At 43.0% G+C, this 72,089-nt stretch overlaps 1 protein-coding gene across 4 annotated transcripts; it reads right to left on the bottom strand.

The window, feature by feature from the left end:
- Positions 1-30,421: 30,421 nt before the first annotated feature.
- THNSL2 (threonine synthase like 2) lies at positions 30,422-52,529 on the bottom strand. Of its 4 annotated transcripts, none has more exons than XM_060187369.1 (9): positions 52,392-52,529; positions 50,286-50,520; positions 46,714-46,908; positions 46,144-46,296; positions 40,869-41,099; positions 38,409-38,557; positions 38,193-38,318; positions 32,958-33,109; positions 30,422-31,958 (listed from the first exon to the last, which is right to left on the bottom strand). In XM_060187369.1, exons 2-9 carry the CDS (start codon positions 50,506-50,508, stop codon positions 31,736-31,738), a joined length of 1,452 nt encoding a protein of 483 aa, XP_060043352.1. In that variant the 5' UTR covers positions 50,509-50,520; positions 52,392-52,529; the 3' UTR covers positions 30,422-31,735. The 4 variants fall into 4 exon arrangements, with proteins under 4 accessions (XP_060043352.1, XP_016048348.1, XP_060043351.1 ...); XM_016192862.2 differs by having other exon boundaries at positions 52,266-52,529; XM_060187368.1 differs by having other exon boundaries at positions 52,247-52,529.
- Positions 52,530-72,089: the final 19,560 nt, after the last annotated feature.

A 72,089-nucleotide genomic window follows, 5' to 3' on the forward strand; every position in this document is an offset into this window, starting at 1 on the left:
TCTCGTCATCCAATCTGGTCTCCTACGCCTACACTGAACTTCTCTGTTCCAGACTCTTGGAAACAGAGTTGGCAGTCAGCTGAGGTAAAGAACAAACACCTCATCACAGACCCCTGCAAGCGTCAACCCAGCTTTGACCTAGCACGTTATGATTGGGCCCTCCTCAATCACTATCGAACAGGCCATGGCCGGTGCGCCACTATGTTCCATCGCTGGGGAGCCAGAGATGACCCAAACTGCCCCTGCGGCTCCAGACAGACTATGACCCACATAGTCAACGACTGCCACCTCTCCAGATTCAAAGGAGGTCTCGAAACTTTACATTAGGCTCAACCTGACGCTGTTAACTGGCTACGGAAGAAGGGCAAACGCTAGAAGAAGAAGTTATTATTGTTGTTAATGATGTCATCATTGTTGGATAGGACAGAGAAAAATGGAAAGAGGAGGGGAAGACAGAGGGAGAGAGAAAGATAGACAACCTACAGACGTGGTTCACCACCTGTGAAGCGAACCTCCTGCAGGTGGGGAACTGGGGGCTCGAACCGGGATCCTTCTGCAGGCCCAGTACGCTTTCCACCATGTGTGCTTAACCCACTTCCCCACTGCCTGACTCCCGCTTTTTAATTCTTTATCATCTTTATTTATTTATTGAATAGAGACAGCCAGAAATTGAAAGGAGGAGTAGAGATAGAGAGGGAAAGAGACAGAGAGACACCTGCAGACTTGCTTCACCACTCACAAAGCTTTCCCCCTGCAGGTGGTGACTGGGGGCTCAAACCTGAGTCCTTGTGCACTGTAACATATGTACTCAACCAGGTGCACCACCATCCAGCCCCAGGACAGCAAGTTCTTACAGAGTCCAAGTGAAGCCAAATGGGGTATCTATAAATAAAGCATTTATTGATTCTTCACCTGTGTAGACACATTTGCTAAGCCACTGGCTTTGTTGCTGAAGAAAGTGTTTGCTTCTATGTCTCCTCTAGGCACTCCCCTTTGATTAGTGCCGGGCTAGCGTTGTGGGTGTTTCTTCCTGGCATGTGCTCTCTGGGTTGGAGAGAACTCAACTGGAGCCAACATGGGCTACCACTTACTCAGCAACACTGGAGAGAGACCAGGAACTTGAGGCAGAGCAGAACACAATGCAGTGCCTTTATATAAATCTTTAACCAGAAGTGGCAAGTGGGAAAAGGAAATGGCTAGGAGAGGGGGTGGAGAAAAGAGCGTTCAGGTAGAAAGCTTCCATAGCAGCTGTTGCAAAGGTTCTAACCAGTGGGATTAACCAATACCCTGCAGGCAGGGTGGGTCTCAGGCAAAACAATGATTATGTAAATAGACCACAGCATCAAATGCAGGGGGCTGCCCGACAGATTAGGAGGGCAGTAGTCCCAAATGGCAAGTAGCAGCAAAGGCTGTTAGCATTCAGCCTGTCCAAAGGTTTGTGAATAATAAATGGGCAGTTACTCAGTGAAATTGCTCCCAGGGGGCTCAATAGTCAGTTTGTCTCAAGACTCTAGCATGATCTTATTAAATGGTAATGGTGCCATGCCCCTCCTGCTTGACATCTTTACTTGAAATGCAAACTCCTCCTTATAGTCTACAAGCACCACCCACTTCTTTTGCCCATCCCACCCTTGCCTCATAGTCTCCCTGACTTCCTCCCTGGTCCTCTGGCAAGCAGACACACAGGTATATCTCAGGGTTGATGTCTATTGTCTCTGCCTGGAGAGCTCTTTCCAGGACTTTTGGAAGATTTGACTCTTCATTGTCAAGTCTTGATGCAAATGTTGCAATAGTAACCTTTATTCTGAAAGTCATTCACAGCTTCTTCAGCAGGTGTTGGTCCCCTATGTGCTTATAATTCCTCAAAACTCCTCCCCATTTTCAGGTCTGCCATCTTTCTCCCACCTACTGTTCCATTGTCAATGCCTCCCTTAAAGTCTGGCACATGGGCAACTCTATTAATACTTACTGGGTGAATATAAATGCTTTCTTTTTTTTTAAAAAAAAGCTTTTTTTTTACTTTATTATTTTTTAAAATTTGATAAGACAGAGAGAAATTCAGAGGCATGGGGAAAATAGAGAGGGAGAAAGATAGACACGTGTAGACCTGCTTCAGTGCTTATGAAGATTTCTCCCTGCAGGTGGGGACTGGTGGAAAATGTTTTCTTTATTTTTAAAGCATAATTACAGCCCCAATGTCCTTAAGTGGATAAGTAAACTGAGGTACAGCAATGTTAACAATATTGCCCAGCAAAGAAAAGGTGCAACCTATAGACACATGCAGTGACTTACACAGGACCACAAAGGAATTAGGCTGAGTAAATCAAGTCAGTTTCAAAGTTTACATGCTACATGATTCCATCTCCATAACATTCTTTAAAAGTCCAAACTATGGTGATAATGAACATAACGGAAGCTTGGGAGATAGTGCAGTGGTTGCACATCAGATTTTCATGCCTGAGACACTGAAATCCCATGTTCAGTCCCTGGCACCACCATAAACCAGAGCTGGGTGATGGTCTGGTCTCTCATTTAAAAAGAGAGAAAAAAAGAAAGAAAGAAAGAAAGAAAGAAAGAAAGAAAGAAAGAAAGAAAGAAAGGAAAAGGAAGTTGGGCAGGGGTAGATAGCATAATGGTTATGCAAAGAGACTCTCATGCTTGAGGCTCCAAACTCCCAGGTTCAATCCTCTGCACCACCATAAGCCAGAGCTGAGCAGTGCTCTGGTAATAAATAAATAAATAAATAAATAAATAAATAAATAAATAAATAGAAAAGGGAGTTGGGCAGTAGCACAGTGGGTTAAGCGCACTTGGCACGAAGCGCAAGGACTAGCTTAAAGATCCTGGTTCAAGCCCCCGGCTTCCCACCTGCAGGAGAGTCACTTCACAGGAGGTGAAGCAGGTCTGCAGGTGTCTTTCTCTCCCCCTCTGTGTCTTCCCCTCCTCTCTCCATTTCTCTCTGTCCTATCCAACAACAAAGCAACATCAACAATGGCAATAATAACCGCAACGCGGCTGCAACAACTCGGGCAACAAAAAGGGGGAAAAATGGCTTCCAGGAGCGGTGGATTCATGGTGCAGGCACCAAGCCCAGCAATAACCCTGGAGGAAAAAAAACAAACAAACAAAAAAAAAAAAAAAAAGAGAAGAGAAATCAGCCATAGAGATAGCTCACCTCAGGGGCCAGGTGATAACACACCAGGAGGAATACACAAGTGATCACATATAAGTACTTACATATAAGTATGAGTTCAAGCAGTGCTATGTCTCTTTTTCTCTGCACCCCACTTGCACTCCATCCTGGTTTCTCTCTGATTCACTTTCAGAATAAAGGGGGAAAAAATGAAACAAACAAAAAGGTCACTGGGAATGGGGGAGTTGTCATGAGGACACCAATCCCCAGCAATAACCCTGTGTGCGTGTGTGTGTGAAGGGGGTGGATAACTCACCTGCTTTGCCATGCATAAGACCCAGGTTTAAGCCCCCCCCAACGAGAAGCGTCAGAGCTGTGGTATCTCTTTCCCCTCTCCCTCTCCCCTCCCTATTCCTCTGTCTCCATCTTGAAAAGTGAACCAAGAGCTGTACAGTTCAGGTGATGATAGCAACAACAAAATAATATATTGGTGGTTGCCAACAGGTAGAGATTGGAATTTGGAGGTTAGGGGTAGGTATGCATCTATAGAAGGGTGGCGTGAAAGAATCTGCAGTGATGGGCAGTTTGGTTCTTGATTGTGGAACAAAGCTGCACATGTGGTAAAATTGCACAGACCTCCCCCCCAACCACCACCACACACACCCTAGTAAAATTGTTAATTGATGATCTGGGTACAGTATAAAGTGACTAGAGTGTGGAACTTAAAAAGTATGATGTCCTGAGTTTTGTCCCAGGCATCATGTGTGCCAGACATTCTCTCATGTTAATACATAAATCTACAAAACAAACAAAGAAACTGCTGGTTTCTGCTGGAGGGAGATGGGGACACAGAACTCAGGTGATGGGGGAATGGTGTGAAATTATGCCCCTATTATCTTATAATTTTGTAAATCATTAATAAGATTTTTTTAAAGTTTTATTTATAAAAAGGAAACACTGACAAAAAACACAGGATAAAAGGGATACAACTCCACGTAATTCCCACCACCAGAACTCTGTATCCCATCCCCTCCCCTGATAGCTTTCCTATTCTTTATCCCTCTGGGAGCATGGAGCCAGGAACATTATGGGGTACAGAAGGTGGAAGGTCTGGCTTCTGTAATTGCTTCCCCGCTGAACATGGGTATTGGCAGGTCAAGCCATACTCCCAGCCTGTCTCTCTTTCCCTGGTGGGGTGAGGCTCTGAGGAAGTGGGGCTTCAGGACACATTGGTGGGGTCATCTACCCAGGGAAGTCCAGTTACCATCATGTTATCATCTGGAGCCTGGTGGCTGAAAAAAGAGTTAACATATAAAGCCAAACAAATTGTTGACTAATCATGAACCTAAAGGCTGGAATATTACAGATGAAGAGTTGGGGGGGTCTCCATTTTGTAGATAGTTAGTAGGTTTATTTTAGTTATATTACAAAGGGCCCATGCCTATACTAGTTTTTGTGTTTTTTTGTTCCCTGAGCCTGGCATCTGATATGCAGATAGATACAAATTATTGTCTGGGGAGATGATGTCATGGGGCTAGAAAGCTGAATCAGGGAAGAGAGTATCTCCCAAATATGGGAAAGGGGTATAAATATTGTTGACTGTAAACCCCATCGATTTGATGTGATCTGGGACCCATATTCAGCTTAGGAGCCTATGTGACCTCTGCATCCCTGTAGGTCTGAGCTACATTCCTGTGGTCATGAATAGGAACATTCCAAGCTGCCCCAATTTCAGGATCCATCTTCCTCAGGTGGAAGATAGAATCAGCCTCCCTTCTCTGTTGATCCACATTAAAGTTTGCCAATCTCTTGCCCTTATTCAGCTTTTGTTGTTCTTACTTTGATAAGGTTAGCTTTGGAGTGAGTGAGGGAAATGTAATAGGAAGTAGGTGAGGAAGGTACTAATAATATATTTTAAAAGATTGCTAAAATTTGAACAAATTCTGTAAATTATGTCAAGTCGGTTTCCTGGTTTTTACATTGATCATAACTGTAAGATATTCATATTGGGGGAGGCTAGGTGAAAGTTCAGAGAACTCCTCATACTAGCTTTTTTTTTCACAGTTTCCTATGAACCCACAGTTATTTTAAAATAAACAGTTTAGGAAATATTTTACATAAAGTTAGCTAAACATTTAAAAATATCAAATGTATTTCTATAGCTAAAATGTTTTTTTTAATATGACATAAAATATTTCAAAGTAAACTAAAAGCCCTTTTCTTTTTTATTTGTGTTGTCTTTATTTCATAGAGACAGAGAAATTGAGAGGGAAGGGGGTGACAGAGAGGGAGAGAGACAGAGAGACACCTGCAACACTGCTTCACCACTAGCAAAGCTTTCCCCCTGCAGGTGGGGGCTGGGGGCTCAAACCTGGGTCCTTATGCATTTGTAACATGTGTGCTCAACCAGGTGCACAACCCCCCCCCCAAAAAAAAAGCCCTTTTCAAAAATAGTTAAGCAACATCTTTTACCTGTAATTTCAGTATGCAATTCTTTGGTCTTATCTTGGGATTAATAGTATTTTCACCAGCATAAATAGTGTTTTACAGTTACAGAAGGACTTTAAGTAATTATTTTGTTGAATTTTAATATTTTATTAGTAGTGACACTAATAAAAATATAATGATAAGGAGGCCAAGGCGGTAGCATAGCAGGTTAAGCGCACATGGTGCGAAGCCCAAGGACCAGCATAAGGATCCCGGTTAGAGCCCCTGGCTCCTCACCTGCAGGAGGGTCGCTGGTAAAGCAGGTCAACAGGTGTCTATCTTTCTCTCCCCTTCTCTGTCTTCCCCTTCTCTCTCAATTTCTCTCTCACCTATCCAACAACAACAACAATAAACAACACGGACAACAAAAGGAAAAAAATAGTCTCCAGGAGCAATGGATTTGTAGTGCAGGCACTGAGCCCCAGCGATAACCCTGGTGGTAATATATATATATAAAAGATAGTTGTTGAGGTGGTACTTTGATTGGCGTCCCTGTCCTGATACATCAGAAATAGCAGGCTCAGGTATGAAACATATATGCCATAACTACAAGGCAGAGAATAAGTAATTCAGGATCTACTTCCCAAAATTTCTTATTTTCCCCTTTTCTACCAATAGCATATATTTTAGTAACTATTTAGAAATTCTAAATTACTTTGAGTCAACTCTGGCATGCAGACTCTGACACCTGTACTCCTTCTTCCCCTAGAGGGCGTGGGACATCCCACTGCCAACCAACTCCAAGAGGCTAATTAGCACTGCTTTTCACAAATTCAAGGTGGACTAAGAAAGAAAAGAGACTCTGTTGTTTGTTGCTCGTTTGCAGATGTTTTGCTTGCAAAGCCACATCAAAGCAGAGAAGCCCACCGTGGACTTGGCTGGAAACCAAAACTCGCTGGCCAATCTGAGAAGCAGCAAGTTCCATCAGGCAGAAAACCATTTTATCTTCTGGGCCCAGATTCCTCACTTGGAGTTGAAGGAGGCGGAGCACTCCCCAAGCAGCAAAGTTCTTCCTAAGCCCTCAGCTGGCTTTGGGAGCCCCCCACTTGGAAGCCCAGCTCTGTACAGGCCTGACAGAGATAAGAGATGAGCCTGTGAACAAATCCACAGGTGGTTGCCAAGCACCTCCCAGGTGCACGGTTACAAGGTGGATATGACTCCAGGAACAGCCCATTCACACATAAGCACTGAAAAATGAGAGTGGGTTTTCATCTTCCTGAAAGGCATCTTCAAACACATACTGGGTTTTGTTTGAAGAGAAATCAGAGGGGTCGTCCTGTAATACTCTAAGCATGTGTTTTGCAGGGACTTCAGGGGAGACACAATAAAAGATACCATGTGCTCTGCCACCCACTTCCCCAAATAGCTCTCCAGGAGATTCCAGTGTTGAAAACATATAGGGAAATATCTGAGACCTAGATGGACAGAATACAGATTAGATTTGAAGGAAGCACAAAGACTTAAGGATACAGATGGGGTGGGGGTGGGGGGCACAGGGATTGCTGTTCTGCAGAGAACACTTCAGCAAGAAGCACACTCTCTGTTGTGCTCCCATCTCCAAATATAACTGTGTTCATAACCTTCATATTGACTATACTCAGAGCTCTGTGGGGACTGAGCACATGACTTTCATCTTTATAGCCTTAGAATCTGGCCCTGTCCCTGACATACAAGAGACACAGGTACAGTTTAAGTAGATGAGTGAATGACTGAATGAATGAATGAATGAATGGGTTGGTCCCAGAGTGTGTGAATGAGGGCTCTCAGTGATTTCTGAGCTCTGAAGATTATACAATCTTATGTATATTTTAGAAATATCTCCTGTCAGGCTCTGTGTAAACACTTACTGAAGGATGGGAACTTGTTTTATCTGGATGCTCTAATGAGAGGCTGGGGCACTTTAATTCTAACCCTCTGTTTGACCCCTGGCCTTATAAATAAAGGGCACAGTTAAGTTTTGGAGTATACAGGAGTCAGAAGACCTTGAGCTCATTGGACATCTAAGATTTCAACTAAATGTAACAACCATCTTCCCCTTTTTTGTGACTTTTAAGGACCTTGAACTTGATAAATGTGTTGATTTGTTAAATGAAAAGACCTGGGAAATATCATTATCTGTAGAGGAATGGAAGCTTCTCAGTCCTTCACATTTGATCTTCCCTCCTCTGTTGGAAGACTTACCCATTTTATAAGTATCTGTGAGATGAATCTCCATCACAATCACGTAGCACAAGAGATTGACTACCTACCTTCACAGACAGAGCAAAAGTATGGGGCTAAAGTTAGTCTACCAGATGCCCCCACCTCTCTGGACTTCAATGAGGCATCAATGACAAGATTCCATACCTCACCTGTGTATTTCCTGTAGGATATACATTATCCTGCAGAGACCAGTGATGACTCAGAAAGTATTCAGGAGCTCCCATAACTCCTCCCTGCTGCTACAATGACTTACCAAGCAGCAGCCTAGACCTACACTTAAGAGATGCCTGCTAACAAGAGAAGTAGAGCAGATCCACCAGGGGGCCAATTCCAAGGTAGGGCCTTTGCTTGACAATGAAGCCTCCTTGATTCAATAGTGTAGGTTCTCCATAGCGTTCCATTGTCAAAGGCTTAGCGGTACTTGAAATTTTATTCCTAGACCCATTGTTGCTGAATGTTCCGAGAAGGTTGTGCTTTGAAGCTGTTTAATGCCAGAAAGAAGATAACACAGAGGCTAGAAATCTAGACCCCAGAACCAGACAAACTAGAGTTAGATTCTAAAACCCTCTAGCAGCATTTAAACTTTAGCACTTAGCACTTGGTAAATTCAGCCAATTGTGGCTGCATAAGACAGAGAGGAGTAAGAGACAGGCTGACTCTGAGAACTGTGCCCCAAACCCTGAGCCAAGGAAGAGTACAAGAGAGATTAGACTTGTTCAGCTTTGTCTTCAAGGCAGAAAATGAGCCTGTTGTAAAAACTGAAGGTGATATGTTTGGCCTCAAAATAAGACTTTCTAGGAATAATATGAAGATATGGGTGAGTCACTCAATGGACAGGAAATCTCCAAAAGGGAAGGTATTTAAGTCAAACTTGGGGAAGTTACTGGAGAGAGGATTTACAATAGATAACTAGATTCACTCAAAAATTTAGACAATGGAATCCAAAAAAAAAAAAAATTAGACAATGGGACTTCCTTTTTAAAATGAAACGTTCCATAAACTCTAGCCAAGGCTTGTGATTAGAGCATACTAAGTACATGTTCAGAACACAAGTAAGTAGAAATTGGTAAAGATAAGTTCCACTGGAATAATAACAGTTAAAGCTGTATTTTTTTTTCCATCACCAAAATTAGAAATGAGATAAGTTCCATTGGAATAATAACAGTTAAAGCTATATTATTTTTTTTCCATCACCAAAATTAGAAATGAGATACTTTAATGTCAGTAATTTAAAAACAAGTATTGTATGGAGGGATGTGGACATCACAGTCTTCTCAATATTAGAGACCTTTAAAGTCTTAATCTGGTCTTGAGCCTATTATAACAAATAGATCAAAGCAGAGTAGCTTTGGAGACAGTAGAACAAAAGCGAAGAGTCTCTGTCCTGCAGACCCCCTACTGAGGCCTCTGCGGGAACTCTCAGGGCCCTTGGAGAGTCATGGCACCCAGTCAGAAAACTCAGAGCCCTGACAGTCCCGGGATCAGGGGACATTCTTCTCATCTCTGCACAGGAACTCCAACCTAGCCCCACTTAGAATTTCACCTAGGATATTACTTTATTTCAAGTTGCTTAGTAATTCTTAACTTTGTTTTTTTCCCATATGTATTATATTAGTTTACTCTGACAACATTCCCTGAGGGAAGCTGAAGGATGTCACTGTATAGGTGAGGAAACAGGTCTAAATCACATTATTTTTAACAAAGACTTCTTTTTCCTTTTTATATTTACTTCTTTGCTAGGACAGAGGGAAACTGAGATGGGATGGGGAGGTAGACAGGGAGAAAGAAAGAGATACCTACAGCGCTCCTTTACCACTGGTGACACTTCCCTACAGGTGGGGAATGGCAGGCTTGAACCTGGGCCCTTGTGCACTGTAAGGTGTGCACTGCTTGACCAGGTATGCCACATTTCAGCCCCCCTTTAATATTTATTTATTATTCCCTTTGTTGCCCCTTTTTTATTGTTGTAGTTGTTGTTGTTATTGATGTCATCATTGTTGGATAGGACAGAGAGAAATGGAGAGAGGAGGGGAAGACAGAGAGGGGGAGAGAAAGATAGACACCTGCAGACCTGCTTCACTGCTTGTGAAGTGACTCCCTGGCAGGTGGGGAGCCGGGGGCTCAAACAGGCATCCTTATGTCCTTGTGTTTTGCACCACCTGCACTTAACCCATTGCACTACTGCCCAACTTCCCACCCCACCTCACCCCACCCCACCCCCCCTTTTTTTTTTTTTTGATGAGAGCACCACTCAGCTCTGGTTTTTTGCTGATTCAAGATTGAACCTGGGATTCCATAGCCTCAGGCATGAAAGAATTACATGATTATGCTAGCTCCCCTACCCACAACCTTTTATTTTCTTAAATGAAGAATTCCCAACTGACAAAAAAGTGGACAGAGGGTCCAGGTGGTGGTGCACCTGGTTGAACTTACACATTACAGTGTGCAAGGACCCAGGTTCAAGTCCCTAGGCCCCACCAGCAGAGGGGAAGCTTCACCAGCAATGAAACAGTGCCATATGTGCTTCTCTCCCTCTCCCTTCCCTCTCAACTTCTCTGTCTCTATTTAAAAAAAATAATAACAACAGAAAGTTAAGTATCCACTATCTAAACCTAAATCATCAGCATAAGACTAATCTTACTTTATTTAGACCTCATCTATGTTTTTCTTCTGGCTTTATTTGCAATAAATCCTAGTCCTAATATCTTTTCATTCAGAAGTATTTCAGCATATATCTTTAAAAGGAGTAAAACTATCTTCTCTTTCTTTAAAGTATAAGAACAAAGCCATGCTCGTATCTTTTAAAATTAAGTATCATTTTGTATTGAATACCTACCTATTCAGCATTCATATTTATACTTGTTTAGTAAATAACAATTATTTTTATTTAAAAATTAGAAGCCAAAGATAGATCACATTTTGCCATTTGTTGATAAATTATAGAATAATCTTTTAAGTTTTCTTTAGTTTATTGAAAAAAAGAAAGAGGGAGAAAGGAAACAGAATATTACTCCATTCTGTGTCAGGGCTCAAACCTGGGAACCCATTCATGCACAACACACACTTTATTCAATAAGCCATCCCCCCTTTGACTCCAGAATAATCTTTTAATCTACTCTCTCATCTCACAATTTATTTGCTGAAGAAATCCAGGCAATTACCCTGTGGAGTTCCCCACAGTTTGAGTTCTGTTCATTGGATCCCTTTGGGGTGACTGAATATGTTTTCTTCTCTGTATTCCCCATAAACTAGCCTTTAGATTTAGAAATTAGGTCAAATTTAGGTCACAAAGCTTTTTATAGAAAGTAGGAAACAGCATTGTTGTGACAGAGTTGATGCTACAGGTCCTCTGTATGATTTCCATGTCTGCCACCAAGGCCACTTTGTCATAAACCAGTGTGAAAACATCGGGGTGACTGAGGAAGAAGTAGCTAGTATCTTCAGTCATTTACTCATCTTTTCTACAGATGGCGCCCTTTGACCAGCACTAGTGGCTATACACACAGATACTCATTCATGGTACCCACTTTATCCACAGACCTTTCTTCAAGTCCCTTCTCCCCCATCTCCCAACTTTCTTCCATCTGGTTCCTTGACAGATCAGCCAAGTCATTCACCACAACCCAATCGTCTATGTTGACTCTTTCCTCAAGCAATTTCTTCATCTGCACAAAGAAGATAAACAAGTGTCTATTGACAGATCACCTTGCTGTCACCCTTCAGAGTCACTCCTAAAAGGTTTATTTACTCCCTTTTGTTGCCCTTGTTGTTTTATTGTTGTAGTTATTATTGTTTTTGTTATTGATGTCGTTGTTGGATAGGACAGAGAGAAATGGAGAAAGGAGGGGAAGACATAAAGGGGGAGAGAAAGACAGACACCTGCAGACCTGCTTCACTGCCTGTGAAACGACTCCCCTGCAGGTGGGGAGCTGGGGGCTCAAACCGGGATCCTTACATTGGTCCTTGAGCTTTGTGCCACCTGTGCTTAACCCATTGCGCTACTGCCCAACTCCCATCTCAGGCTTTTTTTTTTTTTCTAGTCATAGAGTCATCCTTGTCCCTACACAAGACCATAAGTATCAGCTGAAGAAGATGTGATAGAGCAACAGTGACTCCAGTACAAGTGGGCATCTGGTCTACCCATTTGTGCAGCTGATGTACCTTCCCACTCTCCAATCAACTTAAACCCAATTCCCAAGATTGCACTTTGATCTATTAGATTTCTCCTGCTCCTCTCCCTGACATGACTTGGTAGCTCTAAAGTATTTAACTCTTGGCCTCTTGGATACTTACTTTCCATGGGCAGAGGCTAAGATTCTGCAGGAGCCCAGCGACATGTGTTTGGAATGATGGTGCATAGGACTCTACTTCTTTCTTTTTTTAATTTTAATCTTTATTTATTGATTGGATAGAGACAGTCAGAAATCGAGAGGAAGGGAGAGAAACAGAGAGACCCCTGCAGGCACTGCTTCACTACTTGCAAAGCTTTCCCCATGCAGGTGGGGACCAGGGGCTCGAGCCTAGGTCCTTGCACACTGTTAACACATGTGCTTAGCCAGGTACACCACCACCTGGCCCCCAGGACTCTACTTCTAATGCCCTCTCCTTGTTCCCTACCCCCAAGGATTGTATTACCAAGCTCTTACTGGGGTCTGCAGAGCCTTACATGGCATCTTTTTCTCAGGACATGGCTGATGTATATGATTTTCAGGTTGTACCTGCCAAAGAGCAGGGCTGTTTGTTGCTATAGTTTGCACCTGTTGTAGAGCTTGAGTTTGCTTTGGGCCCCACTCAAAGCTGGCAAACTTCGGTACCACCTGATAAGACAGATCATAGCATAAATCTTAAGTATGAAATATGCCACTTTCAAAACTCAAAGGCCTGACAGTATCTCAAGAGGTAGTATGAGTGAGATGCTTAATTCAGTCCCTAACCCCACATGTAATGGAGCAATAGTCTGGACTCTTTCATTCTCTTGCTGATAAAAATAAATAAATCTTTTAAAAGAAGTCAGTAAAATGCCCAAAAGTCTATTTTATGTTTCTTTTTCAGTTGTAGGAATTTTAAGTCATAAGAGGTCATTCTTTGCTTTAGAAAGGGTAACCTGGACACATCTCAGAATACTGGGTCCTTTATAAGTTTATCAATATAGCTGAACTTAGAATCCTTTTCTCTAGAATGTATGACTATATGTCATATACTATCAGTAGACATTTCACTAAAAAACTCAAAGTACGAGGCCAGGTGGTGGCACACTCGGTTGAGCACTCACAATACAGTGTGCAAGAACCTGGGTGCAAACCCCCAGTCCCCACCTATGGGGGTGGAAGCTTCACAAGTGGTGAAGCTGTACTGCAGGTGTCTCTCTGTCTCTCCTTCTATATCCCCCTCCTTGTTGGGCAGTACGCCAGCTTCCCCCTGCTTATCCCTGCGGTCTATTTACATAACCAGTTACCTAGGAACCACCCTGCCTGCAGGGCATTGGTTTAATCCCCACTGATTCACCATGTCCTTTTGCTCCGCCCCCTCTTGTAGTCACCCTGATTTCCACCAGTCTCTTTTTGCTCCACCCTCTCTACGTCACATCCTGTTTCCACCCTACTTGGCGAGTATATATACAGCTGCTCTTCTGTTTTAACACACTTGGGATTGCCTTTGGGCTCCGAGAGTTCCAGAGTCTATCTCCTGCTATGCTAGCTCGGCATGAGTTCCTGATCCCTCTCCCATGCAGCAGCCTAGGTTGGCTCCAGTTGAGTTCTCTCCCTCAGGCTATCCCGGCACCTTCTCTCTCAATTTTTCTCAGTTTTATCAAATTAGTTTTTTAAAAAAAAAGAATTATTAAAAAAAATTTTAAACTCAAAGCACAATTAACTAAATTTTTGTTCTAAAAAGTACTGATAAAATCTTCTGAGGGAAAGCACTGCACACATAAACATCATCTCCGGGGTCCCCTACTGAAGCTCTTTCCAGGATTCTTCTCTCCCAGTTCAGTTCTGGGAAAATTCTTGGAGCAAAATCTCCCTTGCTGACCTTCATTTGTCACAAGTCTAACTTGGCTTGGCTGTGGATTGATTTTAACGGGTAAGGAAAGAGTGGGAAAGTTCCAGAAGAGAAGAGGGAAAGAAGAAAGTACAGAGTCTGAAAATAATAACCTACACACCTGGGGACTGGCAAAATAGCTCACTTGGATAGTGTACTGCTTTGCCATGTGTGCAACGGAGGCTAGAACCTAGCCCCCACCTCACTGAAGGAACTTCAGTGTGGTGATCTCTTTCAGTCTCTCTCTCTCTCTCTCTACTTCTATCTAAAAATAAAGTAAATAAATACAAAAGAATCTACACATTTGTAAGACTCAAGCCAATTGGTAGAGGGAGTTTATTCACACTAGCAGAGAGGAAGAAAAGGAACTCCTTGCTTTCTTCTGGCAGTGGAACTACAGGTGATTTGTCTCTCTTTCTCTTCCCCTGCTTTTTGTTGTTTGTTTTGTTTTGTTACCAGAGTACTGCTCAGCTCTGGCTTACAGTGATGGTGGTGGAGCAGGATGGTGGGGACTGAACCCAGGGCCTCAGGACCTCAGGTATGAGAGTCTTTCTGCAAATTTATTATGCTCTTTCCTCTCAACCAGTGTCTTTTGTTTTTATTTTTTGCTTTTCTTTATCTTCAGGATTTATTTTATGTTGTATTATATTATTGTAGTTATTATCATCGCTATCATTCCAGTAAGAAAATAGCCAGAAAAAAAAAGCACATTAAAGTTATTTTGAAGAAGCAGGAAGTGAGGATGCAAGGCTGGAGAACTTGATTCCCCTTACTCAGCTCCCCGTCCCACACCTAGAGCAGCCCAGTGCTAGGGTGGCTGTGGGCAGAGGAAGGAGCCTGCAAAGCTCAGAGGCAGCACAAAGCCGGGATTTCTAGCCCAGCAGATTCCCCATTCTTTGCTTCCAGCCCCAAATCCCATGCTTACTCACTTCACAGCACCTACTTTTAACCTGCCAAATGCCACTAAATCTGCAAATTAAACCTCTGATTACAGAATGCCTTTTGATGTGAAAAAAATGTGGGGATTTTTAAAATGTAATTATTCATACACTAAGATTTTAATTGTGCTGCTTTTCTCCCTCTCTCACCTTTTTTTTTTTTTCCCCCTTCCCAGGGCAAGGTGATTCCCCGGTGTGGGCCTGCCCAGGCAGCACCAAGGAGCCTGGCACAGGAAGGTGCCTGCAGAAGTTGCCTGATGCCGACCAGGACGCTCCGTTCTAAGGAGGTGGGAAAGAGAGCCCTAGACAGCCAAAGGCAAGGTCACGGTGGGACGCCCACATGTGCAGCTGGGTAGCCAGAGGTCCCAGCCTCTGCTGCTGACATGCAATCTCTGATGTTGGGAATGGGAGAGATTTTCTGTGGAAGTCTAGGAGTCAGCCTGATCAGGATGGCCACAAAGGGGAATGAATGCCTGGGCTGCCCACTTTGCAGTCTGCTCCTTCCTCACATCTGAGCCACAGCCAAATCGGCCTTTCTTTCCTTCTGAAAGGTAAAATATGGATAACATACAATTTACCATTTCACGTTTTAGCCATTTTAAGTGTCCAGTTCATCAGCCATCACCACGGACCATCTCCAGAATGTTTTCTCTTTCTGAACTGAGACCCTGTACCTGTTCAATGTCAGCTCTCTAGTCTCGCTCCCCAATGCTTGGCAATTTGTTTTCTAGCTTCTGTCTCTGTGAGTTTAACTGCTCGAGGTCCCTCACTTGCCTTTGCTGTCTGTCTTTCTCACTTGGCATCGCTTTGGAATGACTTCACTACTATAGCATGTCTCAAAACATCCTGCTTTCCTGGCTGGATAATATTCCATTATCTATTCAGTGTATTCCTCTGTTAATGGATATTGGGGTTGATTTCACCTTTTGGCTGTTGTAAAATATGCTAGTATCAACATGTGGGGGGGTTGGTTTCAAATACCTATTCAAGTCCCTGCTTTCAATTCTCCAGTGTAAACTGTATACCTAGAAGTGGGATCACTAAATCATATGGTGCAGACTGATCTTTTAAATAGGCAGATTAGGGACTGGATAGTGACATACCTGGTCAAGTGAACATGTTAACATGTCAAAGAACCTGTGTTCAAGCCCTCAGCCCCCACCTAAAAGAAGAAAGCTTCATGAGCAGTGGAGCAGTGCTGCAGATGTCTCTCCTTCTCTCTCTGCCACTTTTCTACTGATTCCTGTCTGTCAGTCTCTATCCAATAAATAAACTAGTTAGGTTAAAATTAAACATACGATTAAACCATTGTGTACCAAACCTGTCTTAGGACTTACAGAACATGTGTATGATAGGGTCCCTGCCAAGCTCAGGGAGTTCATCTTGAAGGTGGAGCAGTGGGCATTATAGTTGGAAAACATAAAATCCTAAATTTGACCCTTAGTTCTGCATACACCAATGCAATGCTCTGTCTTGTTTGTTTCTCTCTCTCCCCTTTCAATTGATAAAAAATAACTTTTTAAAAGAGTTCATTTTCCCTATCATCCCCTTCCAAACCCTCCCAGAACCATACTTAACCTCTTGGGGGTTCTCAAACACACCACCTGAAGGCCCCTGCTGTGGTCTGTGACTTTTGCCCAGAATGCACTTGTGCTTGCCTAGTAGCCCTGGTCTGTGGTAAGCAGCTCTTTAGAGACCCTTCCTGTCCACTCCACCTAAAACCCCTCTCCCTTTGGCAATATATCTGACTCATTTGTTGGAAGCTTTCACTAACTGGTCAGCACTATACCTTGCTCTCCCTCTTAGAACTACGTGGTAGGAAGTGGTGGTGGGGGTGTTCCCCAGTGCTCCTATTGTTTCATGTCTGTGTTTTAGCACAGGAAAGAGAAAGGGAGGAGAGAGGGAAGGGGTTAGGGAGGGAGGCAGGAATACACCAGGTCTTCTAGCATATAGTGGTGATGCCTTCTTCAGGATGTTGCTCAAGGATTCACTCAAGGATCCTGCTTCAAGCCCCTGGATCCCCACCTGCAGGGGGCTAGCTTCACAGTGGTAGAGCAGGTCTGCAGGTGTCTATCTCTCTCTCTCCTTATCTCCCCCTCCTTTAAACTTTTCTCTGTCCTATCTAATAATAATAATAGCAATAAAAGGCAAAATTGGCTGACAGGAGCAGTGGATTTGTAGTGCAGGCATCAAGACCCAGTGATGTAACCCTGGAGGCAAATATATATATATATATCAGGACAAATTGTTTAATAATCAGGAACCTAAAGGTAAGACTATAGCAGATGAGAATTGGGGTCTTCATGTTGGAATAAGCTTAGGTATATCTCAAAAGGCCCATGACATTATTAATTTTGTCTGAGCCCAGCAGCTAACATGCAAGTGGGCTGAAAGTATTTTTTGGGAAGGTGGTGTCAGAGTTGGGAATAGGACTAGAAAGCTGGATCAGGGCAGAGAGTAACTCCCATATATGGGGAAATTGTATAAATATTGTTAACTGTAAACTCCATCTATCTTACCTGGGGCCCATGTCTATTCATATGCAGCATATGACCATGTTTCATGGTCATGGCTAAGAACATTCTACGCTGTACTCATGTCAGGACCAGTCTTACTTGAATGGCAGAGGCTGACCCAACCTCCCTTCCAAGAGTGGGGCAGTTTCTACCATTGTTGTTCTACATGGAGGGCAAAGCCCACAGAGGGTTTTTTTTCTTTTTTCTTTTTTTTTTTTTACCAGAGCACTGGTCAGCTCTGGCTTATGGTAGTGCAGAGGGTTGAACCTGGAGCTTTGGCGCCTCAGGCATGAGAATCTCTTTGCATAATCATTATGCTATCTACCCTCTGCCCCACAAGAGGGTTTGTTATGTTGTTGTGATGTTTTTCTGATGGAAGGCTCTGTTAGAGGTCTAGGCCCATCATATCTATGTCAACGATTCCCTGAGTTGGGCCTCAGTTGATGGAGTGGCCTAGTAGAGACCAAAAGAGCCATCAATGAAGTTGATCACCACTTCTATCTCCAGAGCCATCTGTCCCAGTCCACTGAGATGAAGAACACACCCATCCACATGCCCAAACAGAGCGAGCTTTCTTATATCAAGGGAGGAAAAGGAGAGACATTCTGGTTCACTCAGAGTAACTAGTTTAACCATAGAATGATTGCCAATTTTTAATAAAAATAATTGTGCACACTAAAAGATGGGATTCCTGGTACTAAAATGACCCTTTTGCTCAACAATTTGTTTGGCTTCGTATGTTAACTCTCTTTTCAATCACCAGGTTCCAGATGCCATCAGGATGCTGGCCAGGGTTCCCTGGATTGAAGACCCCACCAATGTGTCCTGGAGCTCAGCTTCCCCAGAGACACACCCTACTAGGGAAAGAGAGAGGCAGACTCGGAGTATGGACCGACCAGTCAACACCCATGTTCAGCGGGGAAGCAATTACAGAAGCCAGACCTTCTACCTTCTGCAACCCTCAATGACCCTGGGTCCATGCTCCCAGAGGGCTAGAGAATGGGAAAGCTATCAGGGGAGGGGGTGGGTTATGGAGATTGGGTGGTGGGAATTGTGTGGAGTTGTACCCCTCCTACCCTATGGCTTTGTTAATTAATCCTTTCTTAAATAAAAAAAAAAAATTTTAAATAAATAAATAAAATTTTTTTTAAATGACCCTTTCTGTGATGCTGATGGTCTGCGGGCTACAGGCAGGACCTCTACATCCCCATTCTCAGCCTTTTCCCAACAGTTGGTACTCTGTGAGTCCATGACACACACAAAGGTGTCCCCTGGAAGTTGAGTTCTACAGTCAGTTCCTAATAATAACATGCTAAGTTGTTCTATTTTCTTTTTTCTCCATCAAGCTTAAACATGCTTATTTCCCATACTTGTACTATTTTACTGGGTTTTTTAAAAATTTATTAATCATTTTGCATTACTTTATCAGCCACTCTGCCTCCAAAAGATTCTTTCTAGAGCATAAGTCACACCATTTCTTTCCAGTCTGTTTCCCAATCACTTTATACTTATTCTTCTACAAGATGCCAGGAAAAACTCAGCCAGGACTCTCCCTGTGCTTCATGACACAAGAGTTCCCCCACCTCACCTACCCATACCCACCTGTACCCACCTATACCACCACCTTTTGGGATAAACCTCAAGGGTCTTTAAATAGCACAGACAGGTTTCTGAAATGTCCTTTGACATGCCTGCCTTTTGACATAACCTCTATCACGAGGATGCTTTTTTGGTGCAAGATACAAGATCTTCAATTAAAATGAAGTGAAGTCCAGGGATGCTCAGCTCAAGAGCTTCACCAACTCACTGAGGGCTGAGGGCTTTGGCTTCTCTTTGCTCTGTTGTTTTGGTTCCAAAGTGGCTCCTACTCTTACGTGGTGAAGCACAGGGAGAGTCCTGGCTGAGCTTTTCCTGGCACCTTATAGGAGAACAAGTAGCGGGTTCTTTCTGAAATTTGGTAGGGAATGGAGTACGATGAATGGACTACACCAGCCTGTGCTCCCCTGAGTTCCAGTACTCAAATTAAATCTCTTTCTTTCACTATGAAACATTTCCCATGTACCTCCTGTCAGGACTAGTTGAGTTCTTTTTTATCTAGTCATTTGACAACCGTCTACTGAAGATCCAGGAGGTGCTGGGCATGATGGACACAGTAGTGAATAAAAGCAAACACTGTAGGGGCGGGGGTAGATAGCATAATGGTTATGCAAAGAGATTCTCATGCCTGAGGCTTCAAAGTCTCAAGTTCAACCCCCCACCCCCTCCCATACCACTATAAACCAGAGCTGAACAGTGCTCTGATAAAAATTAAATAAAATAATAAAAAAGAAAAGCAAACACTGTGAAACCTTTGTTTGCCCCTGTTTCTACTGTAACACACTAAACTTGACACACTACATTTTGCAGAGTTTGTGATATTAGGCACCTCTCTGATCTTCAGTTCCGTCCTCTGTCAAAGGGGACTAAAAGGGGGGTCGAGTGAAGCGCACATGGTGTGAAGTGTAAGGACCAGAGCAAGGATCGGTTTAAGGACCCCGGTTCAAGCCCCCAGCTCCCCACCTGCAAGGGGTGGGGGTTGCTTTATAGGCAGTGAAGCAGGTCTGCAGGTATCTATCTCTCTCTCCCCCTTTTTGTCTCCCCTCTTCTCTCAATTTATCTCTGTCCTATCCACAACAACAGCAATGACAACAAGAACAAGAACAACAACAAGACTAACAACAAGGGCAACAAAATAGGAAAAAATGGCCTCCAGGAGCAGTGGATTCAAAGTGGAAGCACCAAGCCCCAGCAATAACCCTGTAGGTAAAAATAAATAAATAAATAAATAAATAAATAATAAAAAGAAAAAGAACCCCAATAAAGAAATTTTTTAAAAAAGCAAAAGAAAAGGGGAATGATTATTCTTGTATCCCTGCTGAGGTGAGGGAATTAGAGAGTGACTGTATACAGAATCCAGGATGCACCCAGTTTATAGTTAATGAGGGAGACACAGTAATTCTCCTGGTTGGAGAGTTTATTTAGGAGGACAGTACAGGTCATACATGTCTGAGCTCTCAGGTCTAATGCCCAGTACTGAATATGTCAGAGTTGAGTGGTGTTCTGCTCTCTCTCTCTCTCTTTCTCTCTGTCTCACACACACACATATACACTCATAAAAAATTATTTAGCTGGGGTTGACTGGTAGGCCACTGAATAGAGCATACATGTTACCAAGCTCAAGGACTCAGGTTTAAGTTCAAGGACTCTTACCTTCAAGGGAGAAAATTCATGAACAAAGGAGCATTTCTGCAGGTGTCTCTCCTCTCTGTCCCCATCTTCATCCCTCCCTCTCTATCCATCTCTTACCCACCTTCTGCACCCCATAATGATCCTGGGTCCATACTCCCAGAGGGATAAATAATAGGAAAGCTATCAAGGGAGCATATGGGATACAGAGTGGTGGGAATTGTGTGAATCGTACCCCTCTTATCCTACAGTCAGTACTTTCATTTTGTAAATAAAAAATTATATAAATTTTAAAAAAGGAAGAAAAAGGAAAAAATGGCCACTGGGAATGGTGGAGCCATACAGACTTGGCCTTGGCTTTCCACACCTGGTGGAGGAAAAAAAAAAAAAAAAAAAAGCTTACAAAATTCATTTATTTTTAAAAAGTAAATGATGACTTTTGTTTGTTTTTTTCACCAGAGCTCTGCTCAGATCTGGCTTATGGTGGTGTGAGTGACTGAACATGAGATTTCAAAGCCTTAAGTTTGAGAGTCTCTTTGCATAACCATTATGCTATCTACCCCACCCAAAATGATGACTTTTTACAGCTTTGCTCCTCCCAAATGAAATGTGCTTTTCATGTATAATGGTCTTCTCTGACAATCTAGAATGATGTTTTCAAAAGCTTTATATGAAGCATATGAAATAAGAAAAGAAAACAACTATATTAGAAGTTGTCAAAATATTTGTAATATAGAGTATATGTTATTTCTTGATAATGTAATGTGAGGCCTACTATTATGTTGTAGTAGTGATGAGTGTTAGTGATAGTTCAAGATACCTACAACACCTTATATTGTATATTCTATCCATAGACGCTTTGGGAGTTAATAGATTCCAAATTTAAAACTCTGGAGTTGGGAGAACAGAGGGACTGGCTGGTAGTGCACCCAGCTGAGTGAACACATTACCATGTCTACAAGGACACAGGTTCAAGGCCCCAGTTCCCACCTATAGGTGGAAGCTTCAGGAGTAGTGAAGCAGTGGACAAAACAAAATGTGGAATTGGGGCAGAGGTGGGCCTTCTTTCTCCAGGCCCTAAAAACAGTATTCAATTTAGACTGGGGCATGATGTAGTTACTTAAGATCTGAACTTAAAAATGGGAAGTCCTTGGTTATATCACCAGCATTGCATGTGCTAGAGTGGTGTTCTGGTTCTCTCAAGTTAATAAATGAATCCTTTTAAAAAAAAAAGTATTGAAGCTTCACAAACAGTGAAGAAGTGTGGCAGGTATCTTACTTTCTATCTCCATTTCTACCCCTCTCCCAATTTCTCTGTTCTATCCAATAAAAAGAAAAAAGAAAAAAAAAAGGAAAGGAAAAATGGCCATCAGAAGCTGTGGGTTCATTTTGTAGGCACAAAATCCCAGAGATACCCTGGTATCAATGATTGTTTTTATTATCTTTATTTATTTATTTATTGGATGGAGACAGGCAGAAATTGAGGAGGAAGGGAGGCATAGAGAGGGAGAAAGACAGAGAGACACCTGCAGCACTGCTTTGACACTCACAAAGCTTTCCCCCTGCAGGTGGGGACCAGGAGCTTGACTCTGGGTCCTTGCATGTTGTAACATGTGTACTCAGCCAGATGTGTTACCACCCAACCTCAATAAATTTATTTTAAACAGTGATCAGTACCTGGGAGATTTGATAAGTTTATATACATTTATTCTATAATAATATTAAGGCAAATATATTTATAAATACTATATAAAAGTTTGATATGTATGAGAATATATACAGATATATATATGTGTGTGTGTGTGTGTGTTTGTCAGAAGAACTGTGACATATTTTTCTAAGCAAAAATGTGTCATGATTTTTCCGACTACCCAGTAAGTCAAAGAATGAAAACACACAGAAGCTGCTGCATTCTAGAAGGCCCTGAGGTAAGCTCTTCTACCTTTAACAGTGATTGTGTCCATTCAGTTTCCTCCACATTCCAAGCTACCAAAGATGGCTGCTTGAAACCTGTTGGAAACTCTGTCCAAATCGCAGTGCTGTTACCTATGAGAATCTTCAGGCTGCCCTCCCGGACCAGCTTCAACTGGGCTGCCTGAGGGAGCTAACATGACACATTTCTGTGCAATGTTAAGAGCTGAGTTCTCTGGCTGACTTGCTGTGCGACCTTGGTTAAACCCACCCTCTTCTCTGAGACTATTCTTTTTGCTCATCATTAAAAGCAAATGTCAGGGAGATGTTTGTCAAACAGAGTTCTAGATATATCTGGGTGTTCAAGGATTATCAGTCACTTGTGTGCTTCTCTCTGTGTATAATCTTGGCTTGATGCCTTTCTAAAAAGTATTTTATAGATTGTTTATCTGGTCACCTTATACTTAGTCATCATATGAATCCAGTGTTTGCATGTGTACAGGTGTTTACAACTGCAAGAAATAATACTTTTTCAATTGTCACAAGCCAGGAAGGAGAGACAGACATAGATATGACATACATGAAATTAGCTGGTGCTGAGTAAAGGCCACTGGGCATCACAACATGCTGTACCAGCAATGTGTCCCTGTGGTTAGAATGAAGACAGTGTGGAAAAGCAAAGTTACCCACTGTAGGTGGGAGATAAGCAGGCAGTACATCCAAAGTCATGTCCTAGGAGGAAAGCCCAAAGGTACAGGACACAAGAACTTGAGTGCAGAACTCACCATGAGGTTACTGTGAATTTTAGTAATTTTGTTTGTAAATGTGTTGTAATTTTAGTGTTTTTTTTTTTTTTTTTGCAGTTGTTTTGTTTTTCACTAAGGGTTGTATTGCTCCAGGATGACTTTTTCAGGTATGGGGGCGGGGGGGGGCGTTTGAGCACCTAGTTGAGCACACATGCTACAATCTGCAAGGACCCAGGTTCAAGTCCCTAGGTCCCCACCTGCAGGGGGAAAGCTCTGTGAGTGGTAAAGCAGTGCGGCAGGTGTCTCTCTTTCTCTCTCCCTACCTCCCCCTATTCTCTCAATTTCTGGCTTCCTCTATCCAACAAATAAAGATTAAAAAATTTAAAGGACAAGAGAGAGACATGACCCAGAAATTCCTCTCCTAGACATCTATCTAAAGAACACAAAAAGATCTGTGTATACCTATGTTTATGGCAGTGCTATTTGTAACAGACAACATTCAGAAACAGCCCAAATGCACAATGATGAATAGCTGAAGAACTTGTGGTATTAAGAAAGTAATGTAAGGGAATCGACCAGTAGCTCAGCAGGTTAAGCACAGGTGGTGCAAAACGCAAGGACGGGCATAAGGATCCCGGTTTGAGCCCCCAGCTCCCCACCTGCAGGGGAGTCACTTCACAGGTGGTAAAGCAGGTCTGCAGGTGTCTATCTTTCTCTCCCCCTCTCTGTCTTCCCCTCCTTTCTCTATTTCTCTTTGTCCTATCCAACAACGGTGACATCAATAATAACTACAACAATTAAACAACAAGGGCAACAAAAGGGAATAAATAAATATTTTTTTAAAAAGAAAGTAATGTAAGAAATGAGGGCATGTTCTCCTTTGCTACAACATGGAAGTAACTAGAGGGAATCATGTTGATCAAGATAAGGGCAGGGACAAATACTGGATATCACTTGCTAATAAGCTCTAAGAAACAAAACAAAAGATACTGCAGGTTGACTCTTCAACAGACTGTAGTCTGTCCCAGCAGATTCGGGAACTCAGAAGGGAGAAGGGAGAATCACTTCAGAGGAGGTTAGGGACCTAAGGTCCTATAGTGGAATAAGATGATGGTTTTGTTGAACGTGAAATGTACAAATACCTGTCTTGGAATAGTATGGAAATATACCCTTGTGTCAACAAAAGTCCTGTAAATCAACATTTCCTCAATAGAAGATATTGGGATTGAAAGAGTGGGGTGGGGGAGAGGGAGAGAGAGGGAAAGACACCACAGTACTGAAGCTTCTTCCAAGTGGTGGGGGCTGGGCTCATCCCTGGATCTTACAACTGGCAAAGCCATGTACTATCTAGGTGAGCTAACTTGCTGGCCTCTCATTTGACTTTTTGTTTCGGTTTGTGCTTGTATGGGAGTTATCAGTGTATAGAGTTCATAGGTATCTTTATGCCTGCACATGTTTGAGTAGCATCATTGTTAACAAAATAAAAACTATTTAAGACAACACTGGAAGTATATGTATTTTACTATTACATGGGAGAAGGCCCCAGTATTAAATATGAGAAGCAATGAACTGAAAAAAAAAACAAAACACAACAATCCCTGAGCCAGGCAGTGGTGCACCTGGTTAAGCACACACATTACAGTGCACAAGGACCCAGGTTCAAACCCCTAGTCTCCACCTGCAGGAGGGAGGCTTTATGAGGGGTGAAGCAGTGCTGCAGGTAATTTCCCTCTCTATCTCTATCTCCCCACTCCTTCTCAATTTATGTTTCTACCCAAAATAAATTAATATACTTAAAAAAAAACCCTCTCTGATCTTTAGGGTTTCTAATTCCTAGAGGATAAAGTCAGGCCCACCAGTTTGGGGGAGTGCGGTGTGGGAGAGTGGACCATCAATCTTCTTTGGAGGAAGAGGGACTTTGGGTGTATTCTACTGCCCTCTGCTGACCATGTGAAGCATTACTGGGCTCATCTACACTGCAGAGTTTACAATGTGTTAACCTAGAGGTTGAAGGGATACTTGCAACTGAAAGTGAACCGGAGTGTTGGCTGAGCTGGATGCCCACCTTTCTTGACCCTCAAAACCTAAATTGAGGCAATATTATAAACAAGTTTTGTGGAGGCCAGGTGGTGGTGCACTTGATAGAGCACATATGCTACCATGCATTAGGACCCGGGTTCTAGCCCCTTTTCCACACCTGCACAGAGGGAGCTTCACAAGTGGTGAAGTAGTGCTGCAGGTGCCTCTCCTTCTCTCTCCCTCTCTAGCTCCCTTAATTTCTCTCCCTTGGTTCCCCACACAGTGCCCAGCACTTGGCAGAAAGTAACCACACTGATTGATGCTCAGTGCTTTCCAAGGTCTTGACTCTAGGAAAGCAGCTAGGTTGTGGAATGGATGGGTTGGTGGATGGGACCTAAAAGGCTGGATCTTTTTTTATTATTATTATTTTATCTTTATTTATTTGTTGGATAGAGACAGCCAGAAATCGAGAGGGAAGGGAGTGGTAGAGAGGGAGAGAGACAGAGAAACAGAGAGACACCTGCAGACCTGCTTCACCACTTGCAAAGCTTTCCCCTTGCAGGTGGGGGCCAAAGATTCAAATCTGGGTCCTTACACATTGTAACGTATGCACTGAACCAGGTGAGCCATCACCCAGCCCCAAGGCTGGATCTTTAGAATATTCTTTCTTGGGCAAAAGCAGCAAAGGGTCAAAAAGAAAACACAGCCCAGCCTTCCTTTTATTTGGAAATATGGGGCATTTAGCAAAGTCTCCCCTGCCTCCTCTCCCTGCTGTGCATCTTTTCCTTTGTGGTCCACCAGACTAAGCCTCCCTGTCAGCAACTAAAACCCTACAGAACTTACTGTCTCTTCATTCCCCTCCATGACACCCTCTCCATTCAGCAGACTTCTGTTCTCAAGGAAAAATCCAACTCAAAGAGAGAGCCCAGGCAAGAGGAAAGCTTCCTGCAAAGGCATTACCTCTGTGTCCCCTCCCAGGATATCCCTCTAATGACCAGTCAGTCACCTTCTCTTCCCCGTCCTCAGTCATATCTAAAACAGCTGTCTCTGGTCTGAAAAGAATTCAGAGTTCAGCTGGTTCAAAGTACTTCTCCACATAATCTGGGTGGTGGTGCATTGTTGGACTCTTGTGTATGAGGTCCCAAGTTTGATCCCTGGCAATGCATGTACCGGAGTGATATCTGGTTCCTTCCTTTTCCTCTCTCATTAGTAAATAAATATTTTTAAAAGTGTTTCTCCTGCTCTGAGATCTCATAAGAGATCTACACCCAACCTAATATTCTTCCACCACTCACAAGTCACATAACCTCTCTGTGTTTCATTCCCTCACCTATAGGATGGAGTGGGTTTTATTGATTTGCTTTATTTTCACTGAGGTAATGATAACTTACTCCCACCACCAGATGCCCTGTCACCACCCATGACCAATCAGCCCTCTCCCTTCCCTTCTCCTTCCTGTTGTTTTAGTTTTTACCAGAGCACTGCTCAGTTCTGGCTTATGGTGGTGCTGGGGAATCTCAGAACCTCAAGCATGAAATGGATTTCTTTCTTTTTCTTTTTTCTTTCTTCTTCTTTTTTTTTTTTTTCCAGAGCACTATTCAGCTCTGGTTTATGGTGGTGTGGGGGATAAAATGGAAATTAAAAAAAAAAGATTTTATGCATGACACATGAAACAGAGAAAAAGAGAAAGAGAGAGAGAGGTAAGCCAGAGCACCACTCTGGTGTATGCAACACCAGGGATTGAGCCAGGAACCTGAGGCATGCACTCTGATGAGCTATTTCCCCGCTGTTGAAATGGATATCTTAATAGCAGGTTCTCACACAGTGCTTGTGAGGATTAAAGAGCCACTGTCTGGAAAGAATTCATACTCTACAAAGGACTCAGAATGTCATGAGTGCCCAAGAAAGGGAATCATTCCACCACCATCATCACTTTTGCAGATTAACTGTATTTATGTATGTATGTATGTATTTATATTGCCAGCTGGGTTCTCACTGGGGTTTGATGTTGGCATAGTCCATTATTCTCGATGGCCATGCCCCCCTTATTTTATTTTGATATGACAGAGAGAAATTGATAGAGGAAGGGGAGAGAGTGGGGGTTGGGGGGGGGAAGAGAGAGACCCGCAGACCTGCTTCACTGCACATGAAGCACCCCCTCTGCAGATGGGGGATCAAACCCAGGTCCTTATGCATGGTAATGTGTATGCCTAACCAGAGGCACCAACACTGGACCACTGATTAACACTGCTTGCTAACCAGCTATCAGAGTCACTACTGAGTAATCATAACGTTCTGTCCCCCACAGCCGCTTGTACAACCTGTTGCCAGGCACACTGGCTGGACCAGGGCAATGCCATACCCAGGGCTGCTGCACCCATACTGCTGGGCCACAAGAGAACTTTATCCTCAAGGAAGAGACAGTCTCACAGGCAAGATAAGACTAATTCTCCAAGCAATTAGTAATAAATACATGATAGCTTAAAAGTACTAAATTGTTCGGTGCAGACTATGATTGTGTTAATAGAGAGAGCTATTTGTATGGCATTTTAGCATTTACCTAGCTCTTGGAACTACATTAGCTCGTATAATCCTCAAAACAAACCAGCAAAGTATTATAATTAGCAGGCAAGGAAACTAAGGTAGCTCAGAAAGGACAAATCAACCTAGTTTTAAACTTGTTTCAGAGATTTCAATTAATTGGGAAGTGGTGTGTGTGTACGTGTGCGCACCTTTCTGTCTCTTTGTGCCTGTGGGTGCATGTGCAGGAGATGCTAAGTCCCCTCATTCAGGTGTGGTGGCCTTTCTCCTAGATGCACATATCTCTGAACCAGTGGTAGGACAGGGGTGTCTGTAAGCCCAACACTGTCCTTGAGACTCCTAAGACCTAAATCAGCCCATGCAAAGGACTCTGTCTGTCCCAAAGTCAGGATCTAGATAGCAAGGTTGCAGTGGCCCCTGGTGGGCCTCCTAGTGAAGTTCAGCCATTCTCCCAAATCTAGCCACAAAAGTGAGAGGGAAGAAGAGCATGGGACCAGGGGCGCCACTTGGAAAATGGCCAGAGACTGGCAGACCTCAGCAGGGCATCACAGGCCGTGATGAAAAAACAAACAAACAAACAAACAACAACAACAACAAAAAAAAAAACTGAACTGGAACCTGTCTGACCCCTAGTTATGCCACTTGGCAAATCACCTCACCTCTCACACCCTCTGTCTCCTCTTCTGTAGAATACAGATTGCTGCTGTCATGATTTCATTAGTTACATTTTGTAATATAACATCCAACCTCATATTCTTCCACCACTCACAGGCTGGGTAGCTTTGAGCAAGTCACATAGCCTCTCTGTGCTTCATTCCCTCACCTATAGGATGGAGTGGGTTTTATTGATTTGCTTTATTTTCACTGAGGTAATGATAACTTAGCCCCACCACCAGATGCCCTGTCACCACCCACGACCAATCAGCCCTCTCCCTTCCCTTCTCCTTCCTGTTATCGTTTTAGTTTTTACCAGAGCTCTGCTCAGTTCTGGCTTATGGTGATGCAGCAATGATAATGACAGAGGTCTTGACACTTTGTGAGGTATTTGAACATCCACAATAGCACATGTGATGGAGTCCCCAGGCCATATCTTTCACTAGACATAACTCTCCAAATACTTAGGAGCCACATGGATTTTAGTTCCTTTCAAAACTAAAAGAAAAGAATATCGTAACTGGTTTGGGCTATATCCACCTGTATACCTGCACAGTTGTACAAGACTTAAATTATTTTTATGGAGGATGAGGCCCCTTGAAGGCAAAATTATTGAGGGTCTACAGAGTCATAATGGATTCCAATAGGACCTACTATGTGCCAACTCTTTAGCTAGTTATATTGCTATGGAGTAGCAGCAGCCACCTTCCACTCTCCCCAGTCAGCTACGAAGAGCAACAAGAATCACCTGAGGGGGGGAGGGGAAGAGGAGAGTACAGGTCCTGGAACAAGATGGCAGAAGACCTAGTAGGGGTTGTACTGTTGTGTGAAAAACTGAGAAATGTTATGCATGTACAAACTGCTGTATTTACTAGCAACAGTAAAACATTAATCCCCCAATAAAGAAATAATAATAAAAAAAATCACCTGAAAACTCAATGAAATACAACCAAGATTTCTTTGGAAATCCACCAAGCCACAGGTGAATACAGACACGAGTGGCTCATGGACAGAAAAGGGAAGAGAGATTGCTAAAACTAAAAAGCCGTACTCTGGGATGGCTGGGGGCAAACTGGGAGTGACAGCTGAGGCGCACCACTTCCAGGTCCAAGTTAACGATACACCTGTTAAATAAAAAAATTTAAAAGGGGGGGGTAGAAAGAAAACCACCTAAGCTACAGGTGAGTACTGACACGTGTGGATTGTGGATGAAAAGGGAGTGGGAGTGACTCCCAGGACTACATATGGGTGCTCACGGAAGGCTGGTACCAAATTGGGAGACTGACAGCTGAGCTGTACCACTTCCAGGTCTGAGTTTAAGCAACAAAGAACTGTTAAAAAGGTGAAGAAAAAAATTACCTAAAACCTCACCAATTTACAATTGTGACTTCTTGAGTTTCCAACAGCAGCAGAGACATCATGGCCTATACTGACATCATGGCCACTGACCCGACCTGGTGACTCAGGAGAAAATCTCCCCTCCCCCATCAAGGTATATAAACAGGGAAATCTGGCACAGCAAAACTGAGAAATACAGACAATGACAGAAACCCCAAACAACCAGACAGGCACAGATCTAGAAAAAAAAAAAAAAAAAAAAAGACAGTTAGATGCTCTCCATCTTAATGCTTTTCAGCCACCAAGTTGCAGATGCTACCATGATGCCAACCTGATTTCCCTGGGCAGGTGACCTCACCAATGTGCCCTGGAGCCCTGCCTCCCCAGAGCCCTACCCAATAAGGGAAAGACAGAAACAGGGTAGGGCTATGGATTGACATGTTAATACCCATGTCCAGCAAAGAAGCAATTACAGAAGCCAGACTTGCTGCCTTCTGCATCCCATAAAGAATTGTGGTCCATACCCCCAGAGGGATAAAGAATAGGGAAGCTTCCAATGGAGGGGATAAGACACAGAACTCTGGTGGTGGGAATTGTATGAAATTGTGCCTCTCTTATCCCACAATCTTGCTAATCATTATTAAATCAATAAGAAAATAAGTTAAGAAAAAATGACACAGTTCATAATGTATTTATTTCATTCAGTATCACCAAATATTATTTTGTAAGGTCAAATCAATATAAAATTACTAGTGAGCTAGTTTAGATTAGCTAGTTTAGATTTTCACTGCCTTTAAAAATGTATTAAAGTATTGTGTTTTTTTTAACAGATGGGGCAAATGCAAAATGTTTCAGTCTGTTGTGCTGAACAATGGCTCCTATTATTCAAGAAGCTTGGAGACAGGAGATAATATCTACTGTGTGCTTGTTAGAACCATAATCTATGATACTATCAACTAGAATTGAAGGAAATACAGGCCTCAAGAAAGCCTGGAAGTTCTGTTAGAATTCAGAAACAGGAATAATTCTTTCCAGCCTCATTGATGAAGGTCACTCACTGTTAATAAAACATACTTTACAACTATAGAGTGCTGACATCTTTGCTAGGAAGGCAGGAAGCTGTATACATGTGATAACAACAGTCTTGTAAATCATCATCCCCCTACCCCCACTCCAAAATGATTTAATAATAAGTAAAGGCTGAAGTAGCCTGAGGGATGGGACTTGTCTCAACATCAAAGGATACGCTCCTGGAGGCAAGTGTAAGGTCAAAGGCATGAGGAGGGGAGTCATTCATATTTTCAGAAGATAAGACTCAACCAGGGAGCCCAGGTTGACTCTGTGTACAAGCTCATCACTGGCTGCCCTTAATGCTGAGCCATGGGCATGAGAGGGGAAACCCCCCAAGAGTAAGCCAAGCATACCTATCTCCACTCCCAGCCTCCTGGTGACCAGGCATCATATCCCTATGCTGTGAGCACATAGCAGCCATGGGACTGAGCCAAACCAGCTGGCTCCAGGCCCTGAGATGTTCCCATCAACTCTTTTATTTATTTATTTATTTATTTGCTTCCAGGGTTATTGCTGGGGCTCAGTGCCTGCACCATGAATCCACTGCTCCTAGAGGCTATTTTTCCCCCTTTTGTTGCCCTTGTTGTTTTATCGTTGTTGTGGTTATTATTATTGTTGTTATTGATGTCATTGTTGTTGGATAAGGACACAGAGAAATCGAGAGAGGAGGGAAAGACAAAGAAGGGGAGAGAAAGACACTTGCAGACCTGCTTCACCACTCGTGAAGCGACCTCCCTGCAGGTGGGGAACCCGGTGCTCGAACCGGGATCCTTAAAAGTCCTTGCGCTTAACCCATCTGCGCTACTGCCCAGCCCTCCCCCCTCCCTCCCATACAACTCTTAACCTAAGAAGTGCACCAGGCAGCTCAGAGGATGCATTTCCGGGGGGGGAGGGGGGTCAATTCCAGCTTGGCTATTACAGGGCATTCAGGAAGTCAGCTCCCCTCCGCTGGCTCAGGCCTTCAATCGTATCCCGAAGCATCTGTGTCCAGTCGTCACCCTTCCGCATCGGGGTGCAGCACGTCTCCTTGCTCTCGAGGGCCAGGATCTCTGCTGGAGTGTCAGGGGTCAGCCCAGCGGCCAGGACAGCTTCTGGAAACTTGACTGCAGAGGCGGGGGCTAGGCAGCAGCGGACAGTGCTAGGGGTGGGGCAGGTGGGAACAGGAGGGCAGAAGAGAGGAGCAGGGGAAGTTCAGGGGTGGGATGGTACAGAGGAGAAACAGAGAGACACAAGTTTGGCACCTTGAGTTTCTCTCCACAATGGTTCTCCTGGGACACTGCTCCTCCTGGTGGAGGCTAGCACACCTACCTTCTCACAGGCTACCTGGGGGGTCTATGTGGTGCTCTCTTCTGGAACCACAGTTCCACACAGCACCCATCATGCTATTTAAAGCCATCTGCTCAGGCCAGAGAGATAGCTCATCTGGGAGGGTGCCTGTCTTGTCACTACCATAACCCAGGTTAGAATCCATACCCCAGAGCACTGAGGGAAGCTTTCAGTTTAGATTTATAGTCTCAGTCAGTCAGTCTCTCTCTCTCTCTCTGTCTCTATCTTCACTTTTTTTTTTTTGGTCATCATCAGGATTTTACTACTGAGTTGACTTCTTCCGACAGAATAAGAAAGATAGGGGGCAGGGAGAACGGGAAAGACATGACAGCACTAAAGCTTCCTTTAGCGCAGTAGGAGGTTTGAACCTGGGTTGTGTGTATGCTAAAGCAAATGCACTGTCCAGGTGGGCTATTTAGCTGACTCCTTAATATTTAAAGAAAAGATTAAAAAAAAAAAAGAGTTCAATGGGAACATAAACCTCAGCATACCAAAAACAAAACACAACAAAATGGGAGCTGGGTGGCAGTGTACCCAGTAGAGCACACATATTACATTGCTCAAGGACCTGGGTTCAAGCCCCAAGTCCCCACCTGTAGTAAAGCAGTGTTATAAGTCTCTCTCTCTCTCTCCTTCTTTCTCTCTTTCTGTCTCTCTCTCCCTCCCTCCCTCCCTGTCTCCCCCCCCCATCCAAAGTAAATAAATATTTGAAAAAATATAGTAAGATAAATCCACTTGCTCACATCTCTGTCTGCTTGGGTAGAAGAAGGACCCCTGTAAGCCCAATGACACAGGTGCCCACAGCCTGTACCTGGGTTGCTGCCCATCTGTCTGCTGGTAGTGGTAACTCACAGCCACAGCTGAGTGAGGGCACAGCAAGTACTGGTTCTCTTCCCAGCAGCGGCTCATGGTCTGGGTGATGGTTTCATCTGACACTGCCAATGATGTGACAGCCCCTGAAAGCTGACGGGTTCCAGAGCCAGGAAGGTGGAAATCAGGATGAGTGAAGAAGAGGGAAGATGACATAAATCCACCAGATACCACAGCCAGATAAACACCAGAGACAATGAGAAGTTCAGAATGAATGGCTCAGACTCAACTCAGAAAAGTCTGGTTTCCCAGTTTCAAGCTGATTCATTCTACTTGGAGGGAGGATACATTTGAATTTGGCTCATGAATCACCAAATGAGTATAGGGTGGTTTTATTCAGCATCCCTATAAAACATAAGGTTAAGAAAACAGCCAGCCAAAGGGACCAGGTGGTGGTGCACCTGGTTAAGTGCACATCATGAACAAGGACTTGGGTTCAAGCCCCTGGTTCCCACCTGTAGGGGAAAAGCTTCACAAGCAGTGAAGGCATGCTGCAGGGGTCTCTCTGTCTCTTTCCCTATCACTCTTCCCTCTCAATTTCTCTGTCCTATCAAATAAAATGAACTTAAAAAAACATTTTAATTTTTTTTAAAAGAAAGAAACCTAAAATTCCATCAACTGACAACTGGATAAAGAAGTTACAGGACACACACACACACACACACACACCCAATGGAATTCTACTCTGCAAATTAAAAAGATGATATTGTATCCTTTGGGGCAAAATGAATGGAACTTGAGATAATTATGTTAGTAAACTAAGTAAGGAGGTGGAAAAAGAAACTACTGGATTATCTTACACATATGTGGAATATGAGAATTGAAACACACAAACTTAACTTGCAAAAAATAAATAAATAAAATAACCAAACTGCAAATTATCTCTCTAAGACTTTTTGAGAACTATAATGGCTATGGATGGGGTGAGGGAAACACAGAACTTTGGTGGTAATTTTATAATCTTGTAAACCACTAATAATTCACTAAAAATTAAACAAACAAACAAACCCACAAGGTTAAGGGCATCCAAACATTCCTGGTGCTTTGTTGGTGCTGCCAGACAGTTTCCTGTCCATTCTCACCCAGTGCACACAGTACTTCCCTATGGAACCTCTACTAGTCTCAGACCAAGACCTTCTCTGTGCCTGCTTGGCATTGATCTCGGTTGACTTGATCATTTTCTGGAAATGTACTGTGTGCTTACAATGGATCAAACACCCTGCTTATATTTGACTGCATCCAAAACTGCAGGGTGATGTAAATTGTGCAAATAGCAACCTGTCCACTCAGTGGTCACATTTAATTTAATAGCTCCAGCACCTGCTATGGTTCCTGCCTGACAGTAGATACGCAATACGAATGAATGAGTGAATGAATGACTGTTGCTCCAGAAGAGGGAGTGCCTTCCATATGTACAGCCAGGAAGAGACTCAAGAAATGGGAGGTCTGGTGCCTGTCTTCATGAGGCACCTCATCTGTATGAGAAGGAATGGGGTAACAAAAGTATTAACTACATAAGCTGATCTTTGGCTGTATAATGGTCTGAATATTTGTGTTATCTGGAGATTCACAGCAGTCTAATCCTGATGTGATGGCATCTGGAGGTGGAACCTTCCAGGAGAAATTAGGTTATGAGGATGGAGCCCTCATAAACAGAATGAGTGCCTTTATAAGGAGAAGCCAGAGTTCTTGTTAAGTGAGAAGGTAGAAGAAGTTCTGTAGAAGTTGCCTTCACCAGACCCCAACCTGGCTGGCACTGTGATCTCAGATTTCTGCCATTTATTTAGATGCTACTCTATTTTGTTTTAAGTGCCCAAACTAAGGAAAATAAATTACAACCAAAGGAGCAGATTTCAGAGACAGAAATTCCACTCTAGTCTGTGCAGCTGGCTAAGCCCAGAGAAATGTATCCAGTTCTGGGAGCAACACTTAACAACATGCATTGGCCAATAAGAAATTGTAGGCTAGGTCAACATACTCTGCCACTTGAGGAAGATTGGTCCTGAAATGAGTGCAGCCTAGAATGTTCCTAGCTGTGACCATGGACTGCAAGCTCAAACTGGCAAGGACTCAGGTTACACAGGCTCCTGTGCTAAATATGAATAGATATGGCCCTAGGCCAGATCGATAGAGTTTACAGTTAATGATATTTATATACTTTCCTCACATTTGAGAGCTACTCTCTGCCCTAATCCAGCTTTCTAGGTCTATTCTCAACTCTGACACCATCTTCCCAAATAATACATTTAGTCCACTTGCATGTTAGCTATCAGGCTCTGGCAAAAATTACTAAAGTCAAGGACTACAAAAGCTGGATAAAGGCAAGAGACCAGCATACTTTTATGATGGCTCTTTTGGTCACTACGAGGCCATCCCATCACCTGGGGCCCTAGTCCGGGAGTCCTGGGATTCCCACATAGACATGTGGAGCCTAGAGCTCTAACAAAACCCTCTCTCTATTGTCACTGGTCATCTCCAATCAGAAACAACACAGTGGACCCTCTTGTGGGCCTCTACAGGACCTTGCTCTTAATGTGGGTCAACACTGGAAGGGAGGTTCTCTGAAGGAAGGTTGGGTCAACATACTCTACCACTTGAGGAAGATGGGTCCTGAAATTAGTGCAGCTGTGACCGCAGAATATGAGCTCAGACCTACAGGGATGCAGAGGCTACATAGGCTCCTGTGCTAAATATGGGCCTCACCCACTTTCCTGCATGCTTCTCTCAATTCATATCAAATAATATTGCACCTGCCGACAGCAACGAGTGCCACCCCAGCATGCTTCACTTCAGACTGTGTCCAGAGACTTCAGGTGTGGAATGACAACCCTTCAGCTTCATCACTCAGGTGAGACCTTTCCTTTCATAGTATTCTCTAATTCCATTCCAGGTGGTCCACTCCCCAATAAAGTCCCCAAACCTAGATATATAGACCATGTCCCCTGAGATAGAGCATATGTTCACACGTGTCCATAAACCAGAGAAAAATATATACCTGAAAGCAGAAGTACACAAGAGTCTGCAGAGAGTACCCCCCCCCCCAACACTTCATCTGCACTATTCCAGACTTTAGGTCCATGATTGTTCAACAATTTGTTTGGCTTTGTATGTTAACTCTCTTTTCAGCCATCAGGTTCCGGATGCCAGCATGATGCCGACCAGACTTCCCTGGACTGACAACCCCACCAATGTGTCCTGGAGCTCTGCTTTCCCAGACACCTACCCTACTAGGGAAAGAGAGAGGCAGACTGGGAGTATGGATCAACCAGTCAACGTCCATGTTCAGCGGGGAAGCAATTACAAAAGCCAGACTTTCCACTTTCTGCATCCCACAATGACCTTGGGTCCATACTCCCAGAGGGATAGAGAATGGGAAAGCTATCTGGGGAGGGGATGGGATATGGAGATCAGGTGGTGGGAATTGTGTGTAGTTGTACCCCTCCTATCCTATGGTTTTGTTAATGTCTCCTTTCTTAAAAAAATTTAAAAAATAATAAATAAATAAATAAATAAATAAATAAATATGGGCCTCAGACCAAATCGATGGGATTTATAGTTAACAATATTTATATTTTTTCCCCATATTTGGGAGCTACTCTCTTCTCTGATCCAGATTTCTAGTTCTATGTCCAACTCTGACACCATCTCATCAGACAATATCTTTAGTCCACCTGCAAGTTAGCTGTTGGGCTCAGGCAAAAATTTGTAAAGTTGTGGGCTCCTTGCAATATACCTAAAATAGATCTACTAGCTCTTTCCAAAATGGAGACCCCTAAATCTCATCTGCTATAGTCTTACCCTTAGATTCCTGATTATTATTTTTTTTACTTATTTATTTATAAAAAGGAAACATTGACAACACCATAGGATAAGAGGGGTACAACTCCACACAATTCCCACCACCAGAACTCCGTATCCCATCTCCTCCCCTGATAGCTTTCCTATTCTTTAACTCTCTAGGAGTATGGACCCAAGGTCATTGTGGGATGCACAAGGTGATTCCTGATTATTAAACAATTTGTCCTACTTTATATCTTAATGTTTTTTCAGCCACCAAATTGCAGATGCTACCCTGATACCAACTTGACTTCCCTGGATAAATGACTTCACCAATGTACTATGGAACCTCACCTCTCCAGAGCCCTTCCCCACTAGGGAAAGAAAAAAGGCTGGGAGTATGGATCAACCTATCAACACCCATGTCCAGCAAAATAGCAATTACAGAAGCCAGACCTTCCACCTCCTGCACCCCATAATGATCCTGGGTCCATGCTCCCAGAGGGATAAAGAATAGGAAAGTTTTCAATGGAGGGGATAGGATATGGCACTCTGGTTGTAGGAATTGTGTAGAATTGTACCCGTCTTATCCTACAGTCTTGTTGATAATTATTAAATCAATAAAAATAAATAAATTACTAAAGTCATGGGCTTCTTAGAACATACCTAAAAATAGACTTCCTAGTTTCTTCCACACGAAGACCCCTAGTTTTATCTGCTCTATTCTTACCTTTGGTAAATGGTGATAGTTAATGTATCAAGCCTATAGTGTTAAGCAGAATTCAGATTGTTTGACAGGTTTTAGTTAACTTAAGTCTTTAGCCATGCTATGAGGTAGGTGTATTTATTATTTCCTTTTTTACAGCTGAAGAAACTAAGACATAGAGTTTAAGAAACCAGTTTCACAGCTGGCTCAATATTGTGCCACATATGACTATAAACATTTGCCCTTTACAGCCTCTTTTCATTCAATTAATTAATCCAAGTTTGGAAATGCTCAGCAAGTAGTGTGCATGCCTTACCATGTGTGAGGCCCAGAGTTTGATTATGGGGACCACATGGAGAACTGTGGACAGTTCCAACACAACCCCATAGATGATGGAGTGGTGCTTTAGTGTCTCTCCCTCTTTCCTTTCTGTCCTGGCTCAAAAGATATAGAATAAAAACTAAGTCAAGGAGGTGGTCAGCAGTATCTTACAGGTGCAAGGCTCTGGGTTCATTCCCCAGCACCACATAAAAGTACTCATTCATTCATTGAAAATGCCTGCAAAATGTTAGACCCATTTTGAGCAGGTGCTCGAGAAACAGGCATCCCTTTCCCCTAATGGATTTGTAAATCCCACATTTAATTTCACAGCTGCACCCTTTCCTTCTCCTTGGGGACTGGAAGGTGACTGACCTTGTTGTGCAGCTCCTTGGGTAGACTCAGACTTTGGGTCTTTTCAAATTGTTCCATTAGGGCTCTTGTCGCCTGGCTGTTAGAGTCAGATAGCAGCCAGAAGATCCTCTCCATATTGTAGGGCACCTGGGTATGAGGATAGGGTTTGAGAGGCCACATTATTCCCAGCCTTTGTTTCTCTCCTCCGTCTAACATCTGGGCCAGACCAGGTCCTACCTGAATGTCCATGGCAGATGCCAAGGTTGGCTTGACAGCCGTGGACATGGAGAAGTCTCCCTGCTGCACAGTCCTGTGGATGATGTCATTGTTGTTCACTGCCACAACCAGGTGGATGGGTAGGCCCATCTTCTGAGCTATACACCCAGCTTAAGACAAGAGGAGAAGAGTGTGGTCTCTTAGGCATGATTCCACATATCATATAACTTTTATATATAAAATGTCCAGGAGAGATTAATATATAAAGCTGAAATAAATTGTTGATTGCCTAGAACTGGATAGAGAGGTATGGGGGAAATGAAGAGTGATTGCTAATAAGTACAAGGTTTCTTTTTAGGGTGATGAAATGTTCTAAAGTTTATGGCACATGCTCTTGTCTTCCAACTCAGCCTCCCAGAGAGGCACTGAGAGGTGACAGCATCCACTGCTCACTTGCATTGGAGCTCCTGTCTGCACAGAGTACACAAAGGCATCCACACTTCGAGATAGGGAGTGTGAAAAAGGTAGTGTACATGAGGAGGCTCTCACATATTCCCACAAATGTTTTCTCTCTGATGAGTAGCTAAGGAGGATAAGAAGTAGCCACATCACTTTAACCATGAAGTCCTTGTATACTCTTCCTTGATTTGTGTCTCATGGAAATGCCATGATGTCTTCTCATGACAGAAGATATGGAGACTCCGGAGGCTCAGGGGCCTTTAGATCAAACACCTAAGAGGAGTACCCTCTGTCAGTGTTTGCTTTGTGCCAAGCACCATAGTGAGCACAGGGATTCAGCAGGCTGCACAGCTCCAGAAGGCAGCACCCACTGGAAGGTAACATGATGGGGAGCAAGGTGGGCTGTACCCCTGGATGGTGAAAAGAACTGAACAATAAAAAAAAAAAAAAAAAAACAACAACTGAACAATCCTAGGGCAGTAGTGCACTGGGTTAAGTGGACATAGTACAAAGCACAAGGACCCACACAAGGATTCCCCAGTTCAAGCCCCCAGGTCCCACCTGCAGGGGTTGGTAGCTTCACAAGTGGTAAAGAAGGTCTGCAGGTGTCTGTCTTTCTTTGCCCCTCTCTATTCGCCGCCTTCCAATTTCTCTGTCTTACCCAGTAAAATGGGAAAAAAACAAAACAAAAAAAGGCCTCCAGAAGTAGTGTATACTGCTGGCACTGAGCCCCAGCAATAACCCCGGAGGCAAAAAATAAATAAGTTCATTAATTTTAAAAAATCACTGAGCAATCCTTACCTAACCACCAGCTCACTGTTCTTTACATCCTGTGATGATGGAAGAAGTCAGGAGCACTCCTGACCACCAAGACAGTTTCATAGTTTCCCCTAAGCCATCCTTAGAGCCCACCAGAAGCAATGCCACTGACAGACTATGGGATACAACAGTGCCCATCAGGAGGAAGCTCAAGAGTTGCCAAGCCCAAGGATCTGAGTTTGATCCCCAAAACACACACACACACACACACACACACGCACTCGCACATGCACATGCACACAGACTAATGGAAATAATAGTACCACCCTCTCCTTAGGCACATTTGAGGTTTAAATAGATTAAGATATGAAAGGCAATTACAGTAATGCTGGATGCATACAGTAGCTGATAAATTACATTGATAAATGGTAATCATCATGATAGAAAACAATTTCAGTTCCGCAGCACTTTACCCTGGCAAAGTTCATACACACATATAAAGAGCCTGATTGCGGCTTGCTGAAGTCCTGAGAGATAAGTGATTCGGTCTCTTTTTAATAGCCATGTCCAGAACTCTTTGAACCTCCCACTGTCTTCAGGTAGTGTGTCTAGGAGTGGGAACACATGCAGACAGTCTTGCTCGCACACCAGACAGCTGGCCAAGGAAGAGGGTAAAGTCTGTGTTTCTGGAAGAAAGCACTGCCAGCGGGGCACAGACACTGTACCTTGACCCCATCTCCTCACCTATCCTCCCTCCACAACCAGAGGGCAGGGAGTCCCTACTGGAGTTTGGGAGAAATTTTCTAGGAGATTCTTTTGTGTAGTTTCCTATGAGCCTCAGCACTGAGACTCAAGCTTTTTCCTCATGTTGCAGCCAAAGGGCAGCTAGAATTGACACCTGTCTCTCTCTCTCTCTCCCCCCCCCTCTCTCTTTCTTTCCAATTGCCAACAGGGTTTATCACTGGGGCTCAATACCTACACACAAATCCACTACTCTTGAAGGCCATTTATTCCCTTCCCCCCCTTATTTGAGAGAACAGAGAGAAATTGAGGGGGTGGGGAGATAGAGAGGGAGAGAAAAAGAGAGAGACTTGCAGCACCTGATTTACCACTCATGAAGGTTCTCCCCTGCAGGTAGGGATTGGGGATTGAACCCAGGTCCTTGCGCATGGTAATATGTGTGCTCAACCCAATGCACCACCTCTCAGCTCTTGGAACTGGTGTTTTTCTAGAAAGCTCATTTCCACTCAAGGGTCTCCTTACCTGCCAGATTCCCAGCAGCACCTGTTGGCACAACCACCTCCACTGGAGGCAAGGGATGCACGTCTAGCCATGGAGCACACTGGAAATAAGCGAAGAAGTAGTGGGCCATTTGCACAAGAATGCGAGACCAGTTGATTGAGTTTAGGCTCATCAGATTGTGCTTCTTGGCAAAAGGCACATCAGCAAACACAGCCTTGATGGGCTCATCAAGTTCATCACTGTTTCCCTCCACTGTTGGAAGAGAAGTGAGGGCAGCTATCAGGAACATGTCAGCACAGACTGCCCAGACTGAGCCCACCCTACAAAGACCCTTGCTGGGCCTTGCTTTCTTTACTCTCATGTATTGATTTGACTATCTAGATTCAACATCAAGCTTTTCAGGAAGAGAAACGGTCTAGTTTATTCTTTTTTAAATTTTTTAATATTTATTTATATTTATTTTTCCCTTTTTGTTGTCCTTGTTGTTTTCTATTGTTGTAGTTATTATTGTTGTTGATGTGGTTGTTGTTAGATAGGACAGAGAGAAATGGAGAGAGGAGGGGAAGACAGAGGGGGACAGAAAGATAGACACCTGCAGACCTGCTTCACCACCTGTGAAGCGACTCCCCTGCAGTTGGGGAGCCAGGGGCTCAAACCGGGATCCTTACAGGGGTCCTTGAGCTTTACGCCACATGCGCTTAACCCACTGCACTACCGCCGACTCCCAGTCTAGTTTATTCTTGTGGTGATATGGCCAACGCTTCTACCACAATATAAAATAAGATACAAAATGTTAATGTTCTAGAATATTAGAGACAGGGTTCCTCTTTATATTCTGTGTCCACTTCCCCCCACTCTCTACAGAGGAGGAAGAATGGCTTGCCTGACTGTGAAATGGTAAGAGAAGAGTCTGACTCTTTATCCACCATCCCTCAAGTCAGGGCTGGGGAAAGAGTCACCATTCCCACATTACTTGCCCTTCTTCACTTATCTAGATCACAGGGCTGGGTGTTCTGCTCTCTGTTCCCACGTGGTCAGCTGGCACGGGCAAGACTTCTCCCTAGTCTGGTATGTAGATGTTTTGACTCATGGATGAGTACTGGGTAAACTGATGGGTGAAACGGCTACTAGCCCAAATTGCATCCCTCAGTCCAGCATGACCAGCAATTAAGTCAGTAGCGATCCCTTTCTAAAACTTAGTTTATTTTATTTCTTTATTTGATAGGACAGAGAAAAATTGAAAATGGAAGAGGAGATAGGAAGAGAGGGAAAAAAGGGAGAGACATTTGTAGCACTGCTTCATCACTTCCTCTCTGCAGGTGGGAAGAGGGGGTTCAGCCTTGTGCATGCACTGTAATGTGGGGAGCCTCTGTGCTGACGTCAGGGGGCAAAGAACTGACTGGGAAACTCAGGAGAAGATCTACACCACAGTGGTCTAGAGGTGGGGCTGTATAGTGGGAGCCTTTCCACATTGCTCTCTTGATGAATTGGGAGACAAAGTGAATAACTGCCTCAGAACCCACAGAGTACAAACAGGATTTGGTTAGAAACTCACAGGGCCAAGGAGTTCTGCCTGTCTTGGCTCTAGCTGTTGGCAGAGCAGCTGAACTGAGCCTGGGACTTTGGATGCTCAGGGCATGGGAGTTTCTTTGTATAATCACTATGCTTTCGGGAGTCGGGCAGTAGCACAGCAGGTTAAGCACAGGTGGCGCAAAGCGCAAGGACCGGCCTAAGGATTTTGGTTCGAGCCCCCGGCAGGGGAGTCTCTTTACAGGTGGTGAAACAGGTCTGCAGGTGTCTATCTTTCTCTCCCCCTCTCTGTCTTCCCCTCCTCTCTCCATTTCTCTCTGTCCTATCCAACAACAATGACATCAATCATAACTACAACAAAAAAACAACAAGGGCAACAAAAGGGAATAAATAATAAATAAATATTTAAAAAAATAATAACTGTGCTATCTCTCCCCCACCCTTTTTTATTTTTTTATTATCTTTATTTATTTACTGGATGGAGACAGAAATTGAGAGAGAAGGGGGCGATAGAGAGGAAGAGAGACAGAGAGATACCTGCAGCACTGCTTCACCACTCACAAAGCTTTCCCCCTGCAGGTGGGGACAGGGGACTCAAACCTGGGTCCTTGCACATTGTAACATATGCGCTCAACCAGGTGCACCCCCCCTGTTTTATATCTTGGCCAGGAGTGAGTGATTAGGCTAAAAAACCTACTTATAGTTGAAACAGCTGAATCTATTTCTCCAATGGATATAAAACATGGGGAAGAGCCAGAGTAAAGACTGAGGCTCAATTTTTCAATATTTTATTTATTTACTTTAATGAGAGAGATACAAGAGAAGGACAGAGACAGAGCCCAAAGCACTGTTCAGCTCTGGCTTACAGTGGTGCTAGAGATTGAACTTGAGAGCTCACTTCACACATTAAAGTCTCAGCCCAGGACTGTGGTTCTTATCCCTTCCACTTTCACCTCTGTGTAGTAACTGCAAGGCTGGAGGATAAGTGCTACATCCACATGTGAACCTGAGCAACCTGTGTCAGTCAAGGTCACCTCCTTCTTTACCAGCCCCTGGTTCAGGAATAAGATCAAGCTCAGCAGTACCCAGCATTCCCAAGGGGTCAGAAGTTACCTCTGATAGGAACACGTATAAATTTAATGGAACCAAATACAAGGGAGTTGTTTGCTAGGGTGCTAAGAAAAGATTCACTACTACAAATGGTTTTTTGTTTGTTTGTTTTTTAAAGAAAAACACAGGAAGAGAGAATTGGCTACCATAGTTATCCAGCACTAACACAAGGCCACATGCCACTTATTACCAGCCAGGTTTCTGCCACAAATTTTCAAATGGGCAGTTTTCCAGCCTGTGCTCAGAAGCAAATTCCCATATATGCCCTTAGGTAAACCCATTCCAATATCTTTGCACAGACTGAGATAGGACTAGGTAACAGGAAAGAAGTACAAAAAGCTATGAATTGCCTTGAGCATGGGAAAGGACAGTCCTTGATCCATGATTAGCAAAAATTTTTTGGTGTCTGGGGCAAGGCAGGGATACTCAGAAGCTCATATTAAAATTCTGCAGCTACTGCAGTAATAGGCAGCCAAACATGGCCGATCAACAAGGCTAATGTGTAGGTATTCTAAGTACCTGCATTAGCTAAACTATGACTCTTTCACGGTAATATGCGTGGGCTTGCTAAAGAAAATGACAGAGGCTTTTTGCTTGTTTTTGAAGAAACAGACAACATATATTCATTTCTGTGCTTTTGTGCCTTAGTAGATCTGGTGTTATTCTGTGGGTTTAACACGAGGTCAGGCCATGTGTATAAAGAATGTCTTCTGGGGGTTGGGCAGTAGCACAGTGGGTTAAGTGCACATGGTGTGAAATGCAAGGAGTGACCTAATGATCCCAGTTCAAGCCCCCAGCTCCCCACCTGCAAGAGGGTCGCTTCACAAGCAGTGAAGCAGGTCTGCAGGTGTCTGTCATTCTCTTTCCCCTCTGTCTTCCCCTCCTCTCTCCATTTCTCTCTGTCCTGTCCAACAACAACATCAATGACAACAATAATAATAACCACAACAATGATAAAAAACAACAAGGGCAACAAAAGGGGAAAAAAATGGCCTACAGGAGCAGTGGATTTGTGGTGCAGGCACTGAGCCCCAGCAATAACCCTGGAGGCCAAAAAAAAAAAAAAAGGAATGTCTTCTGCCATTACATTTGCTGTCCTGCCAGGTAAGTGACCAAACCATGCCAAGACACCTAGATAGCTTGCCCAAGCTCACTCTGCTCTAGTGTGGTATGAGAGATGAAAATGAAAACAAATGTTTCTGGGCGGGTGTAGATAGCATAACAGTTATGCAAAGAGATTCTCATGCCTGAGGCTCTGAAGTCCCAGGTTCAATCCCCCACACCATCATAAGCCAGAGCTGAGCAGTGCTCTGGTGAAAAAAAAAAAAAAGAAAGAAAATATATGTTGCCGTGGGACCAGGAGATACCTTCCCTGGTATATAGCACACACTTCACCGGCATATCGACCTGGGTTTGTACCCCAACTACTGAGATGGGAGCACAGGCACAGGAAAAGCTCCACAAGTGGTGGAGCAAGGCTGTGGTGTGTCTCCTCTCTGTCTCTTTCCTTATCTCTCATTTGCTATCTAAAAAAAAGTGTCCGCCAGGAGTGGCGATAGAATCATCCAGGCACAAAGCCCCAGCAACAACTTTGATGATTAAAAAACAAAAAAGGGAGAAAGGGAGAAAAAGAGCAAAAAGAAAAGAGAAAATGCCTGGTTCCACTCAAATTCACCCACATTTTCCCCTTCGTGGTCTCAATAATAATTAAAGGGTTTTTGTTGTTGTTGTTGTTTGCTTGCTTTTCTCCAAATACAAAAGGCCCTGACTCACCAAGTGGCTCGGGCAGGGGTATAACTAGGATATGTAGGTGCCACAGAACACATTCTCATTTTAAATACTAGAGGCTTGCTAACCAAATGCCTAGTTTACTCATTTCTAAACTATAAAGGAGACCATAAACCACCAATAAATAGGGAAACATTCTCATAAAACAACTGGCTGGCATGTTTGTGTCCTTGAAATTACAGCGCCCTGGCCAAGTCACTGGTGCAGGCAATGGCTCTGGATAGCTGTCTGTATGCATGCACCGGCTGGCTAAACCTACACAGAGGTGGTATTCTTTGGGTTTTAAAAAAAAAAAAAAAACTTTTATTAGTGATTTAATAATGATTAACAAGACTGTAGGATAAGAGGGGTACAATTCCACACAATTCCCTCCACCAGAGTTCTGTACCTCATCCCCTCCATTGGAAGGTTCCCTATTCTTACACTGGTCCTTGCATTTGGCGCCATGTGTACCCAACCCGCTGCACTACCGGCCGACTCCTATGGTTCCCTATTCTTTATCCTTCTGGGAGTATGGACCAAGATTCTTTATGGGGTGCAGAAAGTGGGAGATCTGGCTTCAGTAATTGCTTCTCCACTGGACATGGACATTTTCAGGTGGATCCATAGTGGGGACATGATTTTAAACATAGTTTTTACTGTCAGTATTTAAGTATCTGTCTCTCTAATAGTTTATGATATTTTGTAGCCAAGAGCCTGCACAGAGTCAAGGCAAGACAGACACCATCTTCAAAATATGACTGATAGAGGAAGTGAGATAGAAAGAGAGGAAGAGTGGTAAGCAGTCAACTGACTAGTTTGTTCTAACCCAGCTCTCCAAAACAGACTCAATCAAAGATGTCCCTAAAATGTCCAGCCAAGCACCCACCTCCAAATACGTGGACATTCTCCCTCAGCACTGTCGTCATCTGCAGCTCCTGGATCTTGGTGCAGTGCCCACTAGGCAGCAGAACAACAATGTCCATGTTCTTGGCTCCTTGAACACTCTCAATGGCAGCACTTCCTGTATCCCCGGAAGTTCCTGCATAGGAAGAATTAAGACCCTTCCCCTTCAGAACAAGAAAAATGGAGAAGACTTAGAAATAGCCCAAAAGCATTGTTGCTACATGAAGCCACATCTACTTTCAAATACTGGGAGAACCCAGTACTTAATGTGGAGTCCATGAACCTCCAAGAGACCAGTGGATAGAATTCAGGGCATCTGTGAACTTGATGCTATATAATCTTGGGAATTTTATGCATCTGAAAATATTATTTTTGAAGGTTCCACAGCCTCCATAAAATTTTTGAAGGGGTCCAAAGCATAAGAAAAGGGTAAGAACCCTATTCTACGAGAACCAGTAACTAAATCCCTAGGAGACATGAAATGAAAGCATCATGTGGGCGCCCACAAGTTGGACCACCAAGAGGCTCCAGAGCTCCTACCCACAATACAAACCTACAAGCACGGTTATGTGTTTCTCCCTCTTCTCCAGGAAGTATTGTAGGAACTGGGCTGTGCAGCTCAGGGATAGATCCTTAAAGGCATATGTCACCCCATGCCACAGCTCCAACACATTCAGTCCATCTCTCAACTTGGACAGATGGACCACCTCTCTGTGGCGGAATCTGCTGAAGGCTCGGTCAATAAGATCTGTGAAGGGAGAGGGATTCAACAGCAGGTAAGGAAAACAATCTTATCTCTCAAATTCTCTTAGGCTCTTTCCTCTTTGGAATTTGAAATTTTTCTCCTGCTACTAGATAAAAAGACTAAATATAAAAGATATAAATGTAGTCAACAATTTGTTCTGCATTATATCTTAACTCATTTTCAGTCACCAGTTTCCAGATGATACCATGATGCCAACCTTACTTCCTTGGGCAGAGGACCCCACCATGTGTCTTGGAACCTCAACTCCCCAGATCCCTGCCTCACTAGGGAAAGACAGAGACAGGCTGGGAGTATGGATCGACCTGCCAATGCCCCTATTCAGCGGAGAAGCAATTACAGAAGCCAGACCTTCCACCTTCTGCACCCCACAATGATCCTGGGTGCATACTCCCAGAGGGATAGAGAATAGGGTAGCTATAAGGGAAGGGATGGGATAAGGAGTTCTGGTGGTGGGAATTGTACCCATCTTACTTTTTGGTCTTGTCAGTGCTTCCATCTTATAAATAAAATGTTTAAAAAATTATTTCCAAATTAATGGTGAAAAAATACTTGAGGTAGAAGTAAAGGTGTTTTGCAGACAACTATCACAGAGAGATGAGAGATTGTACCTATGTATCAATATCTGTACTGTAAATCACTAAGCCCCAATAATGAAAGAAGGAAGCTAGAAAGACTTTGCAAATAACTCTTTTAGACATATAATATTATTTCTATGATTTAGCTTAAGTATAACTTATATTCTACATTATTTTGCTAAAAAAATGCTTTTAGTAAGTTATAATTTTTGAGATTTATTCTTGTTAGTTGCTTGCATCACCTCTAAAACATTTTATTGTTGGGAGGGGATGGGATATGGAGCTCTGGGTATTGGCATTGTGTGGAAATGTACCCCTCTTATCCTATATTCTTGTCAATATTTCCATTTTACAAATAAAAATATATAAATGACATTATGAATGAATGTAGTTGGATAACACTAAAAAAAAGTCTGGAAGAACCTGAACCAAACTGCTCGGGCAATTCTCAGTGAAGGGCTGGGTGGTAGCACACTTGGCTGAGTGCACATGTGATCACGCACAAGGTTCTGGTCCCCACCTGCAAGGAGGGAAGCTTCATGAGCAGTTAGAGCAGTGCTACAGTTATCTCTTTCTCTCTCCCTCTTGATCTCCCCCTTCCCTCTTAATTTTTCTCTGTCTTATCAAATAAAAAATAAATTAATTAATTAAAAAAATTCTCATAGTTATCCCTCCAGTGAGTAAGAATTGGTGCTACAAGATTTTCATTTCTCAAATTACAATATTCTTCAGCGTTTGGATTGTGAGCACATTTCAGCAGTGGTTTGATTAAACCATTACGTGATGAAACAAGGTCTCATCTCTTCTTACTTTCCCCTCTAAAGTTGGAGAAAAGTCAGTTAATTTATTTGTTGCATTACAGGATTTCATACCTGAATGCCAAAACCTTGAGATAGTTTACCTGCAATCCTATTTCACACAGGCCAGCTAGAACAGCAAGAAAATCACCTGAAATTCTTAAAATACAGATTTTGTTTAAGTAGGCTTGAAGTAAACTGAGCTATCTAATAAGTCCCCAGGCAATGCCACCAGTGCCAGTCATCTGACCAGATTTCTTTTTAACATTTTTTTATCTTTATTTATTTATTGGATAGACCGTTAGAAATCCAGAGGGAAGAGTGATAGAGAAGGAGAGAGACAGAGAGACACCTGAAGCCCTGCTTCACCACATTGCAAAGCTTTCCCTCTGCAGGTGGAGTCCAGGGTCTTAGAACAACCTGGGTCCTTGCTCACTGTAACATGTGCACTCAATCAGGTATGCCACCACTCAGCCCCATGATCACAGTTCAAGAGGTCCTCTCCTCTCCAGCCCCAACTTTCACCACCATGGACTGATTACATCACCTATTGGGGCCTTGGACCATAAGCACTAGTTTGGTAGGAAAACAGAATTCTCAGGCCCATCCCAGATGAACTGCACCAGCAGTGAGATTTTAATGGGATTCCCAGGGGGAATGCATAGACACATTAATATTTGAGAAGAGCTTAGTACTAAGCACAAGGGCTCACACAAGGACCCACATAAGGACCCCGCTTTGAGCCCCCTCTCCTCACATGCAAGGAAGACACTTCACAAGTGGTGAAGCAGGTCTGCAGGTGTCTTTCTCTCCCCTTCTCTATTTTCCCCTCCCCTCTGAACTTCTTTGTCTCCTATCCAAAAAAAAAAGGGGGAAATGGCCCCCAGTAGCCCAAGAGCAGTGGATTTGTAGTGCTGACACTGAGCCCCAGCAATAACCCTGAAGGCAAAATAATAATAATAATATTTTGAGAGGAGCTAGTCCATGGGGCCAGAAGTTCCTTCTGGAATCACCATTCAAGGCAACAGAATAGCAAAGAATATATATATATATATATATATATATTTATATTTATGATTAGGTGAGGATTTATGTCTGTGTTATGCACCGCCAAAGCTTTTTGTCAGAAAGTCCTCATGCAAATCTGACAAACAAGACAATTTTATGCCCGTTGCCTGTTGGCGATAAATAACGGGAGCGTGAAATACGGCCGGCCCCACGTTCTGTCACCGCCACCTCCCTGTGGCTCTGAGAATCCAGATGTTTCTCTACAGACAGGAAGCAGGATCATGGTGGATTCTCTAGCATGTGTGTGTGTGTGTGTGTGTGTGTGTATGTGTGTGTTGTGTGTACTTAATAAGATAAAGGAAAAAACTCTGGGGCCAGGTGGTGGCACACCTGATTAAGTGCCCACAATACAGTGTGCAAGCACCCGGGTTCAAGCCCCTGGTTCCCACCTGCAAGGGGAAAGCTTCACAAGTGGTGAGGCAGGGCTGCAGGTGTCTATCTTTCTTTTTCCTTCTCTGTCCCACCTCCCCTCTCAATTTCTCTCTGTCTCTATCCAATAATATTTTTTAAAAAAACTTTGAAGCTCACTTGGATAGTGGGCTTGCTTTGTCAAGGGAATGATATAGGCTTTAGCCACTGCATTGAGGAAAGCTTCTGTGCTGTGGTCTTTCTCTCTGCCTCTATCTGTTTCTGTATTTCTATCTGAAAAAAATTGGCCTGGAGCTGCGAAGACAAAATATATATATATAAATCTTTGAAAATCACTTTGAAACACATCTCACTAGAGGTGGGAGCTGGAATAGATAAACTCTTTAGGAATATTTCCAATTCTGGAATTCCAGAGTCTTGGGTGGGGAGCAGGAGGGACCCAACTTTGGTAAATGTGACTAAAAGGATGGAATGTTAGATTTCCAGCTGTATTAGGTACTGGGCTAGCAGGGGACGGGTGTGAAGCATAAGGGGTGAGAGAGACACTCACCACTTAAGTCATCTCTGGGAATGAGTGTGGGGCCAATGAAGAGTGAGCACAGCTCCTTCACCAGACTGGGATAGGAGAGAGTGCTCCACTGATGCAAGGTCTCTCTATCCAGCTGTGGGATCTCTTCAGGCATGAAAAGACCACCATCTGATGCATAGCCAGAGAAGAGGACCCCTTCAAAGTCCATGCATGAGGTTGTCCCCCGAGTGCTGACATACCACATGATCCTGAAGACCTGTAGAGGAGACAGTCCCAAAAATATCTGGTCACCAGGCTCTATACCCCATAGGTCCCCTCAATTAGCCCCTGAACCCCACTCACTGGAGTAAGTGCCCGAGACCATGAGCCTGGGGTTCTGTCTCATGTTCCATTCTAGCTTCATTTGCAAATGTGCGATTCACAGAAATCCACTTTTTCCCCTTATGAAGGCATTGCTGCCCTCCCTCCTGCACCCCTATTCTATTTTGTTTACTATTCTATTTTGTTTACTGAAATACTATGCCAGTTTTGCTTATCTGCTGCAGGTGATTTTTTGGAGTTAATTTGATTTCATTGGTTTGACATGCATCCCTAGAGAGGCTAACCACCTGTCCTACTTTGCCTGATACAGTTCTGGTATGTGCCCACTGTGCCAGCATAATTATTACTTGCATCTTTCAAGGGCCCAATGTGAATCCTTTGAGGGCCTGCTGGGGGTCACCCCCAAGCCTACATAGGGCACCCAATTGAGAGACAGAGGCAACGCTAAATCATCGATGTTTCTAAAAGGCACTATTAATAATTTCTTTAACTCTGTGGCAAGGATTGGAGCCAATGCAAAGTGCCTAAGGTCCTAGAGAGACAGTCTACCTGGACACTCCCTGGGACCTGAATAAAAGGAAACAGTTGTGGACAGGGATGGGGCAGGCAGGGCTGTAAGGACTGCAACACAAAACATTTGTGGACTGCCCTTTCCTGAGTGGGGTACACCACACTGCACTTGGTGCACTGTGACCCCCATTTTAAAGATGATTTGGGTATACTAGTCCGGAGACAAAGACCTTGAGAGAACCAAGTCCTGCAGATGTTAGTGCGAGTAACTAGCCTGATTAACATGAAGCTGACTGTCTTTACAGGAAAGAAGCACCCCTGTTCTGTCCTACTAGTAACATGCTCAGGCCAACAGGGTAAATCTACAGAGAATACACATCATTGAGTTCAATGTAAAGGAAACTCAACAAAGAAGCTCAGGAGTAGAGTCAGCTGCCCCAGAAAGTGCTAAAGCTGGGGGAACAAACACTTAAAAGACTGACTGGAAAGAGAGCATGTGGTTATACAAAAGACATTCAAGCCTGAGAACTGAGGTCGCAGGTTCAAAACCCCTTCTCCCCACCCTACCACACCTCCATAAACCAGAGTTGAGCAGTGCACTGGTTAAAACAAGCAAACAACAACAAAAGCCCAAACAGAAAATCAAACAGTTGTTGTCTTTTATATGGAAGTGCAGAGCGTCTGATGGAGGGAGGAGCTCAGTGACCTCTGGTTTATGAGATTTTATAAAATACTACTATTCTGGACAGCATTCTACAGTGGAGATGGGCCAAGAAAAACATATGATCAATAAGGAAAATAGAATTCAGAAACATTTGAGGAAAGGCTCAGGGAAGTGAAGAGACTTTCTGATAAGGTCTGGGGCAGGCAGAGACTCTAGAGAAACTTTGTGTCTCCCTTATAGGCAGATTCCTCAGTCAGGATAAGGTTCCACTTTCAGAGTCTAAAAACGTCACAGCCGTCCCAGTTTCAGGGTTCTCAGGGGGTCAGAACTGCAGAAAGCCCACAGAAAGTGCAAAGCCTGGGAAACTCTCAGCCCTGTCGAGTTCTTGGGGATGCCCCAAGCAGAGAAAATGGAAGGGGGTGAGGAGGCAGACTCGGCCAGGCTGACAGCAGGGTGAGGAGCTATAGCTACGGATACCAGAGCTCACAAATGTGGCCAAGGATGACCTGGTGGAGGGCGATCGCGTAAAGAGGACCCGGGGAAGTGAGCGCACAAAACCCGGTCCTGGGATCCACAGGCCTGGAACCTTGGGGCCGTTGGGGCTGCCCAGCCGCACGCGGGAGGGAGGTTACCGGGTCCGGGCGCAGGCTGCGGGGCCGCAGCGGGGCTGCGGGGCTGCTGCAGGGCCGCGGGGTCGTAGAGCTATGGGACTATAGGGCTGCGGGGCTGCAGGGCTCCGCTCCGGACTTGCGCGCTAGACTCCGGCTCAAGCTTCCGGCGGAGGGAGGCGGAGGGCAGAGCCCTCAGAGGTGGAGGAAGCGAAAGGGGACGGTAATTGGTCCAGCCAAGTAGTGCATTCGGTGCTGGGCTGTTATTTAGACACTTTGTTAACCACTTTGTGCGCATTCAACATCTTGCATCTTGTTCTTCACTGCAGTCCAGGATGTAACTAGCCTCACCTTTCAGATTACAGCGCTTAGATGCCTGCAAAAGTGGATGGGTGACACTTTTTTGTTTCTCAACGTGCCAATCCTCAGGAATTCAGAAGGTGGGGGGGGGGGGGTAGACATCTTCCAAAGTCCTAGGTTCAATCCCCCGCACCAACGTAAGCCAGAGCTGAGCAGTGCTCTCGCTAAAAATAAACAAAACAATAGATAATAAATTGTACCAACATGTGTCCTGTAAACTATTATTTCTCCAATAAAATTATTTTGAAAAAGACATCATTTTAGAAAAAGAAAAATTAGAGGGGCCAAGTTGTGGCACATCTGGTTAAGTACACACACTACAATGTGAAAGGACCTGGATTCAAGCCCCTGGTCCCCCACCTGTAGGGAGAAAGCTTTGCAAGTGGTGAAGTAAGGCTGCAGGTGTCTCTCTGTCTCTCTCCCTCTCTATCTGCCCACTTCCCTCTCAATTTCTCTGTCTCTATCGAATAAGTAAATAAAATATTTATTTAAAAAAAGAAAAAGAAAAATCAGAGATACACATTTTTTAATATATTTATAAAAAGTTTTAGTGTTGAGTGGTAAAAGGCCCAGTTTATTTTAAAAGGGGGGGAGACACTTGATTGAACAAATGGCTTCTAGTTGTACCCAGCTGCCCTTGTGTTCATCCTCATGCTTCTGGGTCTCGATTCACTATACTGGAGAAGTTTAAATTGTTGGGCGGGGCACGTAGTAACTAAGGCTCAGTCTTCTGGGCTAAGCAGCATATCCAGTTGATTACTGTAGCAGACCCAGCAACAAAGGCAGAGGGGGCTGTCCTCTGATATTACCTCTATTGATTCCTCTCTTCTTTCTCCTGTCTATCTCTTTCTCCTGAGCCTATGGTCTCTATTTGTTACCCACTTTCCAAAGTTTGGAGTACCCCTGGCCCCCAGTTGACACACCCACTCAAGTTCTGCACCTGTCATAGACTGACTCCAGTCTAAATATGTCTCAGGTTCCAGAGAGGGTCTAGCCCATCACTGCTAATGCATAGTTGTCACAGTGTTCACATTGTGATGAGGAGGCAATTTCTCTTCTTTCTTTTTTTTTTATTTCTTTATTGGGGGATTAATGTTTTACATTCGACAGTAAATACAATAGTTTGTACATGCATAACATTTCCCAGTTTTCCATATAACAACACAACCCCCATTAGGTCCTCTGTCATCCTTTTTGGACCTGTACTTTTCCCACCACCACCCACTCCAGAGCCTTTTACTTTGGTGCAATACACCAACTCCAGTTCAGGTTCTACTTGTGTTTTTTTTTTCTTTTCTGATCTTGTTCTGCCTGAGAGTGAGATCATCCCATATTCACTCTTCTGTTTCTGACTTATTTAACTAAACATGATTTCTTCAAGCTCCTTCCAAGATGGGCTGAAAATGGTGAAGTCATTGTTTTTAATAGCTGAGTAGTATTCCATTGTGCATATATGAGGAGGCAATTTCTAGGGACTGTCACAGACCAGGCAGGGCCCACAAAGCTTTCTTTTTTTAAATATTTATTTTATTTATTTATTCCCTTTTGTTGCCCTTGTTGTTTTATTGTTGTAGTTATTATTGTTGTTGTCGTTGTTGGATAGGACAGAGAGAAATGGAGAGAGGAGGGGAAGACAGAGAGGAGGAGAGAGAGACAGACACCTGCAGACCTGCTTCACCGCCTGTGAAGCGACTCCCCTGCAGGTGGGGAGCCAGGTTCGAACCGGGATCCTTATGCCGGTCCTTGTGCTTTGCGCCACCTGCACTTAACCCGCTGCGCTACAGCCCGACTCCCTCCCACAAAGCTTTCTATACTCTACATGAGGTAGACTTAATCACTCATAGGCAAAGGAAACTGAGACTCCTGACAAAAAGGAAATACATATATCCAGAATGGAGTCTCAAAAACCTCTCAGAAGGGCAAAAGTATCTTCCACAGAACTTTCCTACTGAACTGTCTGATTCACAAGAGCCTGTAGAACTTCTCTGAGCATTCAGAGAACAAATGGTTTAATTCATTAGGAATCCCTAACAAGAAGCAGAATAGTGCAGCTCCAGAAAATAACTTACACATGGCCCACTGAGGGACACAGAATTCTAAGTGGAGTTTTCTGAGTCTGTCACACTGTATCAACATTTAGTTTCTAGAAGATTAAAAATAACTATTTTTTCCACTAGGCTTATTGCTTGGTGCCTGTGTGACTCCACTACTCCTGGAGCACTACCTTTTTATTATTTATTTATTTAAATAAAGATAGAGAAGAATAAGGAGAGAGAAGGGAAGAGAAGGAGACAGGAAGAACACTTGTAAAGGTTCCTCCCTGCTGGTGGGGACCAGGGGCTTGAACCTTACACATGGTAGTATGTGCACACAACCAGCCCCCCTCCCATTATTTATTTGTTTTCTAAGTAAGTAGATTGTCTCTGACTTTGTAAGAACTATGGTAGTCATGAGGTGGAGGTGGTGTGCACACAACTTTGGTGGAGAAGCTAGTGACTTAAACACACCATATATGGGTATGAATCTTACCCCTGAAATCTTATAATTTCATAAAAATACTGTTATATCATCAGTAAAAATGAAAAAGCAAAGACTGACTTTATTAATTTAATTTGCTTGTTGAGCTGAGAAATGATCAGGAAGTAATTTATTTGAGAATAGGATCCATTGTTCAAGTCACTGGCTATGGGGTAGTCCCAATGTTCCTATAGGGTCAGGAAACAGAATAATTTTAAAGGATCAAGTATTGGAAGTGAACTGAATGATCATTTGTTGTGAAGTTTTTGGATTAATTTATAAGCTCATTTGTCTGCTTTGGTTGACAGAGATCTCCAGACAGAAAGTTCTTATATTCTGTTGCCTCAACAATTCACCCAGAAGTGTCAATATGGCAATTAGAGACAGGATGGAATCTGACTGAAAGTGAGTCCATGATGTGAGTGCTCAAAGCTGTGACTTTGAAGCCAACAATCTTCAAAACAGAAGCCCGGGGTATTTACCATGCTGTTTCTATGAGTTCCCAGAAAGCCCTCTTAGGGGAGGCTTCTACAAAATTCTGCATACAGAGGATTTTCTGTGGTTTCCAATCACTTGGATATAAGAGCAGAGCATTTTCTCTAATCATCAGGATTAGAGAGAACATAGGTCCAGATTCCTATAGAAGAAAGTGACCCTCCTGAAGCCTTCTAGCCTTTGAGGCCAGCACCTATAGTTTTTCTGGAATCCAGCCTGGGCAAAGATGTAAAAGTAGAGGGGAGGAAGGAGTCAGGACACAGCTGTTTCCTCAGCAGTTTTAACCTCCTAAACTGATTATCCTTTTCTTTTACTGTGTGTATTTGTTGTATGAATACATGGAGTCATATTTATACTCAAGTACTCCCCCTAGCCCCTCTGAATCTTGAACTCTGTAAGTAAATAAATAGTCTCAAATTATCAAACAGTGCCTGATATCATCCCAACTACCTGTTTATTTCTCTAACAGAATGGACAATTTGATTCTAAAACTTATTTGCATAGACAAGGGATCCAGAATAGTGAAAATAACAAAACTGGTGAGTTTAGAACTAAGCTATAATATTCATGCATAGGGATACCAATCAATTTTCTTTTCCTTTCCAGCGTAACCCAGGATCTTTACATTTATTGTCACTAGATGGCAGTATTTGGTCAAAAATGCTAGTTAACAGCAGCTCTAGTAAAACAAAGTGGAATTCAGTTTTGGTTTTGGTTCATCTTTGAGTGCGGGTTGGGGGTGAGTTAACTAGGTTTATGGGAATTAGAATCATCATTTTAAATTAATCCAGTTAGAGCCATGTCTGTTTTTTTTTTCCCTTCCTTTCTTCATTCCTTCTCCAACGCCTTTATTTTTTAATTTTTATTACTTTTTTAAATGTTTATTTTATTTTTTTATTATTTATTTTCCCTTTTGTTGCCCTTGTGGTTTGTTGTTGTAGTTATTATTGTTGTTGTTGATGTCGTCGTTGTTGGATAGGACAGAGAGAAATGGAGAGGGGAGGGGAAGACAGAGAGGGGAGAGAAAGATAGACACCTGCAGACCTGCTTCACCGCCTGTGAAGCGACTCTCCTGCAGGTGGGGAGCCGGGGGCTCCAACCCGGATCCTTCCTCCGCTGGTCCTTGCGCTTTGCGCCATGTGCGCTTAACCAGCTGCGCTACCGCCTGACCCCACTTTATTTTTTTTAATTGAAAAGTTAATTGTTTGCAGTACAGTTGTTGGCACAAGGATATAGTTTCTCGTCTCACCATGAGAGTGCCTGCAAAGCACTCTCACTCCCAAATTAGGTTCATCATCATATACCAGGACCTGAAAGCCATCCTTTACCCCCCTGTGACAGGTCTGTAATGGGTCCAGGCACCTGAATGGTTGGTTAACTAATGCAGGAACTGGGTAAATCACTTTAGGGAACTACTCTAGATGCCTGCAGGGGTAGAGACTAGGATGTCGATATCCACAAATTCTAGTTTTCTTTATATATATATATTTTAATTTACTAATGAGAGTGAAAAACAGATGATAGATAGATAGATAGATAGATAGATAGATAGATAGATAGATAGATAGATAGGAAACTAGAGCATCATTCGGCAAATGCCATTCCAGGGATCACACTCAAGATTTCATGCTTTTAAGTCCAGCATTCTACCACTGTGGCACCTCCTGAGTTTCTTGACCATAAATTCTGTTCTGCTCCACTCCTTCCTAGCTGTGTGACTTTGAACCAGTCATCTCTCTGCCTCCTCGTGTTGACATGAGGGATTATATTAGGTTGGAGCTTCTTTTGAGGAGGGTTAAGTGGAGAATCTACTAAAAACCTTATCAGAAAAATGCAATATGCTTGGGCTGGGGAGACAGCATAATGTTTCCACAAAAATCTTTCAAGTCTGAGGCTCTGAGGTACTAGGTTCAGTGGCCCACATCACCATGAGTTAGAGCTGAGCTGTCCTCTGGGCTCTTTCTCTCATGAAAACAAATAAAATAATTAAAAATAAGTTTGATTAAGCAACATACTGTTCTCAAAGAACATATCCATTTTGGCTCTAACATTCAAGGCTGAACGAGATTCTGGATGTTGTATTCAGGCTACATGGGGAGAGAAGGTAGAATAGATTCAATCTGGACTCCAAGATCAGTTGTCTTCTATGGCATCAAAATACTGACCATTAATGTGACAGATAAAACACAATACAGATCTCTCTGACCTTTACCATAGCACTGATAGCTAAGCTCCCTGAAGTGTTTGGGAATCAAGAATGTGCAGAACTAAATATCTCAAATGTCCAGACTGCATTTCATCAGAAACTGACTACAAAGAGAAATAAATATACCAGTTTAGGGAAGTGGCTCCAGTTCTTCCCCCTCTCCTTCAGATCAAAGAAAGAATGGCCTTTCTAGATAAGATGTTGATAATGGCACTCATGCCTTATCTGATTCACGGACTCAGAGTCCCTGGGAAGAGGAAAGACAAGTTGTGCAAATGTTAGGTCAAAGATCATTAGCCATCTCTGTCAAATCCAGAGAGACCTTTCATCCAGATGGCATGACTTAAGTCCCATCCAGGCACAGCATAACCAAGGAGTCATTGATGCCTTCTGATGCTTCCCTAATCTTAATGATATTAGTTGGAACTGTGACCTGTGGCCAGAGGTCAGTGGTCATAAGACCAAGTCCTTTGATAGGAAACACAAACTCATTCAATCTATAAACCATCCTCTGGGATGTGTGTGTTGGCCCAACACCCAACCAACCTCCCAGCCTGCAGAGAGAGAATGTTAACATGGGGACCATAGGGATTACAACCTTTTCCCTGAAAAAGTTCAAGAAGCTTCAAGCTAACGGGGTCCCTTGTTAACACAGGAAACAGAAAAGTGAAGAGATAAACTCAAAGTCCCAGCAAATGATTCACTTGCTCAAGATATTATTTCTTTCACCAGTTTACTGTCCTCTCTCTTTCCTAGCCCAAACATCCTGCTATTACCTCATGACAGGGCTACATACCATAACAGAATGAAGTTACTAACTGCTCTGTCTGAGATCACACTTCTCTATTTTTTGCTTATTTGTGGTATAGTCTTTGACAGTTGTAAATGTTGTTACAGTTCCAAATTCCTTTGAAAATGTTGCTGGATTATGGAATCCAAAAGTTGGGGGCACTAGTTACAAATCAGGATTGCTAAAACTTCCCCTCTTCACTGCTCCTGCCCATCTGTTCTATTGATAGGAAGGTACCTAACTCACTGTGTTGAGTGGAGGCAGATTTATTTACTTAGCCTCTGGCTTAAAACTCTAGAAGTATGTTGTCATTCTTACTTGGAGAAACCAAATACACAAGACAGTAAGTACACAGAATCTTTTGCATAATCATTATACTGTCTCCCCAGCCCCTGTTGTTTGTTTTAACCAGAGCATTGCTATACTCTGGGTTTCTGGTGGTTCTGGGGATTGAATTTGGAACTTTTTATGCTTCAGGCATGTGTGTATTTTTACATAACCACTATGCTATCTCTCCAATTTTATATGGGATCTTGTACACAAATGTTCATAGTAACATTATTCATGATAGCCAAAAATACAAAGGAACAACCCACAAGCTCATCAATTCACAATGTGTGGTATAGCCATACAAAGGACCACTACTGGGGTAGATAGCATAATGGTTATGCAGAGACTCTCATGCCTGAGGCCCCAAAGTCCTAAATTCAAATCTCCCACACCACCATAAGCCAGAGCTGAGCAGAGCTCTGGTAAACAAACAAAAAGGACTACTATTTGTCATTAAAAGCAAGTGAAGTACTAATACACACATACTACATCTTGAACTTTGTGTTAGGTGAAAAAAAGCCACACATCATATGGTGGTGCCATTTATATGACCAAATTAAATCAGTATTTGCCTCAGCTGGAGATGAGACATGAGAGATGAGGGAATGACTATTGATCAGAAGAGGGTTTATTTTTGTGGGGACAAAAGGTATTCTACTGCTGTGATAGTTGTACAACCTTATTAATATACAAAATACTATTTAATTAAATATTTTAAGTGGGGGCCATTTGGTGGCACACCTGGTTGAATGCATATGTTACAATGCACAAGGATCCAAGTTCAAGCTCCCATCCCCCACCCACAGGGGGAAAGCAGGTCCTTATTCTTGATACAAATTCTTTATCATATATATATATAATGTGCTGTGTAAATGGCATGAGTTGTCTTTTTACTTTTGTTTTAAGTTGTTTGTATTTTTTTAGTGCTGTCTCTAGAAGTTGCTCTTGGGAGCACAGATTTCTTTTCTTTTTAATTTCTTTATTGAGGGATTAATATTTTACAGTCAACAGTAAATACCATAGTTTGTACATGCATAACATTTCTCAGTTTTCCACATAACAATAAAATCCCCACTAGGTCCTCTGCCATCCTGTTCCAGGATCTGAACTTAATAATTAAATTTTAATTTACTTAACTATTATAATTTATTTAATTATAATTACCTATTAATAATTAAATTTTAATTGTTATTATCATTTTTATCGTTGTTATTATTTTATATATATTTTTATTTAAGAAAGGAGATATTAACAAAATCATAGGATGGGGGGTTACAACTCCACACAATTCCCGCCACCCAATCTCCACATCCCATCCCCTCCCCAATAGCTTTCCCATTCTCTATCCCTCTGAGAGCATGGACCCAGGGTTGTTGTGGGTTGCAAAAGGTGGAAGGTCTGGCTTCTGTAATTGCTTCCCTGCTGAACATGGGTGTTGACTGATCGATCCATACTCCCAGTCTGCCTCTCTCTTTCCCTAGAAAGGTGAGTCTATGGGGAAGTGGAGCTCCAGGACACATTGGTGGGGTCTTTAGTCCAGGGAAGCCTGGCCGGCATCCTGATGGCATCTGGAGCCTGGTGGTTGAAAAGAGAGTTAACATACAAAGCCAAACAAATTGTTGAAAATCATGGACCCAAAGGTTGGAATAGTGGAGATGAAGTGTTGGGGGATACTCACTGCAAACTCTAGTGTACTACTGCTTTCAGGTATATATTTGCCCTAGTTTATGGATATGTGTGAACATATGCTCTATCTCCTGGGACCTGGTCTATATCTAGGTTTGGGGGCTTTGTTAGGAAGTGAACCACCTGGGATGGAGTTAGAGAATACTATGAAAGGAAAGGTCTCACCCAAGTGATGAAGTTGAAGGGTTGTCATTCCATACCTGAAGTCTCTGGACACAGTCTGAAGTGAAGCATGCTGGGGTGGCACTTATTGCATTGATTAGGTTGCAGTCAGCAGATGCAATATTATTTGATAAGAATTGGGAGAAGCATACAGGAAAGTGGGCCCTACGCTAGGGTCCCAGGACTGGGGGAAGTTTAGGCTCTATAGTGGAAATGTGAGGTTCCTGCTGTCTTAGGGTTCAAGAAGACAATGGATAGTTATTGTTATCACATTATTTGGTAATTGGGTTAACTTTGAAAAGTCCCTTTGTTAGACATACAATCAATTTTTCCCCTGTCATATTAATTAAATAGTGATTTATATGACTACAATTTAATAGGTGTGCACATAAACACCATTCCCATCACCAAAAGATTGTGTCCCATCCCACCCTCCCCCACTCCCCACCAGCTCAGGAAGCCACATGTCCACCCTCCCCCTCACCACAGGGTTTTTACTTTGATGCCCTACATTGTTGTTATTTTTATTGTCACCAGGGTTATTTTGAGGAGTTGATGCTTGCATGACAAATATAGAAGCCATGCCATTTTTTATTTTATTTGATAAAGTAGAGAGAGAAATTGAAAGGGAAGAGGAGAGAGAGAGAGAGAGAGAGGAGAGATGGGCTTAAACTTTGGTACCTTACACATGGTAAGCTGTGTGCTCAACTAGATACAACTCAACTGCTTAACTAGTGCCCCTTCCTACCTTCCTTCCTTCCCTCTTTCCTTCCTTCCTTCCAGATATATTTATTCAGAGAGGGGGCTAGAAAAACAGAGGGAGAACCAGAACACTATTCAGCACAGTATATGGTAATTCCAGGGATTCATCCTGGGCATCTAGAGCCTCAGACATGGCAAGTCTAGTGCTCTAATGCTGAGCATCTCCTTGTCTGTCTTTTTTTTTTTTTTTGTCATTACTGGGGCTTCATCATTTCACACCAATTTTTTCAGACATAAAGAGGTGTCAAAGACAGAAAAATAAGTAGAGAAAGACACCACACCACTGAGGTTTCCCCAGGACTGTGGGAGCTAGGTTTGAACCTGGGTTACATGCACTGAAAAACAGTCAACTTCTTATGTTAGCAGTACTTTTTTGCTTTTTAAAGTGTGTCTATTACATTAGTTAATGTGATACAGATAAGTATTCCTGACTAGGAGTCAAGAGTCTAGGTTCTGACTACCAGCTCCAACAGAAAGAGCACTGAAATTTGGGACCAATCTCTTAGTGTCTTTGACCTCTTATCATCAATATTAAAGCAAATTTCAGAGCTTCTTGTTTCTGTGGTAGACCACCACTGAAATTGAAGGCTTTCAGAGGGTTGAGTGTGTTTCCCACTCCCCAGAGTCCTTGTTCTTACACCTTCTAGTACTGCTCAGCAACCCAGGGAGTGACATGGGGCCTTCAGCCCCATCTCAACCATTGTCATTTAGAGATGGTTATCCACAGGGTTGGGGGAGCTAGCATAGTGATTATACAAAACAACTTTTGTGTCTGAGGCTTCAAGGTCTCAAGTTCAACCTCTGGTACCATCATAAATCAGAACTAAGCAGTGCTTTAGTAAAACATAACATAACGTAACATACCCATATGATTGGTCTCTGTTAATCCTCTCAGCAGTGCTCCGTGATACAACTGAGCTGGGAGACTGGAAGACTGGAAGCCCTTCAAACCCCTGAGGCCAATAGTTGTAACAATCTTGTTGCTATTAACAAGGGTTGAGAAAAGTTCTGGCAGGATATAAATGCTTGATATGTATTTGCTAAATGAGTACAAAAATAATTGCTGCTGCCTCTTCTCCTTTTCTTTCTCCTCCTCCTCCTTCTTTTAAACAACAAAGTGCCCCAAGACTTGATGTATTCCCAGAACTGTGCAGCCAGGGACACAAAATATCTGACTATAATTCTTGTGTTTTTCAGTTGCTCACAATGCCTGTTTAACCTTCCTGTTTTAGAGGTTGAGAACCAAGTAGGAAGCTGGAGGCAGGAATCCTCTCTCTCACTCCCAGAGTCAATAAGGATGACTGGCAGCTGTAAACTGTAAATGTGGCAGCTTGAGTGTGCATGGTTCAAGGTACAATGCGAGGCAGCCTTATTTGCTCATCTGAGTGCCAGCAGAGTCTCCTAAACCAGGGTGCAATGACCTCTGATGGTGACTGGAAGAGAAAGGGTGACACCTTGGAGAGCAAGTGGGGGCTTTGCAAAGGTGGTGGAGAAGGTGGAGAGTCTCCTGGAGGGGCCTCCAGCAGCCACTTTAATCTCATCTGCAAAGCCTTCAAGGCATGTCCCATACCACACTTTACCAGCAAAGTACACACACTGACACCCTGTTTTTGTTGCTCCTTTCCTTTATAAACTGGATTCAAACTACTTTCTATGATTTTGTAATCCATCTCTCAGTCCCTATATGCATTCATGAGAGGAAACAGAAGGGGTGACTCTGGTAGAAAAAGGACAAGGGAGGAGGGGTGGCATAGATAGCATAATGGTTATGTAAAGAGACTCATGCCTGAAGCTCCAAAGTCTCAGGTTTATCCCTCCACACAACCATAAGCCAGAGCTGAGTAGTGCTCTGGTAAAAAAAAAAAAAAAAGACAAGGCAGTGTGTGCCACGTGTATGGGAGACAAGGGCAAGTCCCGAGACCATTTGCTGCCTTCATTAAGATTTGGTACTAGGGATCAGGGCCCTGACACTCAGATCAACTCCTGCATGGTTGAACCCATGGGGTGGGTTCGAGCAGTGATCTAGCGGGAAGGGTCTAGGAGCATTGCTGAAGCCTGGGGAGCTGAAACAGTATTCACCTATTAATCTTTCTTCTTTCCTCACTATTTTTCTCCTTCGATTTACTAATAGTAAATATAGTTATTTAATAATTAGGAAATGTGAGGCATGGTTTCTCTGGTTCTATGAGTCAGTAGCCAAGTTGACTAGGGATGAACTAGTTGAAAAAGACATGTCCAAATGATGCATGTTCTGTTTACTTCATGAAAAAACAAATTGTGCTTTGCATTTATGGGGAAATGCACAGAGAAACATCTCTGGAGTCATGGAGAAACAACTCTGGAGTTCCGGGTGCCTATCAGATGGGCCTGATTATCTGCAGTTTCCTAATAGTGAGACCACACATTTTCTCTCTCTGAATCTCTGTTCTCTCTGTGGTAAGGTAGGAGTTGGAGTGTGCACAATACCTGCCAAGAAGTGTCTGCGAGAAAAAAAAAAGTGTCTTTAAGTCATTAAGTCTTGGCAGGCTGCTCTGTGCAGGGCAAGGTTCAGCATTTTATTCTAGATTTCCAACTGCAACACAAAATACCCATAAATCTAGGGTCAAAGTGTGTCTACTTTGGCACATTTGGACACGGAATCAAGTGGGTGGTTTGAGAGCCTAACTAGGCCTATTCAGGCCCTCACAAATTGTAAATGAAAATCTGAATCCCACTGAAGGCCAGTCCTGTCCTTTCTAAAGATGGGGGTGAGGGGGTGGGGGTGTCCTTGACACCTCAGCCATGACTATGGAAAGTAACTCTTTTCACAGCACTTTTCAGCAAAGACAGTCCGAGAGGGTTGACAGACTCTGGTGTCCTTGATTACAGGGAATGAGTTTAGTCAAATAATTGTTAGTTGAAATTTAACCAATTTTTCAAAAGCTTTGGCTAAAAAAGAAGTCTGGGGAAGTCGGGCAGTAGCGCAGTGGGTTAAACACATGTGGCACAAAACGTAAGAACTGGCAGAAGGATCCCAATTCAAGCCTCTGGCTCCCCACCTGCAGGGGAGTCACTTCATAGGCAGTGAAACAGGTCTGCAGGTGTCTGTCTTTCTCTCCCCCTCTCTGTCACCCCTCCTCTCTCCATTTCTCTCTGTTCTATCTAACAACGACGACACCAGTAACAACAACAATAATAACTACAACAACAATTTAAAAAAAAACAATGGAAGCAAAAGGGAAAATAAATAAATAAAAAGAAGTCTGGGTCACAACTGGACAGGTAACATAAAATGTTCCCCTGAATTTTCCATCCACCCCCCACACGCCCAATCAGCAGGTGGTGTAATATGTCTCACTTCTGCGCTCTCAGTGGACAGAAGGCATGTCGTGAGCTCTGCTCACCTGTTGGTAGGACCTTGTGCTTCCTGCAGCTGCTCTTTCAAAACCATGGACTTTAGGACTTCAGCTAAATGCTAAAACAAACTCCAGGCCCTTTCTCATGAGTGTCCACTCTTTCAGCTTCACTCTAGCCAAAGCATTATTGCTTCCGTGTAATTGAAGATCTTGCCAGGAGGCAAATGCTAGATGATTTGGCATCTGTAGGTAAAACTTGTGACTTTTGTTTTATTCTGATCCATTTGCTTAGTCATTCAACAAATATATCCTGGACACCTTCCATGCTCATCAACTTTGTTAAACACCAAAAGATATACCCCAAAACACAGTCCCTAGGACCAGCAAGATAGCTCAAGTTTAGAACACAAAAGATCCCAGGTTCAAGCCTACCATATGTCAGAAGAGTTATATGGTCCTCTAAGTTCTCTGTCTCCTAGAACTAAATAAATCTCTCTGGTGGGGGGTGGAAGTGGGGCCTCACTTCTATGTGATTTTACAACTCCAGGACACTTTGCTTTTATCCAGATAGTGAGACAGAGACAGAGACAGAGAAGGAAGAGACACCAAAACACTGAAGCCTCCTCCATTGCTATAGAATCTCCTGTGTTGTGCTCAAACCTGGGTCACATGAATTGTAATGCTACCAGTGAGCTTTCTCTCCAGCCCAACAAATAAATCTTTTTTTTTTTTAAATAAAAGAAATATAAGGCTCACAATGACCTTGGGTCCATATTCCCAGAGGGATAAAGAATGGGAAAGCTATCAGGGGAGGGGATGGGATATAGAGATCTGGTGGTGGGAATTGTGTGGAGTTGTACTCCTCCTATCCTACGGTTTTGTTAATGTCTCCTTTTTAAAATAAATAATTTTTTTAAAAAAGAAAAGAAATATAAGGGCTTGGGAGACAAGAGAATGGTTCTGCCAAATAACTTCAGGCCTGAGGCTCAAAAATCACAGGTTCAGGGAGTCGGGTGGTAGCGCAGCAGGTTAAACACCCATGGCTCAAAGCCCAAGGACTGGCTTGAGGATCCCGGTTCAAGCCCCCGGCTCCCCACCTGCAGGAGAGTCACTTCACAGGCAGTGAAGCAGGTCTGCCAGTGTCTGTCTTTTTTTCCCCCCCTCTGTCTTCCCCTCCTCTTTCCATTTCTCTCTGTCCTATCTAACGACGACGACATCAATAACAACAACAATAACTACAACAACAATGAAAAAACAACAAGGGCAACAAAAAGGGAAAATAAATAAACAAATAAAAATATATTTAAAAAATCACAGGTTCAATTTCCAGCACCACCATAAGCCAGAGTTGAGCAGTACTCTGGTCTATCTTTCCCTTTGTACCACTCTCATTAAAAATAAAATAAGGGAGTCGAGCGGTAGCATGGCGGGATAAGCACAGGTGGTGCAAAGCGCAAGGACCAGTGTTAGGATCCCGGTTCAAGCCCTTGGCTCCCCACCTGCGGGGGGGTCGTTTTATAAGCGTTGAAGCAGGTCTGCAGGTGTCTATCTTTCTCTCCTCCTCTCTGTCTTCCCCTCCTCTCTCCATTTCTCTCTGTCCTATCCAACAATGACATAAATAACAACAACAATAATAACTATAAAAATAAAAACAGTAAAGGCAACAAAAGGGAATAAGTAAATAAATGTTAAAAAATAAATAAAATAAAATATTAAAAAATATATGAAAACAAGGGGGCCAGGTGGTGGCACACCTGGTTAAGCATATATACTACAGTGTATGAGGAACTGGGTTCAAAACCCTGGTCCCCACCTGCAGGGGGAAAGCTTAATGACTGGTGAAGCAGGACTGAAGGTATCTCTCTGTCTCTCTCCCTTTCTATCTACCCCTCCCCTCTTAATTTCTTTCTGATTTTATCTAATAATAAAAAGTAAAATGTTTAAAAATATGTAAAAACAAAGACCTTGCCCTCAAGAAAGCTGAAATAAAAGAAAACAGATATAGAAATATCATCACAAAGCCCAAAACTCCATCTAATTTTTATTTACTTATTTATTATTGAATAGAGATAGAGAGAAATTGAGAGAAGGAAGATGGAGAGGGAGAGACACAGAAACTCGCAGCCCTGCTTCACCATTCATGAAGCTTTCCCCCTGCAGGTGGGGACCAGGGTCTTGAACCTGGGTCCATGTGCACTATATTGTGTTCACTTAATTAGGTGTGCCATTGCCTGGCCCCCCAATCATCTAATTTTATTACTGAACCCCTAAGCTAATAATATTATTTCCTAGAAGTTAAAATTCTTCCAGTCAAACAGAGCTGGTTCAACATTCACACAGCAATCAATGTAATTCATTACACTAGCAAATACAAAGACAAAAAAATCACATCATCATGTAAATTGATGCTGAAAAGACATTTGATAAGACCCAACATTCATTAATGAAAAATTTCCTTCATAAATTGGGACTAGGAGGAAAATTCCTTCACAAAATAAAGGTTATATATGAAAAACCTATAGCTGATATTTTACTCAATGGAGAAAAATATAAAGTTTTCCCCTAAATGCTGGAGTTAGATAATAGCACTACCATCAGTGTTACTCAACATAGTCCTGATGGTCCTCACCACTGCAATCAGGCAAGAAAGAGATATCAAAGGAATACATCTCAGAAAGAAAATAATTAAACTATCACTATTTGCTCATGACATGATAACATACCTAGAGAACTCCCAAAGACTTCATAAAAAAACTACTATAAATAATTAGTAAATAAATAAAGTAGCAGGATATAGAATTAAGACACATATATAGGTGGCATTTCTATACACAAATGATAAGAGTTGAAGGAGTCAGTCTATATACAATCAAAAAAAGATAAAACCTGGGAGTTGGGCAGTAGTGCAGTGAGTTAAGCACAGGTGGCACAAAGCGCAAAGATCGGCATAAGGATCCTGGTTCAAGCCCCTGGATCCCCACCTGCAGGGGAGTCACTTCACAGGTGGTGAAGCAGGACTGCAGGTTTCTGTCTTTCTCTCCCTCTCTCTGCCTTCCCTTCCTCTCTCCATTTCTCTCTGTCCTATCCAACAACAACAGCATTAATAACAACAATAGCAATAATAATAACAACAAGAGCAACAAGGGCAACAAAAATGGGGGGTGGAATAGCCTCCAGGAGCAGTGAATTTGCAGTGCCTGCACCGAGTCCTAGCAATAACCCTGGAGGCAAAAAAAAAAAAAAAAAAAAAGATAAAATGCATTGGAGTGAATCTAACAAAGAGGGGTGAAGGATCTTAACAATGAAAACTAGAGGATGTTGTTAAAAGAAATAGAGAATGACAGAAAGAAATCTAAATGCATTTTTGTATATGGATTGAAAAAATGAGTATTATTAAAATGATCACCCTACCAAAATTTCAGTCATATGTGGAACCTAGAGAACTGAAACATATGAACTTAAAAAAAAAAAAAAAACAGACATAAATCAAGTGTCTCTAAGACTTTATAAGAGCTATAGTGGTTATCATTGGGAAGGTGGGGTCACAGAACTCTGACTTCGGATGGTGGAACTATGCCCTATAATCTTGTAAACCACTAATAATCACAAATTTTCTTTAAAAATGGCCTGGAAAAATAAAATAAAGCAAAATAATTGTTTATCATAAGTTAATAGACTGAAAACAGGAGAAGTTGTGCTCTGACTTGGCTTTCTATTTCTCTCCATCTCACATAAAACACTATCATATGAGAGTCAGGCAGTAGCGCAGCGAGTTAAGTACAGGTGGTGCAAAGCGTAAGGACGGGCATAAGGTTCCCAGTTCAAGCCCCCAGCTCCCCATCTGCAGGAGAGTCACTTCATAAGCGGTGAAACAGGTCTGCAGGTGTCTATCTTTCTCTCCCTGTCTCTGTCTTCCCCTCCTCTCTCCATTTCTCTCTGTCCTATCCAACAAGGACAACATCAATAACTACAACAATAAAATAATAAGGGCAACAAAAGGAATAAATAAATATTGTTTAAAAAGAAACACTATCATATGTAATAAATAAATATTCTTAAAATATCCAAGTAAAATCATCCTATGGGGCCAGGGAAATAGATCACTTGGATAGTGCACTATTTTGCCATGTGCTTTACCCACATTTGAACCCAGCCCCCGCTGCATTGAAGGAAGCGTCAATGTTTTGGTCAGTCTTTTCTCTCCCTCTCTCTCTCTCTCTGTGTGTGTGTGTGTGTGTGTGTGTGTGTGTGTGTGTGTGTGTGTGTCTCTGTGTGTGTGTGTGTGTGTGTGCGCGCGCGCGCGCGCGCGCATGTGCCTAGGGCATTCTTCTCTTGAAGGCTTTACACCTGCAACCTATTTTCATCTTCCCCTCCCTTTCTCTCAGATGTGCCTTTTCACCTTAACAAAGTATTTTTGTACTACTGAAAGAAATGTAAGAAAGGAAGGAAGGACAGAAGAAGGGAAGGAAGGAAGGGGGAAGAAAGGAAGGAAGGAAGGAAGGAAGGAAGGAAGGAAGGAAGGAAGGGAGGAAGGAAGGGAGGGAAGGAGGGAGGAAGGAAGGATAGAAGGAAGGAAGAAGGGAAGGAAAGGAAGAAAGAATGGATGGCACAGTGGATAAAACACTGGACTTTCAATCATGAGATCTAAAGTTCAATCTCAGGTACGGGTAGATAGCATAATGGTTATGCAAGAAATAGTCATGCCTGAGGCTCTGAAGTCCCAGGTTCAATTCCACACTCCACCATAAGCCAGAGCTGAGAATGCTCTGGTGTTTCTCTCTGTGACCTTCTCTCAAAAATAAAGTAAATAAAATACTTTTAAAAAGTTGTCTATTTAAAAAAAATAACAAAAGTAAAACCTCCAAAAAAATAAATAAATAAAGCTCAATCCCTAGCATCTCATGTAGCAGATTCTATCTCTCTCCAACCCTCATTAATAAATAAATAAATCTTTTCTTTAAAAAAAGAAAAAGAATAGGGTAGGGGAGATAGCATAATGGTTATGCAAACAGACTTTCATGCTTTAGACTCTGAGGTCCAAGGCTCAGTCCCCTGCACCACCATAAAGCAAGGGCTTAGCAGTACTCTCTGAGAAAGAAAGAAACATAGAGAGAGAGAGGGAGAGAGAGAGAGAGAGAGAGAGAGAGAGAGAAAGGGAGAAGGAAGGAAGAAAGAAAGAAAGGTGTGTGTGTGTGGGGGAAATCACCACCAAAAGTGGTAGATTCATAGTGCCAGCACGTAGCCCCAGCAATAACCCTGATGGCAGAAAAAAAAAAATAAAAAAAGGAAAGGAAGGAAAGAACGAAGGAAGGGAGGGATACAAGGGGAAAACACAGCAGCTCTAAAGCTTCCTTTCTTACAATGGGGGCTGGACTTGAACCTGGGTCTAGAATATAGTTCAGTCAAGAATCATAGAGGAAGGTAACAGCACCTATAGTATTGTCTTATCAACATTGTTTGGGCAAATGCAGTACTAAGCTCTTGTTCAGAATAACTTTCAAGATAATAAGCAAGGTAGACAGTTAATATTTTAATATGGAAATAATAATAGTCAAACACACAAGCTTTGGAACCCAACAGACTGGGTTTATTATGGTCTCGTTTAGCAGCTTCCTATATGGGTAAGTGGAGGCAGTTATTGACCCTTTCATACCTTAGTTCTCTCATAAGAAAATGGGAGATCAGAGGGGGGGCGGTAGCACAGCGGGGTTAAGCGCACGTGATGGAAAGCACAAGGATGGGCCATAAGGATCCTTGTTTGAACCCCCGCTGCCCACCTGCAGGGGAGTCGCTTCACAGGCAGTGAGGCAGGTCTGCAGGTGTCTGTCTTTCCCTCCCCCTCTCTGTCTTCCCCTCCTCTCTCCATTTCTCTCTGTCCTATTCAACAACGACATTGATAACAACAATAATAACTACAACGAGAATAAAAACAAGGACAACAAAAAGGAAATAAATATTTAAAGAAAAAAATAAAAATAAATAAAAAAGAAAATGGGACATAATGTTTGCCACATAGTATTGTTTTGAAACCTCACTGAGACAGTAGAGAGGAAGCACCAACTGAGCATTCAACTAGTAAAAGATGCTGTTGTATGATGATCAGCATAATAGCATTCGTGAGGTGGAATAGAAATGGCTATTGGTGGCATTGGAAGAAGAGAAGGCAAAGACCCCGTGGACTGCAAAGAAAGAGACCCGGGCTGAGCCCTGAGCATCAGTGGAGTGAGTGTTGGTCCCAGTCCAGAAGGACTGATGATGACTCACAGCTCTAAACAGAGAGAGTAGGATTGCAGGGTGAGGGTGTGACAAGTTGACCAAAGATTGCTAGAGAGAGATTTATTTCTCTTTGAAGAGGAAGTCTGATTTTGAAGCCAACTGGACTAACTTTCAGTTCTCAGAGGGCAAAGGACACCGGTACACAGGGACACTAGACAAGAGCACCTCACTAATTTTACAGCCAGAAGAGGGGCTTAAGTATCAACTTTAGAGATGAATTTATTTTATTTTACTTATTGGGGGGATTAGTGGTTTACAGTCAACAGTAAAATACAGTAGGTTGTACATGTGTAACTTTTCTCAATTTTCCACATAAGAATTCAACCCCCTCTAAGTCCTCCTCTGCTGTCATGTTCCAGGACCTGAACACTCCTCACCCCCCTCCCCTGGCTCCACCCCAGAGTCTTTTACTTCGGTGCAATATACCAACTTCAGTCTTTTACTTGGTGCAATACACCAACTTCGGTCTTTTACTTGGTGCAATACACCAACTTCAGTCCAAGTTCTGTTGTGTTTTCCCTTCTGTTCTTACTTTTCAATTTCTATGAGTGAGATCATCCCATATTCAGCATTCTCTAGAGATAGATTTATTATTGATGATATCAGTCTAAGATTATCTCCACTGCCTGTCATGTCACACACAGGATTTTCCTCTCTCCTATGGCAGTAAAGAACTTACTAGGGGTGTAGTCCGGAAGGTGGCGCAGTGGATGAAGCGTTGGATTCTCAAGCATGAGGTCCTGAGTTCAATCCCCGGTAGCACATGTACCAGAGTAATGTCTGGTTCTTTCTCTCTCTCTCCT

This window comes from Erinaceus europaeus, chromosome 3 (genome assembly GCF_950295315.1).
Source record: "Erinaceus europaeus chromosome 3, mEriEur2.1, whole genome shotgun sequence".
NCBI lineage: Eukaryota > Metazoa > Chordata > Mammalia > Eulipotyphla > Erinaceidae > Erinaceus > Erinaceus europaeus.

Bases quoted from the DNA above. Each gene is read 5' to 3' on its own strand.
- THNSL2 (XM_060187369.1), bottom strand. From the start codon at position 50,508: ATGTGGTATGTCAGCACTCGGGGGACAACCTCATGCATGGACTTTGAA. The intron at 46,909-50,285 runs GTGAGTGTCTCT...CTCCCTTCACAG, and splicing joins TCCCAGAGATGACTTAAGTG to ATCTTATTGACCGAGCCTTC. The intron at 46,297-46,713 runs GTTTGTATTGTG...CTTCCTATGCAG, and splicing joins ACACATAACCGTGCTTGTAG to GAACTTCCGGGGATACAGGA.